This window comes from Biomphalaria glabrata, chromosome 17 (assembly GCF_947242115.1).
Source record: "Biomphalaria glabrata chromosome 17, xgBioGlab47.1, whole genome shotgun sequence".
In the NCBI taxonomy this organism is placed as follows: domain Eukaryota; kingdom Metazoa; phylum Mollusca; class Gastropoda; family Planorbidae; genus Biomphalaria; species Biomphalaria glabrata.
This window is the reverse complement of record NC_074727.1, coordinates 7,018,957-7,091,045: the sequence shown is the minus strand read 5'-3', so window position 1 is coordinate 7,091,045 and position 72,089 is coordinate 7,018,957. Positions and strand designations below refer to the sequence as shown.

The following is a 72,089-nucleotide window of genomic DNA, read 5'->3' as shown; positions in this document are numbered from 1 at the left end:
CAAGGGTTGTCCCAGCACGCACAGTCTGTCTCCATGCACTCCGGTCTTTGGCTATGTTTTCCCACATACTTTCGCTGATGCCTGAGGCTCTCATGTCTCTTTCATCATGCCCTGGAGGAATAAGGAAGGTAGCCAGAAGGTGGCCAGAAGCAACACATTACAAAGTTAAGCAAATGTCAAAAATATAGCAGGTTTGTTAAATGGAGGGAGACAAATATGTGTTTTGGTGGTGGTGGTGGAGAATTTCAATATTAGGTTATAAAGGTTTAAACTTCATCTTGGCTATATTTTGTATATACAGGCAGGGTGGCCGAGTGGTAAACGGCTTGGCTTCCGAACCGAGGCTTCCCGGGTGAAGACTGGGATTTTTATTTCAGGAACTTTAGGGCACCTATGAGTCCACCCAGTTCTAATGGGTGCCTGAAATTTGTTGGGGAAAAGTAAAGACGGTTGGTCGTTGTGCTGGCCGTATGACACTCTCACTAATCGTGGGCCACATAAACGGATGACCTTTACATCATCTGCCCTATTGATTGCAAGATCGCAGCATAATGTTTTTTGTTTGGTGTAATGCACAAATTTTAAGAAAAATTTCCTTACGGATAATAAAGATTATTATTATTATTATTATTATTATTAAAGAGTCGAGTTGTTTCTGTTGTTTCCCATCAAAAATGTAATGCAGAAATCTTACTATGGTATTAAATTTGGAAACTTCAAAATTTATTCAGCAAAGTTCTGTGAAACTATGGGAAAGTTTTGTGTTTGTGTGTGTGTGTGTGTGTGTGTTTAGTCACAAAGTAACGAGTTTCAATGTGTCACTGAGTTACTTGTGGTCCCGAGGTCTAATTTTTTTTCCACCTAACCATTTTCATTGAGACTATTTGAATCCTTTTTTCCCCATAAAATACTGGAACCACAGAATTCTATTTTGAAAGCCGCTCATATCACGTTCAAAGCAGTGTGAAGGTCACGCCTGGGAAATTTCGTCATTCCAAACAGGGGTTCTCAAAACGTAGGTTAAATAATATGTTGGCATCAATAACGATATGTTATGGAGGAAAGGGGGGGGGGAGGACGAGGTGCCCAAATCAGTGTTCATCTTTAATTTTAACCTTTTGTTGACGAGTAGGGTAATGTAGCGTAAGGGAATTTCCCAGGGCGTATTTTTTTGTGTATGACGTCATGGCATAAAAAGAATATGAAGGTCACAGTCGAGAAGAATGAGATTGTAGTTCATCCAAATACAGGGTGCGTCAAAAAAAATGTATACACACTTTGTTGATTAAGCTTTCCATGTCCAGAAATTTAGCATTGTAGAACGGGAAATAAATTGTCTATGACAGTTCAAAGTGTGTATACATTTTTTTGACTCACCCTGTATTTAGAGATGGCATAAAGCAGGGGTGGGTGCTTTCTCCAACACTATTCGCTTTTTTTTTCTTTTGATTTAGTACCCTATACCATGAGACGACGTCTTCGTGATGGCAGCTACATCAAGTTCCGCCCCAAAGGAAGAGCATTTAACTTACGACACTGCCATAATAAAATTAAAGAGATAATTTCAACCCTTCTGGAGTACACAAAGCAGGAGTTTCAACTTCCCGCCAATGAATTGGGTGAGTCTGCTGCCTCGTTTTGATCGTCTATCAATCTCAGTTAAATGGTGGCCATGCTCCAGAAGTCCCCGCAGGGAACTAACTCTGCTTTTCACAAATAGGCGTGAGTGGTCATATCCTTAACGCTGTCGATCACTTCACGTACATGGGCAGCACAATGTCCAACAAGGCCTCACTGTCTAAAGAAATAGATAACCGTCTGGCTGAGGCTACAAATAGATAACCGTCTGGCTGAGGCTTCAAATAGATAACCGTCTGGATGAGGCTACAAATAGATAACCGTCTAGCTAAGGCTACAAATAGATAACCGTCTGGATGAGGCTACAAATAGATAACCGTCTAGCTAAGGCTACAAATAGATAACCGTCTAGCTGAGGCTACAAATAGATAACCGTCTAGCTAAGGCTACAAATAGATAACCGTCTGGATGAGGCTACAAATAGATAACTGTCTGGCTGAGGCTACAAATAGATAACCGTCTGGCTGAGGCTACAAATAGATAAACGTCTGGCTGAGGCATTTGGTTAAATAAGAGTTTGGCGGAATAGGTCTCTTCGCTTACCAACGAAAATCAATGTTTACAAAACAGCGGTTGTCACCACAATTTTTAAAGCGAGCGACCTGCTCTACAGGACTAGAGCTCCTCAAAAGCATCCTTCACTCTATAATTGGATTTCGCTGGCAAGACTACAGCACAAATAACAATGTTTTGCTAGAGGTTGGTGAGGACAGTATAGAACATGGGCGTAGCCAGGGGGGGGGGGGGGGTTCTTGGGGTTCACCCCCCCCCCCCCGAAATGAAATCCCCCCCCCCGGGACGGAATTAAGTGAATGATTTTTGCTTTCATTTTGTTTATTTTAGGTGAGATTTTAATACTAAATCATCACTTACCACAGCACAGCCGAGGCAGTTTTGAGTTAAAAACCCTCTACCAGGGGGTTTTGAGATTTAAAAAAACCCTATCAGGGGGTTTTGAGATACAAATCCCTCTACCAGGGGGCTTTGAGTTTAAAACCCCCTACAGGGGGTTTTGAATTTTAAACCCCCTACCAGAGGTTTTTGCAGTTAAATCCCCCTCTTCGATAAAACAAAACAAAAAAAATGCAAACAACAATCCCCAAATTCCAACAGCACAGTTGAGGAAGATTTTGATTTTAAACCCCCCTCCAAAATTTACGATAAACCCCATCTTCAAAATAAAAAAAAAGCAAACTATACACTCAAAATTCTATGAGCGTAGCCAAAGGGGTTTTGAGTTTCAACCCCCTCTTTCTCCAGTTGGGGTTTGAAGCTAAAAAGTACCTCTTCAATATAAAAAAAAGCAAATTACACACTATAAAATCTATGAGCGTAGCCAAAGGGGTTTTGAGTGTAAATCCCCCTCCTCCAGATGGCTTTTTCTTTAAAGTTTAAAACCCCTCCAGATGGTTTTGAGTTTAAAATTCCCATACAGAGCGTTTAGAGTTGAAAACCTCTCTCTTCAATATTATTTTAAAGCAAACTATAGTGACCAAATTCTTTAATCGTAGCTAAATGGGGTTTTGAATTAAAAACAAAAAAACTCCAGAGATTTCTTAGTTTAAAACCCCTCAACAGATGATTTGACGAAAAAACTTTCCTTTTCGATATAAAATCTAAAGCGAAATACAGGCATGTAGTAGTAGTCAAGAAAGGTTACAAATTTCTACCAGTGGCTTGGGCTCCATTAATAAAGTGTGAATAGTCTTCTGCCGAAATTGAAAATCCTTAAATGTATCTCAACAAAGATGGCTAAGACAGATTTTAGGAGTCAGTCATAGAGATCGGGTCTAAATTAAAGAAATCATATGCCGAACTGGGAGTCCAATCCTTAGTAAGGTTGTGACAGAGTGTCGCATGAGGTTTTGAGGAACATGTTCTCACACAAAATGAATTACGCAAAATAAGAGTTGCGGAAACAGCTTGCCGGAAAATGCGCCGAACGGCGCGAGAGGGTCTAAGTCAGTAAGAATAGCACATTAGGTTTTTGAAATAAAACTTTTTAATAGCAAGATAATGCACTGTAGATACCTCAGAATATGCATATTGTTGGCTTTCAATACCAGAAATAGTGCCCGGCGGCGGGGCTTCGCCACGCGCTGGGGGAGCGCTGCGAACTCCCCCAGACCCCCTTGCTAGCAGGCCGGGAGTCTACAATAAACAATAAACGTCTTCCGAAAGGGTCAGAATGTAATAAAGATTAATTATGTACACATACACACTCACACACATATATATATATATATATATATATATATATGTATATAATTTTTTTCCGCCGGGGGGGGGGGGCGGGGGGAATCCCCCCCCCCCAAAACCCTCCCCGAAAAAAAATCCTGGCTACGCCCATGGTATAGAAGATCGCTGAGCACACGATTGAGACTCAAAGAAGGGCTCTTGCTGAGACAGCAGACGACATAAATGAAACCTTAGTAGACAACCCCTGGTCCTCCCCTTTCCGCGAACAAAGGCTTTATAAAAATTTACGAGTTGCATCTGTGATTGCATGGTCACTGCAGCCGATATTTCCTGCAATGATGCACGTGCCTGAAATGCAGACGGTCCTACAACGCTGAAAGGATGAGCATCACTGATATATGATATTTTGGCTTCAAGAACACAAAAGGAGGTCAAGGACATTTAAGCTCGCTTGCACATAGAACCTCTACGATTTCCTAGCATGCACCTCGTAACTCAGAGACTAAAAAAAAAAAAATTAAATTCGAAGATTATTTCCATGTCTCTAGTTCAACAGACGAAGAAAGTAAACAATACCTTCACCTTATCACACAACACCTACCCCCCCCACCTTCCTTTCACCTGACTTGATTTGTCATTTTAAATACACAACATGCCATATCATTGTCACACCGACTTGCTTATCAACTGAGGACTTTACAGTCACATTGATTTCGTCCTTTCACTGTTATTTGGTCGTGTGGTTTGCGCGCTGGACTGTCGTTTGGATTTATCGATGGTCCCGGGTTCCCGCTCCCATCCCCCGTCGTCCTGCGGGAGGTTTGGACTAGGAAGTAAAATATCTTCAACTCTGAAGGAACATCCGAAACATTTTAAAACATTTTTTTTCTTAAGAAAGCTTAAATCAACTCACTCTGCCTGGTACAATTTTTGAACACGTTATTTCTTCCACAGCCGTTCTCGGATTAATTCTAGGATTAATTTTCCTAGTGTATCTAATTGATTAATGTTTTGTTGGGTACAATAAATAGTTGTGGGAAGTTTCATCTTAAGAATGGGTGTGGGAGACATAGCCTGATCAAACTTATCACCAGACAGACAGAGTGAATGAACTATGCAAAAACACCAAAGGGGGTTAACACCAATGAAATGATTATTAGGTCAAATTTTTGTATTTGTTGATATCAAATATAACACGCACAGTCTTTAAAAGTTAAAAAGATTTTTTTTTTCGAAATCCACTGGACCCTGACAGAAGTATCGTTTCTACGAAACCAGATTTGAATCACTCTCGAGAATAAAAAGGACGATGATTTTTACGTTCTTGTTGGATAATTCTGAATACGATCTTGTTGGATAAGTCTGAATACGTTCTTGTTGGATAAGTCTGAATGCGTTCTTGTTGGATAAGTCTGAATACGATCTTGTTGGATAAGTCTGAATACGATCTTGTTGGATAATTCTGAATACGTTCTTGTTGGATAAGTCTGAATACGTTCTTGTTGGATAAGTCTGAATACGTTCTTGTTGGATAATTCTGAATGCGTTCTTGTTGGATAAGTCTGAATACGATCTTGTTGGATAAGTCTGAATACGTTCTTGTTGGATAATTCTGAATACGTTCTTGTTGGATAATTCTGAATACGTTCTTGTTGGATAAGTCTGAATACGTTCTTGTTGGATAATTCTGAATACGTTCTTGTTGGATAATTCTGAATACGTTCTTGTTGGATAATTCTGAATACGTTCTTGTTGGATAATTCTGAATACGTTCTTGTTGGATAATTCTGAATACGTTCTTGTTGGATAATTCTGAATACGTTCTTGTTGGATAATTCTGAATACGTTCTTGTTGGATAATTCTGAATGCGTTCTTGTTGGATAATTCTGAATACGTTCTTGTTGGATAATTCTGAATACGTTCTTGTTGGATAAGTCTGAATACGTTCTTGTTGGATAATTCTGAATGCGTTCTTGTTGGATAATTCTGAATACGTTCTTGTTGGATAATTCTGAATACGTTCTTGTTGGATAATTCTGAATACGTTCTTGTTGGATAATTCTGAATGCGTTCTTGTTGGATAATTCTGAATACGTTCTTGTTGGATAATTCTGAATACGTTCTTGTTGGATAATTCTGAATACGTTCTTGTTGGATAATTCTGAATACGTTCTTGTTGGATAAGTCTGAATACGTTCTTGTTGGATAATTCTGAATACGTTCTTGTTGGATAATTCTGAATACGTTCTTGTTGGATAATTCTGAATGCGTTCTTGTTGGATAATTCTGAATACGTTCTTGTTGGATAATTCTGAATACGTTCTTGTTGGATAATTCTGAATACGTTCTTGTTGGATAATTCTGAATACGTTCTTGTTGGATAATTCTGAATACGTTCTTGTTGGATAATTCTGAATACGTTCTTGTTGGATAATTCTGAATACGATCGACAATCTCTTCGTAACCTTGGGATGAAATCGTGAAATGCAACACTGTATTACTTAGAAGTAGGCCAAATGACTTTAACAGTTGTGTTGCCTGCGTTGAAGTTTGACAGATAGAATGCTCATTCTATTTTAAACGATCCAGTCAGATTCCATTACGTTACGGTCTACTTAATTTGTGTGTGTTTGTGTGTGTGCTACCGATCAGTGGTTCTCACAGTCGAAGAATCTTTTTTTTACTGAAAGACAATTTCGAGCAGATCTAATTGTAAAGTTGTCCGCTATGTGGATTCGTTTTGATCTATGTCTCTGAGTGCTGTGTGTGCTGTTTTGTGGTGCTGATTTGACTATATAATGATCTGTGTATGTGTGTTGTTCCATCTGTGTATTTTGGTATACATATATTTGTGGGTGTGTGTCTGTGTTCTGCCCAATGCATAATGTTTATTGGTGGTATGTGTGTTGATGTGCTGGTGTGCGTTAAAAAGAGATTGACTGTCCAGCGTGTAAGTGTGTAGTGTATACGTGTAAGTCCTCCTCTTGTGCTGTGGATTCGTTGAAGACCAATTGACCTTGATCTGCTAGAGGCAAATGTTAAGTTACGTAGATACAAAGCATATTCAGAAGCAGCCACTTGGGAGACAGAAGCACATGACAGAGCATCATGGCATCGCGCTGTGAAAACTGGCGCACAAATTGCAGAGGACAAGAGAACAGCGCTGACAGAAGAAAAGCGTCAGAGAAAAAAAGCAAAGCCAATGACACTAGCTCCAGTTGGAATAACCTGCCCAAACATTCCGGGCTCACATAGGTCTCACCAGTCACACGAGGAGACACAAAACCCCAGTGCAAAGCCCTCAGCTCCCTGGATGACAAAAGTGGTCATCATCAAACCACGATGGACGAGCTATATATATACATATCTAATTCATCACTTCACTACAGACAAGGAAACGAGCAGATCTAATTAATATACTCAATAACAATATTTTTGTTATTAAAATCTTTTTCAACGGCTTAAAAATGTTTTCCTTTCCCATTGAAGAAAACTTGAAACACCTAGAATTAAAACTGTTAACCTCGTGACACACGAAAGGCTTTGCTAGTTGCAGCTAATTGACGCTAATGAGGCTAACTAATACGTTGTTTGATTGAATTATTACACAACATAATCATAAAAAAGGGTTCAACTTATCACATTTTGACAGTTTCGTACTCTGGAAATCCACAGAACAAAACAAAAGTACTCATCAAAAGCAAGAAAATATTGTTACAAATGAACAGTGATAGGTAGAGGTCAACGTATGACCCCGGCGAGATGACACAGCAGCTAGTGTTCCCTGGAATCTACATGTACAAACAAAGACAGGATGTGACGTGTCCACACGTGTTGTTCCAGGGGACGAACAGATCTAAGTAGGGGGACAGTTACTAATGAACAGTGACAGATAAAGGTCACTACGTGTGACCCCGACTTGATGACACTGCATCGAGTGTTTTCTGGAATCTACGTGTATAAATAAAGACAGGATGTGACGTTTCCTCACGTGTTATTTCAGAGGATACTAGCCGTGTTTGTGCAACTTTGGACAAGCGATTAGGGACTCTATATAAGCCAGAGAGTTAATGTGAAAGTCAGTCGTATGGAGTCGTGAGTGAGCCGTTACAGTCGATACAGACTATGTAAGACGTGTGCGGCTCTGTGGAAGAGAAATGTGTACGACTCGATGCAAGTTAACTAGGGTAGAGTTAACTGGAGTGGACTACTGTCGTTAAAGTCTATACAGCGAACTACAGTGGACTTGAGCCGTTACAGTCGATACAGTCGATGTAAGACGTGTGCGGCTCTGATGTGGTAGACTAGAGTACGACTTGGTTCAGCTTTGGGAGACCTGGAGCGACACTGGGAAGTGTGTCGTTGGTCTGTTACGACTTGGTTCAGCTTTAGGAGACCTGGAGCGACACTGGGAAGTGTGTCGTTGGTCTGTTCTGTGGAATACGGCTCGATGCAAGTTGAGAAGAGATGAATTGCAACGAAGTGAAGAGATGAATTGCAACGAAGTATAGCTAACTGTAAACTGACAGATATTGTACAGTCTTCTACGCTACATGTTACAGTAACGAATTGTTAGAGTTAATAGTCATTAAAGTTATATGAAACTGAAAGTTTAGTCGTCAAGTTCTTTGCTGTGTTTTTATTTGTGTGCCTACTAATACTTCTAGCCAGAAGATTCAGAAATACGTAACAATATCTTGAGGATTTCGAAATAGATTTTTGCAATGGAAAACCAATGGACAGACTTTGGGAAATTTTTGCTAAGGTAGATCTTGTTGGCGCTACAATAGATTCAATTACTAAGAAGATAGTGCATTTACACCACACTGTTCCTACATCAAGACACAAAGGAAGCTCACACCAAAGATATTGATCTTCTTTCTTTTCGTCTTCTTAGCCATTATTTTTTATGTGTGAGGGTTGTAACCAGTAATTTTATATCTGCGATGCACCGAGCAGTGGTTTACACATCAGATCCATATATTTTTCTTCCATATGAGGATTTCATAGGCCAGTGACTTGTTAGGACCTCTCGATACAGTATACAGTTTTGGAGGACGTCTGCATTCTCTGGTGATGCCCCGTGAGATTGTCAAAAGAGTGGAGCCGAAGGCTCTTCGAACTCAAGGCGTGTAACCCTGCTTGAACAACCCGCTCTGTCTGGAAGAGGTCCAAGTCAACGCCTATGTTGTTGTTGGCCTCCTTCAGTAGTAGAACGACTATGGTTCATCTCAAACACTTTTTCATTTGGCTTTTTCGCAGGTTAAGGTGGCTTTCGCTTCGTTGGTAGAGGAGCTGGCCATTTTTCGCATTGTATTTTTTTTCCAGAGCTGAGGCCACTGTTCTTTCGTTGTCCATAGCTTTCTTGGACACAGTCTCTCTCCATCTGGTGCGGTCTAGAGCTATGTCTTCCCAATGGCCACTATTGATGTTTGAGGTCCTGTTTTATTACATCTATGTAACGGAGGTGGGGGCGACCAGTTTTTCTTGATCTATTGCTATTTTTGATGTATCAGGCACTCCGAATAAATGGCCGAAGGCCGAGCACACCAGGAACCCCCGCCATTTTCCTGTTTTACCAAGCTAATAAACAGCACACTTTTTTTCCTTGGCACAGTCTGCAAAAGAGCTCACAGCTCAGCAGCAATAAAGCTGGCTAGAAGAAGAAGAAGAACCAAGCTAACCTTGCAGGACTCGCCATTAGTGTAACGGTCTCTTGAGGAACGGCGCATGGATTATTGAAAGGGACGTGGAAGCTCTCTTTCAGCTCTGCACCTTGCAAATGATACAGCTCTTGCATTCCCTTGGACACTCCCACAGGAGTTTTGTTTCGCTATTCGTTCAGCCTAATCACTTCCTTAAGTGATCGTTTCCACCCTAGTGCCACGTTGAGGCAGAATAGCGTACCCGGGCTCGTGACAGCACCACAAGTTTTTCTAGTCCCGACTTTTAGCTTCCGGAACATATGTTGTCTCAAAAATCTTGCGTTGGTCATGTCGGGATAGCATTATAATAGCATCGTGTCTCTTGGCACTGGAACAAGACCTGGTCCATTTCTCGTTTATTCTACTCTCTATCATTTTCTTCGTTTCTTTTGTCATTTTCATTTGTTCGTTCATTCTTCCATCTTTGTCCAGTATTTTTGCTATTTTAATGCCTTCAATTTCAATGCGTGCTTTTCAGTGTGTAAGTGTGTAGTGTAATAGATTTTAGTAAACATAAAGGCCATCTTGCAGAAATTCAGATACATAACCAAACTGTAGAACAAGTGCAAGGATATAAATACCTTGGTACAACCATCAACAACAAACTGAAATAGAGTGAACACTGTCAAAACCTTTACACCAAACTTCACCAACGACACTTCTCTCTTAGAAAGCTAAGGAAATTTAACATGGACAAAACAATCATTAAACTTTTCTATACAGCAACCACCTGCAGTCTAATTAACTTTGCCATCACCTGCTGCCATCACCTGCTGGTAGGTATAGTAATACTTCAGTGGCACAAAGACTTCGACTAAATAGACTAATTAAAAAAGCATCGTATATCACTCGAACACAGCTACCATCTCTTGAAGAGCTTTTTCATGAAAGATGCCTTTCCAAAACACTCACCATTCTTAAAGACAACCTGCACCCATTAAACCACTGTTACATAAGATCTGAACGAAGTGGTCGTCTCCTTTCCATTAGGACTAAAACAGAAAGATTTAAAAACTCCTTCATCCCACTTTTTCATCGAGAAGTACATAGAAGTCAAATTTATAAGGCTCTGGCTGTGAGTGTGTATGTGTTTTCGTGTGTGAATGTTGTTCGAATTTTTCATATATAGGCCTACTGTTATTGTACAGTAGTTACGCTGAGGTTATCAATTGTAGTCAAACGGAATTTCCTTTAGAAATTTCCTTTGGAAATTTCCTGAAAAAAATTGGTAAAGAACGGGAAATTCAGATGTTTCGTAATAAATAATTATTTAAAATAAGTTTTGTGGTGTTCTGGATCTAGTGTTTTCTTTATTAAACATCAATAGCATTTTTTTTTGTTTTTTTTTTTGTTTTTTTTTGAGTGATGCCATGGTTACCTCACTTTCAATTATTTCTAGATCCAAAATTTTCTGTTTGGGCTCGACTTCCTGTCCAACAGGGACAAGGTATTCATAAGGTCAGAGATCTTTCCTTTGTTCAGGCTTGTCTTTCTTCCGCCATTTTTAAAGATCACTAAATACACGAGCTGACGCGAGAGGATCAAGAAATGAAAGTCTGTGCCGTGAGATCTGAGTTTGGTTGGAATGTAGGGATGCAAAAAGATTTAGTTGTGTTACATATTGTTTGACCTATGGCCTCTTTCACGAAGCGGCTATTAATCATGTCATAGAAATGAGCTGAATGCCTGGGTGTTAGCTATGGTCGGAGCGATGTCGCCCACAAAGCTGTTTTCCCCTCAGCTAATGTATCCAAACAAAGGGCAAGTGCCGATACAGTTTTGGATCAGCAGCATTGCAGACTCTACCAGGGTGTGGCACGGTGTGCTACAAACTGACCAAGGGTCGCCGGCTCCAGATTTTTCCGAAGTCTTTCCCATGTTTGGGTATAGCTGCAAGGTGGCAGAGGTTTGAACTCAGTTCCCATGTTTGGGTATAGCTGCAAGGTGGCAGAGGTTTGAACTCAGTTCCCATGTTTGGGTATAGCTGCAAGGTGGCAGAGGTTTGAACTCAGTTCCCATGTTTGGGTATAGCTGCAAGGTGGCAGAGGTTTAAACTCAGTTCCCATGTTTGGGTATAACTGCAAGGTAGCAGAGGTTTGAACTCAGTTCCCTTGTTTGGGTAAACTGCAAGGTAGCAGAGGTTTGAACTCAGTTCCCATGTTTGGGTATAGCTGCAAGGTGGCAGAGGTTTGAACTCAGTTCCCATGTTTGGGTATAGCTGCAAGGTGGCAGAGGTTTGAACTCAGTTCCCATGTTTGGGTATAGCTGCAAGGTGGCAGAGGTTTAAACTCAGTTCCCATGTTTGGGTATAACTGCAATGTAGCAGAAGTTTGAATTCCTGCCCCGGTTTAGGTACCAGTTACTCGCCTTTTCCGGGAAAAAAAGTAGAGTGGTATTAGTATATAGGGCAGATGATGTAAAGGCTATCTGTTTCTGTTGCCTTCAGTTATGTGTCATGTGGCCAGCACAACGTCCAACCGCCTTTACTTTTCCCCAAACACAAATGTCAGGTACCTATTAAAGCTTGGTGGACTCAGAGGTGCCATAAAGATCCCGAAATTAAAAATCCCAGTCTTCACCAGGATTCGGAAGTCAGGCACTCTATTACTCAGCCACCGCGCCTCCTCAATTCGTTTTTCTGGTTCTTGTGGCCCGCAACACGAATGTCGGAAATTGAATTGGCCAGCAGGCTAAATAAGAGCATCACTGCCTTAGAGTTATCGTTTAAGACGAAGGGAGAAAACTTCAACTGCACAGTCCACAGCAGCACTGGCAAAGCTCAAAACAATATGGAAAGACAAAAGCATGGCCCTTGACACTAATGCCCTCCTTGGTCATGGCCACTTGCTTGTATGCTTGCTAATCTTGGGTGTGAACTAGAGATGAGGACCCTGCAATTGACTTGAGATGGTGTGAAAAGATCCTACAAAGACCGCATCACAAATGAAATTCAGAACATATTTCATATTTATGAGTTCATTTTCAACTGTTGACGCCAGAAGATGAATAAACAGGTTTAGAATCCTAAGATGTCTTGCTTTCTAGTTCTGGGACATTTCTTATGAATTCCAACTCCCGAAACTTTGATGAATTTCTTCCATTTTATTTTTAAAAATTAATCTTATTTAGCCAAAATGAGGTCTGAAGTCCTTCACATTTCTACTAGTTAAGAAATGGCGGTATTAATTTGGAACGCACCGTTAGCCCGGATATCAATTCTTTTTTTTTTACAAAGCTTATATCAACTCAGTCTGTCTGTCTGTCTGGTCAAAAGTTTGTACATGTTATTTCTCCGACACCAAATCTCGGATTGAGCTGAAATTTCGCACAATCATTTCTTATACCTGACAACACAAGAATCGATTAAAAAAAAACAACAACCGATTAGTTAATTAACTATTGGTAATTTATTATTTTGTTTGGTATCTTGAACAGATGTTATTGTATAAGCTGAATTAGCCCCCTATGAGAAAAAAACAAAAAACGATAATTCACTAGATACTCCCTTATTTCCCCTCCCCCCTTTTTTTCACAACTGGTCCAGACAAATGATAGGATCATTGCGCATTGAGAAAGCTAAAAGCGAAACAAAACATTTCTATCGCAAAGATTTATAAGTCTAGGTCAAACTTATATGAAATTACATGACTGACCCAAACTAATTTATACAATAACACTTCTTGCCCTGCTCTCAGGGACAAATTTCCATACGGACAATAAAGATTATTATTATTATTATTAATATTATTATTATTATTATTATTATAAGCTTTGTTTTTTTTAAAGAATTTAAAAATGTTTTTCTTCTTTTTTAATCCCAAATCAAGAGCAAAGTACTCGATTCTATGATATAGGGCCATGTTTGCTTTCATTGTTACCCTACCCATTTCAGCTTTACGGACTTTTCCAAGAAGGAGCCACGCTAAGGCACATGGGCTAAATTAGAACATCCTGCTTTGATTAGTGAATATATAATATGCCACAACATATTTTATTGTTAACTGCATACTTTATATATTGTAGTAGCGGATTTAGTGTTTTATGATGTTTTTTTGTTCGATATAAATTACCACAAGATCACTTAAGATCATTTTTAGAAAGCTTATATCAACTCACTCTGCCTGTCTGGTCAAAAGTTTGTGCACGTTATTTCGCCCATGCCCAATCTCAGATCAAGTTGAAAATTTGCACAATTATTCATTGGCGTAGACCGGCCAGTGTTTCTGCTGAACCCAAGAACTACTGGAATAATTAACTAGTAGGCCACGTAAATTACTCTCTCTCTCTCTCTCTCTGTCTCTCTCACTCTGTCTCTCTCTCTCTTCCCCCCCTCTCTCCCCCCTCTCTCTCTGTCTCTCTCCCCCTCTCTCTCTCTCATTCTCTTCCCCCCCCTCTCTCTCACTCTCTCCCCCCCCTCTTTCTCTCACTCTCTCCCCCCTCTCTCTCTCCCCTCTCTCTCTCTGTCTCTCTCACTCTCTCCCCCCCCTCTTTCTCTCACTCTATCCCCCTCTCTCTCTCTCACTCTCTCTCCCCCTCTCTCTCTCTCTCATTCTCTTCCCCCCTCTCTCTCACTCTCTCCCCCCTCTCTCTCTCCCCCCTCTCTCTCTCTCTGTCTCTCTCACTCTCTCCCCCCCTCTCTCTCTCACTCTCTCCCCCTCTCTCTCTCTCTCACTCTCTCCCCTCTCTCTCTCCCCCCTTCTCTCTCCCTCTCTGTCTCTCTCACTCTCTCCCCCCCCTCTCTCTCTCCCCCCTCTCTCTCCCTCTCTCTCGCTCTCTCTCCGTCTCTCTCACTCTCTTTCTCTCTAAAATATAAACAATGTGTTCCGCTAAATACTCAGAAATTGAGAAGTGTTCCGTTAAGGAAAAAGTTTTGGAAACTCTGGCGTAAAAATATTAGCCAATTAGTCAATAGATTACTAGTAATTAACTATTTTATTTGACACCAACAAGCGAAATAAATCCTACAGCATTCAGAGATATCAGTAAATTGAACACGCTATTTCTCCCTACACCCAATGTCGGATCAAGTTGAAACTTTAAACAATTATTTATTTTACCTAACAAAACATGTATAAATCACAAAAAAAAACTAACCAATTAGTCAAAGAAATATTGGTAATTAATTATTTGTGTGGTGTTGAATAAGGGAAATAATCTCTATATTATAGAGAGATATAGTTGTTAGGTGCGCAGTTCTTCCCCTTAGATAAGGTTTTTTTTTTTTTTTTAAAAGGATTTTTGTTATATTTTGCTTGTATTTGATTGCGTCTGTAGAGCATGCTCAGTCTGGTCTCTTTTGTGGACCAGTTGGTTGTGGGGGGGGGGGGGCGGTTGTGGGGGGGGCCGAGGGGGGGGGTTTGTGGAGGAAGATTTTCGAACCTCATTTAGGCGCTCAGCAAAAATTCTTAGCTCGAGTCAGATTTGAACTCAAGTTCTTTTGATAGGTAGCCAAATTGTTTTGTTTTTTTTTCCCTCAGCCACACATTCCAAGTACCCAACAAATCACATTTACATAACGAAGTTCATTACCTGCGTTTTCTTGTTCGATTATAAATTTTGTAATCTACTCACAACATACTAGAAGAGATTTGAAAGAGTTAACAGGAATATGATCTCTTAGTAAGACAGTTACTTCAACATCAAAGGTAATCCAGTCCGACTCACTGTCCTTTCAGTATATGGTATATGCAATAAAGGTACCAGGTCATCTGTCGCTAATGACTCACTATCTCAGTAATCCAACTAAACCCTAATCTAAATTACGTCGCATTCACAGTCCGTCATTTCTAGTGCGCTTATCCGGATTTGACCGAGACCATCCGTAATAGAAGGCTTAAACATTTACCTGCAACGTCACAACCTGTGGGCAATAGCTTGTTGCTACGTAATACAGACTTGTGACTTGATTTTGATTTGACCCCTTAAGAACGTGTACCAAGTATAGAAATATTCCTCATCTGATGAATTTAAAGCGATAGATTTAGGACATATCCCCCCCCCCCCCACACCCGTCAAGGCAAGATAAATAACGCCAGACAAACATGATTGAATTCGATATTATGTTGGGAAATTATTTTAAAGAATTAAATCAACAAATTAAAAGCACTATTGTTCAGATTTTAAATTACATTCGTTTTGTTATGTCTGAGGTAACCTAAGCATTGAAATACTGCAGACATAGTGTCGCCAATATACTGATAATTAATTATACATTTTCGTACAATAGTGAAAAGCTATAAATAGCAAGCTTTTTTGGTGTATCCGGGTGCAAAGTATAAGCTATATTTTTATTTATAGGTACATTCTATTGCTTGATCTGAATTATAGATGAAAAGTTATTATTATGTGAAAGAACAAACAATATTTTACGGAATTCAAACCTTAAGGAAAGGAAATTAGAGTTTTATTGTTGAAACGGTCACTGTCTATAACATTTGTGATGTGAGCAAGATGTTTCTGTTGTTATACATCTTCTTTCTGAGGAACTCCATATGGACGACGGCGCTTTGCCCAGTACACTATTTCATGACGGAAGTGGTCAAGGGGACTTGCGAATCGTACCAGAAGGGCATCTGGCAAGTAAGATGTGTGTTATGAATTAATTAAGACTAGATTTTGTAATTAGCTCTGTGACTTTGTGTCTTTCAGAGGCCATCTGATGCCAGCCACTTTCCTCTATGCCAGTGAGGGCAAAATGGCATTATTCCTCATTCCAAATGCTAGGACAAATTTGTACAAGTGCTCCTTTTCCCCAAGTGTTATTAGAACATGGAATGGGTGGCCTGAGGCAGCCAGGAAAACCAATGACTTGGCAGAATTTAAGTCATTGGCTTGCATACATGACTAGATGCTTAACGCGTAGGACGTAATCATCTTCTTTTTTGAAGTAACGTCTTTATTTTATAAGATAAGAAAGAGAAAGTTGGAGAGCTCTCATGAAGTTCGAGGGCACAAATATGTAGCCCAAAGGAAACTTATAATAGATGTGAAAACTGGAATTGATATTACAAAATATTCAGGTCGCAACAGTGAAACACTGCACTCGTCCTTAATCTTCGGAATCGTAGACATCACCATTATAACAATGTGTATACGCATGTGAATGAATGTGTTTATATGTAATTGGTGTATGTGTGGATTTCTATGTATAATGTGTATGTAGTGATGTGTACTTGCTTTTGTTCTTAGCTGGTCAGATACCTATTAATTTTTGATATGCTAACTTTTGTCTTTTATTTCGGATTTCAATTATCCGTCATATATGATGATTTCAGCTATTAAGTAATGTTATAACCTTGCCCCCGCGATGACACTGATGGTGCACACCAGCACAGCAGTTCAACACGAAGGACAGACGACATATGGATTGGAAAGCTGGGACTAAGAGCCTTCCTTCGTGCTACCTTTGAATTGTATCGCGGACCTGGAGCGACACTGTGGAGTGTGTCGGTGGTCCTACTAATGTTAAGGTAGAAAAGGACTTGTAGATCTGAAGACAAGACTCTCTGTGACTTGATAGCTGAAGTCCATGTCTCATTGTGTATTTTATAACTGTAAATAAATATATCGTCTATTATTACCATGCTTTGTTGAGTGTTTGCTTTAAATGTACTCCAGTATTATAGATTTGCTATTTAGTCATTTCGGTATTTATTATTGAGTAATTATTGTGTGCATTTTAATTTGTATCATACTATTGTCGATATCAAAACAAAAGATGATGTTAGCTACTAGATCTATTTAACTAATGGATATTCTACCATTTATTATACAGGCTACCGCCAACCTCTATGCTGCTATCCACGGGATTTATTCAAGTAAAAATGGTACAGCCCACGTCGTCAGCTAAATAAAACATCCTTTCATAAGTGTTACAACTCTCTCTTCCATTACTCAGCCTCTAATCTATTTCTGTTCTGAGTTTTGAATGCACCTACTGAGACATCGCAATATTGTATGACATTCAATCATGACGCCTGCGTCCTCGAAAATCTCCATCCCATTGGTTGGTTCTCTTCTTTGTTGTGTTAATGCAACCAACATTATTGAATTGTTGCTTTTACCTTTACCTATTCCTTAGTCTGCTGGACCGATGGGGCACCACACAAGGTTTGAGGACCGTCCTTCTCCTTTCCTCTCTGTCCTTTGCCCTAGCCAGGACCTCCTTCAATGGCAGGCCCGTCGATTCTTTTATGTTGTCTTCCCATCGTTATCTCTGTCTGCCTCTTCTTCTTTTTCCTGGTACTGTTCCCTGAAGACTTTGTACTATGGCCATAGATTTTTTAGCTTGCTTTTTTTTTACGATAGTTAGCAGGTCAACATGGGGTCCTATCGCTGCAGTAACCTTATCTCTAATCTCCTGCTTTGCGGTCTTGAAATGTGATACCTAGAATCCTTCTGTATCTCAATTCCATTGCTCGGATCCTCCTATCTAGCTCTGTAGTCAGCGTCCAAGACTCGCAAGCATATAAGAATGTGGCCATGAATTAAATAATCCAATTTGAAAAAAAATCTCACGCTGTTCTTTTTGCAAATCTTGACGCTGAGATGACAACGCTCAGGAGGACCTCGTAAGACCCAAAATCATCATGTCACGCTAAAGCCTATGGGAAAGCAATAAGCCAAAGGGAAAAAATGAATAAAGATGGAGGCAAGTCAAGACCGATCAGTAGTGTGCACCATTCGCTTCGGATCAGTGAAGGAAACAATGGCCAACAAAATTTTAAAGCATTTAGATCCCCCCTCCCCCTTTGCGGTTTTACTTGTCTAATTATCTCAACCCATTGCTAGTACAGGCTAAGAGGATACATTTCATATCGAAATTAATTCTTTAAAGTCAAAAGCCATGACCTATCGGAAAACAGCAAATCAGCTATTAAATATTCTGAATAACATGTTTTTTTTTAACATCGCATTAGCTGAGTAATATTCGCAATAATCATTAAATTACCTACAATGGTATAGTAAAGTACCCCTAACTAGGATGTCATGTAGCCAGCACAACGACCAACCGCCTTTACTTTTCCAAAACTAATGCCAGGTACCCATTACAGCTGGGTAGACTCAGAGGCGTCCAAAGATCCCGAAATTAAAATTCCCAGTCTTCACCAGGATTCAAATTCTGGAAGACTCAGACTTGCCTAAAAGCCTTAAATCCAGAGTAGGACTAGACAAGTGCTTCAATATTTACTCAAACAGAGGGAGAGAAAAAAAGGAGGATATTTTTGTTATTATTGATTCGACTTTATAATATTCGAATGATAGGCTTTTAGATCTAGACTTAAAAGACAATGCGAAAAAAATTCCTGAAATAAATTTATTAAACTCGAATTCGAGCCACACATCACTTGCTTGGAGGGAACTTGAAGTTTGTCTGTGACTAGGCAATACACCACTTGCTTGGAGGGAACTTGAAGTTTGTCTGTGACTAGGCAACACATCACTTGATTGGAGAGAACTTGAAGTTTGTCTGTGACTAGGCAATACACCACTTGTTTCGAGGGAACTTGAAGTTTGTCTGTGACTAGGCTATACACCACTTGTTTCGAGGGAACTTGAAGTTTGTCTGTGACTAGGCAACACATCACTTGTTTCGAGGGAACTTGAAGTTTGTCTGTGACTAGGCAACACACCACTTGCTTGGAGGGAACTTGAAGTTTGTCTGTGACTAGGCAACACACCACTTGTTTGGAGGGAACTTGAAGTTTGTCTGTGACTAGGCAACACACCACTTGTTTGGAGGGAACTTGAAGTTTGTCTGTGACTAGGCAACACACCACTTGCTTGGAGGGAACTTGAAGTTTGTCTGTGACTAGGCAACACACCACTTGTTTGGAGGGAACTTGAAGTTTGTCTGTGACTAGGCAACACACCACTTGCTTGGAGGGAACTTGAAGTTTGTCTGTGACTAGGCAACACACCACTTGTTTGGAGGGAACTTGAAGTTTGTCTGTGACTAGGCAACACACCACTTGCTTGGAGGGAACTTGAAGTTTGTCTGTGACTAGGCAACACACCACTTGTTTGGAGGGAACTTGAAGTTTGTCTGTGACTAGGCAACACACCACTTGCTTGGAGGGAACTTGAAGTTTGTCTGTGACTAGGCAACACACCACTTGTTTGGAGGGAACTTGAAGTTTGTCTGTGACTAGGCAACACACCACTTGTTTGGAGGGAACTTGAAGTTTGTCTGTGACTAGGCAACAATAATGACAGCAAAGCTCAAGATTTAAATAAGAAATAGGGGAAAATGTAGAGAGATTTTCTGTAGAGAATCTTGGACATCAAGCGTTTTCTCTTAAAGCAGAATCTGGTGGCACTCCGTGGGCATCGCAAACCCTAACCCTAACCCCAAACGAGTACAAAATCAAAGAAATATCCAGAAGTGAAATTACTATCCAAGTACGATCCATTCCTGAGAGACCCAATACGTACATGTCCCAATAAAATAAAAATGAATTCATTGTAATATAAGTGCTCATGACAACAAAACAAAAATCATACAGAAAGTTTAAAAATCAAATATTTCTCGATTATTTTCCACTGTACACTTAGCACCTAAAATCTGGATCAAAATTGTATGGTACATTGTCATGCAGAGCCTCAAAGAAGTATGGGCCACAAGAAAAAATTGCCAGGCGAAAAAAAGATGAAGATATATTTTCTATCAACACATAAGAAAGAGCTACTGATAGAAATATTATCCTTGTACCGTATTGTTCATAAAATAATAACCAAACAAGAACAACTATATGATAAATACGAATTTTAATCGCCTTTATTGAATCCTCAGTTGGAAATCAATCTCGACATAGACAAAAACGAATTTTGTCCGGGAGCTTCAGGTATTTGTCGCTGTTTCTCCAGAAGTCTCCAAACTGCCAAAACAAGAATCTATTGAGCTTCAGAGTTTTATAAATAAATAAAATATATCAGTCCTCGAATATTGCCATCTTGATTCGCATGTATATTTTACTACTGTGGTAAGTGTGGCTACATGCTAGCGAAGTTTATCCAAACTTACTTTGATGAAGAAATACTTATAATCGACGATGATGAATCTATGACTCACTAATTTGGCAATTTCGTCTATTTAACAATTAGTGGAAAAAACTGGTTTCGATAAAATTATCGATAGCTTGACGGCGAAAAAGCACGTGAGATTCATTTGTATTATCTTTTTTTGTAAAATCGATTCTTTGCGACATATCAATACTTAAATAATGAATACACTGCTGATTTAAAACTTTTTTAGAAGGCATTATGAGGAACTGCCGCACAGGGCATCAAAGACCCTAGCTACGCCACTGGGGCAGGATTAAAATGTTCCATTGTTTTTTACTCTACATTCATTAGTAATTAAGAGAACAACAAATAACTCTATAAGCTGTGTAAAGGAGGTATTGTCTTCTTTTTAAATCAATAAAACATTAGTACAAAATTTAATTTTTTAAAGTTTGTTTTTTTGTTATTAGCGATATTTTCATCTCGTCGTGTTGTATGTCTTTGTTATATGTACTTTATGAAGTTCCGGATACAGTGATACAGTGATACAGTACTATTGTTTTTACTTTTCACTTGATCTCTCTTCATACGTTAACGTCATACAGCCATTGGGCCTTCGAATGAGAGAACCCATCCAAAATTTAACCCCACCCATTGACCAAATCTCTAAAATAGAAACTCCTCAGAACCCTCCTTGGCTAATGAATAAACCCAAATTAAATCTATCCCTCCTTAATTTCAAAAAAGAAAATACAGACCCAAGCATACTACAAGTCCACTTTAGGGAACTGCAGGAGAGCTACGGAGATTGTGGCACCATCTATACAGACGGATCCAAAATGGAGGGAAAGGTCGCTTGTGCCTGCTCCTTTCGGAACAAAACAATCTCCCGTAGACTCCCCGATGGCTGCTCCATCTTTACGGCCGAATTGCACGCAATATTGCTTGCACTTATGGCCGTAAAAGCATCAGAAAGGAGGAAATTTATAATCTGCGCCGACTCCAAATCTGCATTGCAAGCTTTGGGGCGGATGAAGACTGACATCCCATTGGTACATAAGAGCCTGAAGCTGTTGGACCAAATAACAGCCGACCGTAGGGATGTCACCTTCATCTGGGTCCCCTCCCATGTTGGCATTGAGGGAAACGAAGCCGCAGACAGAGAAGCAAAGAGAGCCCTAAATCATGCGGTGTCAGGAACCCAAATCCCAAATTCCCTACTCGGACCTGAGACAAAGTATTGCCTCTGCCACCTATCGAGAGTGGCAGAACCGATGGGAGGCTGAGACTCACAGTAAACTCAGGCAGATTGTGGCGGATGTCAGGTGGCGGCCCACATCTAAGGGTCTGACAAGGCGTGGTAGCACGACCATGTCCAGACTTAGGATTGACCACACCTACATCACGCACTCTTTTGTACTGAAGAGAGAGGAGCCCCCACTTTGTGAGTACTGTGACTCTCGCCTCACCGTGGAACATATCCTCGTTGATTGCCCCAGATACCAGGATGTCAGGGCGAAATATTTTAGAGTCACTAATTTAAATACACTATTTGATAATGTCGACCCTGGGAAGGTACTGGGCTTTATCCGGGAAGTGGGGCTATCTACGAAGATCTGATTTATGAATTTGTGAACATGCACTATTTACATTAGATTTTTACCAAATATTTAAATTTTTACTACCTTTACTATTTTAACTGTGAATAGACCTTGATTTTAATGATATGACTGTATAGAATCTGGCCCTTGTTGTTTAGAGAGAGAGGGATCCTTAAGGGACTGCAGGCACGACATGGCCTAAATTGTGCCGATGTGCCTCAAATCAAAAATCAAATCAAATCTTCATACGTCGAAAATTATTTTGAATTTCTAGAAAAAAAACTAAACAAAATAAAAGTGGCATTAAGACTAAGTACTTTTGGCACAATGACTTCCTTGTGATATGCACATGATGCTTACTTAGACACATGTTTGGTCAGTCTATAATGGTGTAGCTAATGACAGAGCTGTCCTTGAAAGTGGTGGGGTCCAAGGTTAGGACATTCCGTTTAAACATTTCGGATGTTCCTTCAAAATTGAAAGTTATTACCTCTTAGACTTGCCCTCCCGTCCTCAGGGGAAGGATGCGGGCTGGGCTCGGACCTAGGACATCGAGAGGAAAGCCTAGTGCATATACCACTCCATGGTTCGACCATCAAAGGTGGTGTAACATTCTAGAAGTAAATCCAGTGACAAAAGTCTAGCGTACTTCGGGCACCTGTGAAAAGAAAACTTAAGAAACTTGAATAATTTAATATCTCAAAGCTTAAACGTGTAATATATAAGCGCACGAAATACTTGAGGTATAAAGGCACAATAGAAATAAATTGAAATAACAACTTCAAAGAAGTTATTCAATTAAAGCACAATAAATAACTGACACAAATTTCTAGTTTCCCTTATTTATAGTTTTGTTTTTTGGACCATCCAGATTGTACGTAATGTGACAACTGTTTATTGTTAGCGTCTACGACAAGCTCTGTTGTTGTTTTTTTTTTCGATCTCAGCAGTGTGTCAAAAAACAACTTGTCAATAGCTACATCTGACGTGTCTAAGTTAACCAGATACATTGTACGGATCGTAAATCGAAGAGTTTTTTGTTTCAATTGGGTGAAAGGATCGAGGTGGAACAAATATTATCTAACTTTTTATCCCTGAGTTCATCACATGTCGTTCTAAGGACATAAGATGGAGAACATCAAATCGTTAGTTTTTTTTTCTATAAATACTTTAAAAGATAACAGTTATAATAGCTATTAGTAGCCTAAAAAAGAGTTTGACTGCATCAGAGAATAATCTTCCTGTACTATCAATGGGAATCAACAAACAAGCAATACAAAAAAAAAAAGAATACTTTAAAAAAACAAAGCTTATTAAAGGGGAAAAAACAATAATTACTGCCTTTTATCAGAAAATTACGGGGTTTAGCTCCCTTTCTGCTATTATAAAACAAAATTACAATGATTAACTAATTGAATAATTTGTGGATTGATTCATGTATTGTCATCGACTATGAATAATTGTGCAAAATTTCAACTTGATCCTAGAATGGGAAGTGGGAGAAAAAGTGTGAAAACGTATAAGCTTTGTGACTAAGAAACTTTATTCAGACCTTGCAGATGATGTAGACCTACATGTCATCTGTTTGTTAACGAAGGAGTCATGTGACCAGCACAACGACTAACAGCCTTTACTTCCCCAATGTTTGTAAGAGGGCGTTAGTGATTCAATCTCGAGACCTCTCGTTTCGGAAGCCAAGCGCTTTGAAACTCTGCCACCATGCCTCTTAGCACAATGGACCTCATTCACCAATCGTAAACAAACAACATTTAGTCACGTGGTGCTCTAGCTCTTCTATATAATTTACGATCTCATGTTTAATTCATGATGGTTATCACGTGACAGTTTTTTTCCGTTGTTTTATCAATAAGATCACGTGACTAAATGTTGTTTGTTTACGATTGGTGAATGAGGTCCATTAGAAAATACTTTAAAACAAATGGAACATTAAAAGTGATTGACTACTTTGTTCTTTTTTGTTTCTTCCTCTTCAGATTCCATGCGACAGTGGAAAGCAAAAAGTGAACATAAATCAAAGTGACTATTGCTGCGTCTCTTGCTCGCCATGTGGCGTCTGCGGTCTTGGAGTTTTCTTGTACCATGACTTTGAGGGCCGCGCCTGCGGCTGGAACTCCAACGTCATCTGCTGCGACGAGGAGAACATGGACGTCTCGAATGACCACTGCGTCCACAGGACCACTCCGTCACCCAGCATCATATTGACCTCAACGCTTTCGTTTGCTCTGGAGGCAATGACGACAAAGGAGCTGATGTTGCGAAATCGTCAAGAAGCTGAACAATTCAACTTGAATACATGTAACAAGTGCAGAGAATCGGTTTTCTGTTTCAGTGTCGTTATTGTTATCACTCATTTTGTTTGCACATGATTAAAAGACACTTTACCCACTTTGCCATCCTTCGATTTAAAATGTAATATCGTCTTGTGTGTGAATGGCATGTCAATGACTGAAATCCCTTATCATTATCTTGCACTCTCTACATGGATGGGTGAAGGTAGGAATGAAACAGTTATTTTTAATTTCGAACACGGCTCTAACAGTTGTTCCTAGAAATGTGACAATTTATGTATTCATCTAAGAAAAATTCGCTTAGCCACCAGATGGCAGCTCTGGCTATACAGTTGCACGTTTTCAGAACTATGTAATCGTCTTAAAATTAGTTTTGGCTCAGGTCTTTTTATCAATGAAAATTTTCCGAATGACGTCAAAAAAAAAGTTTATAACACATTACGTCTCACGGCTTCAGTAGAAAGACTTTGCAGTAATGAAAAATTACAAGAAATAAACAGAACGAGAATGATAGACCACCATCAGTTTTATAAGATAGGAATTTATTTTCACAATTTTTGTTTAGATTATTAAGATAGAAATTAATTTTTACAATTTTTTGTTTACGTTGCTTTTATTTCTATGCTTCTAGTCTTGAGAGATGTTCTAGCTGCTACGATCTTGGAAGCACTCTGTAATGCTATACATTTATGAATTAGAAAGATAAAAGGGGAATGAATTCGTATCTTTCGGTCAACAACTAAAATGAAATTTATTCCCTCTACAAGAACTGACCAAGTATGCGTGGAATACAATAAGAGTCCACCATCCACTCAACCCACACGAGTTCTTTCTGTATGTGTCTCTATGTAGTGTTTTTATCTTACATTTGTTTTTGCCATGCCAGTTTCTGTAGAGAGGCGTCATTGGCGTGATATATCATCTATTCTTCTTCAGCCCACATCAACTGTCACTGTTTGATGGGCTACCAGATATATTACACATGTAACCATGCAAAAATAGTCTTAAGAAAATATATGTTCTTGTAACGCTGGCTCACCACAGAATACTTGATCTGTAAATTTTGGACATCAATGGACAATGGACTTTCTAAAAAAAAAATATTCCTCATTTCTAAATATGATAACAAAATGATGTTAGTAATTATGACTTATTATACTAAAGTGTGTGTTTTTTTTATATCTTTTGTCACAGTCAAGAATTTGAAAACCTATCTGCTTGTTTAATTGCGATATAATTTATTATCCTATTATCAAATAAGTTATACATATTGTGCTAAATCTAACTAATAACTAGCTTGCCATAGACACACTCGAGTATCTCAGTTATATATATATATAAAGAGAGAGAGAGAGTCAATATTAACTAATACCAGTATTGCCTATCGCTTAGCACTATTTCACTAATATTTTATATACTCTATATTTGTGTGCTTTACACTGTCAATAGCAATTAGTAAGAAAGACATTAAAAATACTTTTAAAAGTCAGTATCTCCTCTATGCAACTTATTGTTTTTGAATGTTAGATAAAAAAACAACAATTGAGCATTAGGAAGAGGGGGAGACTGGAAAGAATCCTTAGGCTTGACATCGTGACGCAAACATTGGTGAGATGACGTCATTGTCTTTGTGTCTCGTTCTGATGCTGCACAGAAATTCATATAATTCAATTACGTCCCCTTATGCCAAAACGAGTAAGCTTCTTGTAGGAGAGGCTCGTAACCTTCTGGCTGGCTCCTTACCTAGGAGAAGGAAAACTCTTAATTCCAACCTCTGCTGCATTGGGGCTATAACCATACACAGGAAAGGCTTCGGGAGTCAACCTTATGGAAAAACTCATGAGCCGGCGACCTATAGGCGGCCTGCAGCACACAGTAGGACGCCGGTGAGCCTAATCTGTATCGGGTACCTGCTGTTTCTTTGGACACATTAGCTGCGTAGACAGTATCGGGTACCTGCTGTTTCTTTGGATACATTAGCTGCGTAGACAGTATCGGGTACCTGCTGTTTCTTTGGATACATTAGCTGCGTAGACAGTATCGGGTACCTGCTGTTTCTTTGGATACATTAGCTGCGTAGACAGTATCGGGTACCTGCTGTTTCTTTGGATACATTAGCTGCGTAGACAGTATCGGGTACCTGCTGTTTCTTTGGACACATTAGCTGCGTAGACAGTATCGGGTACCTGCTGTTTCTTTGGATACATTAGCTGCGTAGACAGTATCGGGTACCTGCTGTTTCTTTGGATACATTAGCTGCGTAGACAGTATCGGGTACCTGCTGTTTCTTTGGATACATTAGCTGCGTAGACAGTATCGGGTACCTGCTGTTTCTTTGGATACATTAGCTGCGTAGAGAGTAGGGAACGCCTGTGCAGGGCGATAACTTTCCGGCCATAGCTGATGTCTTTCTTCTCATTTTTAAAATGATGATCCATCGTCATGGGCGAACAAGTCTAATTTCCCCCGCTCCAGCACGTCCGCCGTTTTAGGGCGAGTCTTGTGCCAGTTCAATAGTCATTTGAAATATGGTTTCAACGATTGACATAGAAACATTTACAACAGGAATTCATGTTGATCTCTCCCCTGGTAAACGCACCAACAAAAACATTTAGCATAATGTCTCTTGGAATTTTCGGGTTTCCATAGAAAATAAAGACATTTATTTGCAATAGAATCCCAATTTCAAGGACAAAATAGTCTTTTTCTTTCCCAAGAACTTATTTATTTTTTAAACTTTCTTTTTCATGAGGAATGTCGAGAGTCTAATGAACTTTTCTTTTCCAGTGATTTTGTTCTTACATCAATATCTTATACACAACACAAAGAACAAAGAAATGTCTATAAATCAAATAAGAACATAAAACTAAAATATTATTTAACCTTGGTTAGGCCAATAATAGAATATGCATCCTCCGTTTGGGACCCCTCAACTCAAGAAAACAATAAGAAACTGGAACATACACAAAATAGAGCAGTGAGATTCATAACAAATGAATATTCACATTTGACTAGAGTAACACCCTTAGTAAAATCACTAAATTTAGAAAGCCTTCATTCAGGACAGAAGACTTAAAAGTAAAGTAGCAATTATACATAAAACACTGAACCATAATCTTCAAATACAAAAACAAAATTTAATAAAATACTCTGAAAGACACAAAGATAAAGGCACATTCCTCGTCCCATATGCTAGGAAAAATTTTTACAAATACTCCTTCTTCTCTAGCGCTATTAGAGCATGCAATGGGTTGCCTGAGCTAGCCAGAAAAACCAGTGACTTGGCAGAATTTAAGTCATTGGTTAATTTGCATGACTAAATGCATGACGCGTAGGACGTAATCATCACCTTTTTTGAAGTAACGTCTGTATTATATAAGATAAGATCAGATAAGACAACAAAACAGTATGACGAAGACTTCTGAGGGCGCAGTCGTTCTAACAGAATGTCTATAATTTCAAATTCACAGGGGACATAATTTATTATGTTATAATTAAGTGTTCCACAATCTGTGCTTCGTCGGAGCCAAAAGTTTCGATTTAATGCACTTTTTTTTTTTGGTTCAGTTGAAGATTACACTGCCAGAAACACACAAGACGAAACCGTAAATTTCATGTTAATAATAGAGACTTTTTAATTTTAGTTTTATTCGATTCATTTCTCAATCGATTGCTATCACACATAATGTAAGAATGTGAATGTTAACGGATCCGCGCCTAGACTATGCAATACTGTCAAGCAGACATTATCAGGGAGTTGTAGATTGTCCATGATCATTTATATTGTACTTCTGTTATCGAAGGTAACATAGAGATTTGCATTATTTAAATATATGTATAAGATTTACTTGTAAAAATAAAGGTACTAGCTGAAATGAATGCAAAAATTTAAAAGAAAAAATATTAATGCTTATAAATATATATGTAAATAGCAGGGCCGGACTTAACCATTGTGGGGCCCTTTGCGAAACGGATTTCGCGGGGCCAAGTTTGGGTAGGGAAGCGGACAATAAGGGAAATTTAAGAGTTTGTATTAGAAAATAAATTCGTCTATGCATTTTATTCATTCTTTACTACGTACAGAATTACTTTACGAGCCTTGCGTATAGCAAAGTCATACATTATATCATAATAATTCTGTTTCCTACATAGATCACGCTCAATAGCAAGAATTACCAAATGTTTCAATCTACCTTTGAGAATTGTTGACCTCAAGTAATTCTTAATTAGTTTGAGGCGCGAGAAGCTTCTTTCACCAGACTCCACAATTACGGCTAATGCATAATGCCGTTTTTACTTATCTCGCGTAGGATTGGCGTTTTCCATATTGAATGTCACCCCAAAATGACAATTTTTGTATATATATTTCATGAGATTTGTATGAGTTTTCAAAAGATTTTTAATAATTTCCGGAGATTTCCGGGACTTTTCGTATATTTAGTAATTTCAGGAAATTTCAAGGAGCTCCTGGTAAATCAGGAGGCTGCGGGAATTCTGTCATAAGTTATAAAATGGTTTAATTTAATAATTTACACCTAGGACTAGCGCGGGTCCTATGAAAGTGTGGGGCCCACTGCAGTTGCATAGGTTGCATTGGCCTAAGGCCGGCCCTGTAAAATAACGGCGTATGCTACGCCGTGGGTCGACTAGTATATATAAATATTGTTATAAACCTAAGGAGTCAACGAGGAGATGTCTTTATTCACAGAACATCACAAATACATAATTACAAGGTCTGCCTTGATCACAGTTACAACACAAGATCCAAGACTTTGACAGAACTCGTTTTTCCTCTAATCTAAAGATCGTTCGAAGTCTCTAACAGTGCAAGAACTAGAGCGCACCTTCTGCACTTTAAATGTCGGTTTGCAAGGAAGGATTACAACTAGTATTGAAAATTCAAATTTCTAAAATAAAAATTTTCTTTAAAATTACAGCAAATTAATTTAAGGTTAATTATTAAAATAATTGTTTTCAAAACGGTGAGTTTAATGATGTAAAATGACTGAAAAGTCATAGGCGCGAGTATTTGAAATCAGGCTTCGCTCACAAACAAGAAATTGCATTATAAATTGTATAAGATTACCTCACGATGGAAATATATAAATCAATCCACACATGGAGAACCTGCCTACGCCTAAAATGGAAAATAATTCAGTATGGAACCTCCTTAACCCTTCAAGTGCTGAGCTGTTATACAATGAGTGCATACAATATGGAATTACGATTCTGATAAATAGAGGCTAAACTACCACACGCGTCTTAAGGGTTAAGTGTTTGCTAATTACATTCCATTTCCTTGTATTGACGGCCGTGATTCCGACAGAATCTAAAACGCCTCTAACTTTCCAGATTAGAAACACACCAGCTTCCTTGAGGTAAACCATTAAAAAAGGACAGAAAGCGGATGTGACACGTCAAACTGGCAAACCTTTGGTAGTTCATTACTTTTCACATTTTTAGTCTTTTAACTTGGGGGTGATAATAGTAACCAACATGTTTGAAAAGCACTGTAGTTAAAATGAGCCTATAGTTAAAATGAGACTCCGATAAGCGACCGACTGACTCCATTAAATTTTTTTTCTACAAATACTAGATCTAAAATTAGCCAGTGTTTACAGCCTGTGTTTCTCGAGGAATTGTTTTTTCCTTTATACATTTATGTAGAAGCTTTTATGCGAGTTTCGATGACGCGCCCGTGAATAAGACATACTTATTTTTAAGTTTTCTGAAAATGGGAATTTTTTTTTAAATTTCCGAATTATCTCCCCGAATATTCAGTGACGCGGAATAATACAAACATAACAACCAATCAGTTCGTCTGCACACTAGAACTTAACTTAGCCAACTAATTCCAGGAAATAAAGAGCATGCGCCTTGTTTTTATAAGGTCACAATAGTGACAGAGACAGCATCATAACAAATCATGAATTTAATAAATAAAAACAATCGCTCGTAGTGTTTTTTGTTTAAAGAAACATAAGACCGTGTCCAAAAACAAGAGTTAGTCGGAGAGATATGTATCATCATTATCATTATTATCATCATTATCATTGTTGTCTTATTACTCTATTATATCACCTTCACGTAGGAGCTGATCGTTATTAATTTAAAAATGAAAACTCTGTGTGAGTTCAAACCCCTGCTACTTAGCAGCTAAACCCACACATAGAAAAGACTTCGTGAGTCTACGCTGAGAGAAAAATAAAATATTTGTTTAAAAAACAAAGCTTATGTTGAGTGAAATAGCATCAGTTATTTTCTGAGAGAAGGTTTCCGTGCTGCCGTTTCAAAAGCCATTTTTTAAAAAGTTTCTCGAGTCTGACATTGAACTCGAGGTCTCGAGACTCCACCGACGTTGAAGTAATTAAAAAAAGTAGAAGGTTTACAGTCTGTTGTTGATATTGTTGTGCATATCTCTCCTCAGCTTGGTACATTTTCTATATAAAACTAAATCAATCAATTACGACTGATTAACTAATCTGCAGAGTTTCAGTTTGATCCAATAATTGGAAGTGGGGAAAAAAGTGTAAAATGTTCCACCTAGACAGGCTGACGACGGGAGTTAATATAAGCTTTGTAATTAATTAAATCTAGGCAGCTTGCAACAAACAGACCAATATTTTTGGCAGAACTGGGACACTTGCTGATCCAAAACTGTATCAAGGATTCATCATTTCTTTGAACAGCTATGTAGAGACGAGGAGATGGGAGAGGGGGGTGGGTATGAAGCGACTTCGTTAGGCTTTCATTATCTATATTATAAAGCAAAAAGTAAGGCGTATGTATGTATGTATGTATGTATGTATGTATGTATGTCCCGCATAGAAATAAAAACCGTTTGACAAAACTTGATAAAACTTGGCATAAATGTTCCTTGGGTTATAACTGGAACAAAGACGTATGTAAAACATACGTCCTAAAACAAGCTTAAGAACCTCAAAAAAAAAATTGCCCAACTCTATGAAAGTATTACTATTACATGGATCTAGGTCACATTACATTAGACAAGATGGAAAGGCCAAGCATGCGCAGAACGAAAGCTCCATACTTGCACAGAAACTAAATCTCTGAAGCATAGATGTAACTCTAAAAAAAAAACTCTCTTGATCTAATTCTAAGATGATAGATCTAATTTATACTTCAACACATGAGCATACAAAATATTCATTTCATATTGAAATCAAATTAACCTTCAAATTTGTATTTCTAAAGAATTTTTACTTACATTCGTTAGTCATAGCAGCAACTTAGCCCAATAGCTCTATTCTCGATATCACGCTCTACTAAATATAGATCTATACACAAGCATATGTTTTGATTAAAAAATTGGATCTATTTTTAGCTCCATTCATAATATATTTATATTCAAACATTCGCTTTACTTATAACATTATTATTTTGTTTAATTGTTTCTAATACACTATACCAGTGACTGAATCAGTAATACACAAATTAATACCCACAGGCAATGTGTACTATCCAGCTAGTATGAGATTAAAAAAAATAGTCTCTTAAATTGAGAAACAGACATTTACAGAAAACTAAAACTGATACGGTACCTTTACCTTAACATTTCTTAAAAAACAGAAGACCTTTTTTTTTTTCGAAAAAAAAAATATGTCTCAGATATATATACAAGATTCAGTTGTGTCTGAAGCAATCGTCAACATCAAGTTATCGGCAAGGTAATGTTTTGTTTGTAGTTAATAGTTTCAATGCCTGTTAATGATAGGTTTTGTGTCTGTGTGCCTTAAGGCGGTGTACACATCTTAAGCTTCTTAAATATAAACTATTTTTCTTTCTGTTACAGATTTTAACTAGCTTCTTTCTGTTGCAGATTCTAACTAATTTCTTTCTGTAACAGATTCTAACTAAATTCTTTCTGTTACAGAGTCCATCTAGTTTCTTTCTGTTACAGTCTATCTAATTTCTTTCTGTAACAGATTCTAACTAGTTTCTTTCTGTTACAGAGTCTATCTAGTTTCTTTCTGTAACAGATTCTAACTAGTTTCTTTCTGTTACAGAGTCTATCTAGTTTCTTTCTGTTACAGTCTATCTAATTTCTTTCTGTAACAGATTCTAACTAGTTTCTTTCTGTTACAGAGTCTATCTAGTTTCTTTCTGTTAGAGATCATAAACTAGTTTCTTTCTGTTACAAATTCTATTTCTGTTACATCTTCTGACTAGTTTCTTTCTGTTAATGATTGTAACTTTTATTTTCTCTTACAGATTCTAACTAGTTTATTTCTTTCACACATTTGCTTTGCTCATGAGGACCCATTTAAAACTATCTTTTACATTTGTTCTTATCTCAACACTGAGAAACTATTATGCCAAAATGCCTTCTCAAATGCTTTATAAATTTGTAAATGCTGCTAGTAAGATCATGGGCAACAAAAAAGCCGCACTTAGACAACTATTTGAGAAAAACATTGATACGAAAGCTATAAAGATTTTAAGCATAAAAAATGACCCTCTTCTTCATGATTTTAACATTTGACCATCACAAAGAAGATATAAGACTTACTTACTTAGACTTAGGTCCTCCCAGGCCGTTCGGCGCATTGGGCGGCAAGCTGTCTCCACAAAGATCTGTCACTAGCAATGTCTGAAGCCTCCTCCCATGTGGTGTTCACTGTTCTGAGTTCCTCCATGAAGGTGTGGCGCCAAGTTATACGAGGACGTCCCTGTTAGCGCTTTCCTTTTATTGGCCTCCATGTCATCGCAAATCTTGGTATGCGTAGTTCATTTTGTCGTAGAACATGACCCGTCACACCAAAAAGCTCAACTCCTTCCACCTACGCTGTCTAAGGAGTATCCATAAGGTGCGTTGGTCTTACCACATACCAGACACAGAAATCTTAAGACTGTCCAACATGACCAGTATAAATGCGACAGTAAAAAGGTCCCAACTTCGATGGGCGAGACATGTTGTCCGCATGCCAGACAAACGCCTTCCCAAACGACTTCTGTATGGGGAGCTGTGTGCTCCCAGGGATGCCAATACAAGCGCTACAAAGACATTCTCAAGAGCTCCTTCAAGGAATGCGATATCGACATTCACAGCTGGGAAGCACTAGCTCTTGATCGCTCCTCATGGCGTGAAGCTGTGAGTCTCGAAGTCTTAAGATTTGAAGCAAAAAGAGTGACCAGGGCGATAGAGGGCCGAACCAACAAAAAGCTGAGAGAAGAAAAAGGCCTATCTGCAACTGACCAAACCTACCCATGCCACGTATGCGGCCGGCTTTTTAAAGCGAGGATTAGACTTTACAGTCATCTTCGAGTCCATAGGAAATGAGAAATATCCTCATCATCGACCACTAAGGAGGAGCTATTTAGTTCAAGAATTATTAAAAATTGATTTGAAATGAGGTGCCACTTTATCTTACTGATTCTTATTTAATTTTTAAACAAATATTTGTCATCGTTGACCCTTTGAGTTTTTTAAGTTAATAGGTTGGGGTACGCATACACAATTATAAAATACATATTGTTATAAAAAGGTGTTATCTTTCTTCATTGTAGATCTATGTCAATACCACGAACTCATTCAATGACTCTGTAAATTTAGATTTAACACTGTCGCCAGAATTTTATTTTTCCGAGAAATAAGTCACCTTATCGTCTGCTACACCGGAAGACGCTTCTTGGTGTATTAAATGTGATCAGTATTGGTTCAAAAGATATGTTCTTTTTTCCTTGTTTTTTTTTTTTTTTGGGGGGGGGGGTGGTGGGGGGTGTGGGGGTATGTTTCTTTAGAGTTGTTCTTAAAATATGTGCAAAGTAATAATAATTAATATTGACATTGTGTGGATTGCTTTTATTATTATCAAGTAGATTTCAGAAGATAATTTTCGCAGAGATGCATGTGATGAAAGACCTTGACCTTTATCGATGCCCCGGCATATCTTCTTATTTGTTTTGTTTGACTTTTTTCGGATGTTCCTTCAGAATTGAAGATGTTTACTTACTAGCCCAAACTTCTCACAGGACAATATGGGTGGGCACAAGGCACATCGATACTACAGTCCAGAGAAAATACAGTACGACTAGACCAACACATGTTAGGAAGAACTTGTACTTTTAATTATTTGTTGACGATTGCGACTTCCGACTCTAGACAAGTAGTCCTAGAATTTTTCAACTTTTGACACACACACACACACGGACATTTCTCCCACAATAAATATGCAGTTGTATATGCTTCAAAACACAAGAGAGATAACTGTTGTATTCTTTTTTATTTTTTCAATGTAACTTAGCGTTCGCAGTTTGTTCCCTTGCGCAGTATGTTCAGCATTTTAAATTCGTATACAATTTTTAAAACATAAATGCGAGATCATTATAGTGATTGTATATAAATGATACTGAGATGCAGATAATAACGGCCAAATGACATCAAGGACTGAGACACACTCTAATGAATAGAAATAAAGCTTCTCAATAAGATAGCCCTAAGGCTAATGCATTCACATGCACGAACAGTGACAAATATTGCCTCCTCAAAATCAGCCCCGATTCAAAACAAGAAACGATCATCAGTAATTTATCTCTCCACATCTGGGCGCATCCATTGTCTTCCCAGACAGAAGGAGCCCTATTATGCCCAGACAGAAGACCTTATTTACTTAGACTTAGGTTATCTCGCGCCGTTCGGCTTCATAGAGCTCGGTCAAAGATTTCAAGTCTCTATGTCCCAAGTTTGCCGTGTCACTGGCGTTCGAGGTTCAACAGGCTGAGGTCGCTGGCCCGTCACCAAAAAACCTCATCCTTTCTCATTCGGGCTTATTGTATTATATTATTATTACTATTATTTTATCAATGAGTTGTTAGAAAATAAATTATATTTATAAAATAATAGCTACAATCTTAAGACCTTTTTGGCTATTTTAGCTACATAATCTCTGTTTAATACACTATTACTTTACTATTTACATTCAACTAAATTATCCAGCAAACCATATAGATGTTTCTACCTGTAAGGAGTGAACTACTTATAGTGATGGTATCAATAAATGGAGTGTTCTGGTCAGCAGATAGCACTCAATGTTCAGAGGACGAGACTTTGGAAGGAGGGCAGTGCAAACCTTGTCCAGACAATCATGATGTAAGACCAAAATCTTTCAATGGACCTCATTCACCAATCGTAAACAAACAACATTTAGCCACGTGATTCTCTATCTCTTCTATACAAATTGCGTAATCCATAAAGGCTGTCACGTGATACGTTTTTTTTCATTGTTTTATCAATATTATCACGTGGCTAAATGTTGTTTGTTTACAATTGGTGAATGGGGTCCATTCAGTTATATACTTGATGCACATTAATGGCAATGGACCGTAAGCATGGCTAAAGTTAAGTTTATATATATATATATATCCTTGTTTGAGAAAGGGCTATAACAACAAAATATGTTATGCTCCATAGTGAACCAGTGGCTTCATGACTAAGGACACATAAATGGCAAATTATTTAACAAAAATTATGTACATTTGCTTAATACTACGTGTAAGTAAGCCATAAATAAATCTGTCTACAATCTGTAGGATATCATTCACAGTGTATAGACGTCTAACTGCATTCTCACAACCAAAACGTCTACAGTTTCAACTGCTATTGGGTCTGAAATATTACTTCCCTTTGAGGGGTACTTCTCATCGAAGTGTACATTAAAGGTCGAGATTACTCTCTTTAAAGACCCTTTGACCAGCGGAAAGGTCCCCCTTACCTGCGGCCATAAATGAGAGATTGGCTCTTCAATGTCCCCTCAGACCGAAGTTTCACCATCAACTATATGATCATTTAATAACATCCTTCACGAGACACAGCTCCTTGAGCAAACATCATAAGATGCTACCCTCATGCGAAGGCTGAAAGCCAATGAGAGAGTCCTAGGGGTACTCCTGTTTTGTGTATTAATTATGATACATTGTACTGAGATACATGAAACATTATTCAGGCTAAGAAATTTTATGGGCTAATAAATACTTACAATTTTATAGATAAATCTCTAATCGTTCTTTTTTTTTTAAAGAAACGCCTGTACTTTATAAGTACCAAACTTTCTTCACTTTTTAAAAAAAGTAAAAGTAGCCTTCTAGACGGTTTACAAAAGTGCGATGTAGCCAACACAACGACATCAGCTTTGACTGATGTCAGATGTCCATTAGAGTTGGCTATACTCAATGGCGTCCTAAAAGTCTGCAATTCAAAATTCCAGTCTTCTACAAAATTTCATATCCAAAGTTGTCAGTTCTAAAGCCAGGCGTTTTATCCTCAGGCCATTCCGCCCAACATGTCACGTGATATTTAGCGTAAATCTGTGTCTTGTTTTTTTTTATACTCTCTTTGTTCATTTCTCATTTTTTCATATCAGAGGTGTCTCCCGGGAAGGGTAAAGAGCTGCAAGACGAAGGAATGGTTCACCGTAGACAAGTGCTCGCGTTGCAGGACGTGCCGCACATGCTCAGAGTGCGGGTTGGGGGTCAACCTCTACTTAGATTTCCAGGCTGCCCCATGCACTGACCACTCGGACACGGTCTGTTGTGAGGAAGAAAACATGGACAACGTAGGGGGTCAGTGTGTCCACAGAGCCAAAACAACAGCGCCCTTGGTGGCTCCGATCGAGACGTCAGACACTTCCACTGCACATTTTCAAACCGACTTTCTAGAAGGGAATGAACCCGAAACAGAATTTTCCAGAAATATTGGCGCTTTTGATTTTGCAACCCATTATCAGATGTTTTTGCTTAATATTGTATCAGCTGCAATTTTTTGTTACGGATAAATAGATTTATCTAATTTCTAAGATATTATCATTATATGTTTTTGTCTATCTGGCTCTGTATAAGCTGGTACAAATGTTATATATAATACGTTTTTTATACAAAAAATCACATTTTTGCTTTCCCTTGCTACAACTACACCGCGTTGCATGATCCTGGGATGGCAGGTGTGCTGGTCACACATTTTATCGCCCTCCCTGGCGTAGTTTTAAGAAGAAATTTTTTAATGAAGCTATCGCAGATTTGTAATCGGAGTTTTTTATTCTGTTTCAAAGTTAAATATCAATTGAAGAATGAGGCATCAAAAATGCATTTAAAGTAAGAGGACCATACCATATTTCTTATCTTATAAAATACTGACGATACTTCAAAAAGGAATAAAATTCCGTCCTACGAGTCATGCGTTTTGTCATTTAGTATTGTATGGAAGGTCAATATAAGGTAATAAAATGCAAATAAATAATACGGCTAACAGTTCCATACATAGGTCAAGTTTCTAACAGTTCCATACAAAGGTCCAGTTTCTAACAGTTCCATGCACAGGTCAAGTTTCTAACAGTTCCATGCACAGGTCAAGTTTCTAACAGTTCCATACACAGGTCCAGTTTCTAACAGTTCCATACACAGGTCAAGTTTCTAACAGTTCCATACACAGGTCAAGTTTCTAACAGTTCCATACACAGGTCCAGTTTCTAACAGTTCCATACACAGGTCAAGTTTCTAACAGTTCCATACACAGGTCAAGTTTCTAACAGTTCCATACACAGGTCAAGTTTCTAACAGTTCCATACAAAAGTCCAGTTTCTAACAGTTCCATACAAAAGTCCAGTTTCTAACAGTTCCATACATAGGTCCAGTTTAGACCTCGTTGTTTTGTACGTACTTGTCTACTTTAGTAGTAAACATGACATTTAGCATGACATTTAGCATGACATTTAGCATGACATTTAGCATGACATTTAGCCTATAATAACAGTAGTGCTTAGATAACAAAGTTAGTCAGAGCTCAAGGGGGAGACAATATGGCGAAACGTAAAAAAGCCCCAAGAAGGATTCGAACCAAGGACCTAGACCCTGCGCCATTGCCTAGCAGTTACCAGGTACCAGTGTAACATCTTTGGCAATAGATCTTTCCAGTGAGTAGTATCTCTTCCATATCACCACCCTAGATCACATGATCACGCCCCCCCCCCATTGCCCGCGTTCCCAAGTGATATAGATGTCTTGGAAACAGAATGTAAGCCATATTACTTGACTTCACGTCTCTCCCATATACAACGATCAGACTATGAGAAGAAAGTCGGCCATTAAGTTTAAACAGCGTTTTTATTTTTTGTGGGGAAAATTGGATCTCTTCTGTGGTATATGTCGATGTGATCACAGCTGAGTTCTGGCGCGTGTTCTTGTCCCTTACCCTACACAGGGCCGGCCTTAGACAATGGCAGGACCTAGGCGAAGTAACTTTGGTAGCCCCCATTTGTAATAGAGAAATAAAATATTAACAGCAAAATACTAAAATTGTGTAATTTATTTAAAATCTAGTTTACTCTAACAATAACAATGGGCACATTTTTCGCTATATCTTCTCTAAAAAAATTTTTTTGTCGAGTCCTGCACGAGGCCCCCGCCAATTGAAGGCTGCGTAGTTTTATCTATGCTAAGGCCGGCTCTGCTTTATGCGACGTTTTTCTGCAGATGTGTAGTGCTATGGTACCCGTCAAAATAGCGCCGACAAAATAGCGCCGACAAAATAGCGCGAACAAAAAGCCCTATTTTGTTCGCGCTATTTTGTCTGCGCTATTTTGTCCGCGTTATTTTGACGGGTCACCGTAGCGCTATACATGCGTTAACTCTAAGGATCTGACTCTACAGGACATTCTAGCTACAGTCAAGGAACAGCAAGAGAAGAGTTTGCTGCTCTTTAGCCAAGGATTGATGTTATTGTAACAAGTGATGGGTAAGGGGAAGTAACATGTAACAAAAAAAAAAAAAGGTTTAAGCATGGTGCAGAACCGAGTTGCGGGACTTCTAAGTCAGATTTTATCTTTACTCGGAAGTTTTTAGTTTTCTTTTGTTGACTTTTTAAATGGCATTTATGACACCTTTATGGACAGCCTCACTAATAAAGAAATTAGAAACAAAATCGCAAATTCTTATGGCCCCATACGATGACCACAATCTTACAAACCATTGTCGATAGGCGCAAACTGAAACTTATTGGCTATATGAACCATATCACAAGGTCCTCAGGGCTCGAAAAGACCTTCCTTAAGGTAACATCCATAAGAATCTGACTTAATCGGATCTGAACAGATCGGATCAAATCGTCGTTGAAAAGAAATGGCCAGAAAGGGGATTGAGCCCACGACATTCGCGTTATTGGCGCAACTCTCGCTGCTAGTTTCTGAAATTTCCAATCACCCAACCATTTCATTCTTACATTTTTCTGAACTTAAGAAGAGCGTGTAAGTCAATAGTAGAAAAACGTTACATACTTTATCGCGTTGACTATTGATCAATACAATTTAAAAAAAAATAGAATTACACTCAGATAATATTAAAATATGCTTTATTGGTCAAAATCGTAACTTAATGTTCTTTTTTAAATTGTAATTGTTCTTTAAAAAAAATTAGAATGGCTAATGTCGAGTCTATCTATCGTAGTCCAAAAAAAAAAAAAAGTAAACTAATGATTCAAATTACATAATCTTGTAACTAATTTTTTGTTTTTTAGAAAGGAGTAATTTATAACGTAACGGTATAACTTGTAAAAATGTTTATTGTTGCTTCTTAACATTCTATGACATGATCTCTGGTAAAAGATTCTTAAGGAGCGCAGTATGGCTGGAGAATAGGCGCAGGGTCGGTGGCGTTGGGTACTCGTGCGTTTATCAAGGCCTGGGCCTGGCTGCACCCGTTGGCGTCTAAGCCACAGATGTCTTTCAGGACCAACAGCAGAAAATTCACCAGCTCGTAGAGGCCTGGCACGTTGTTGCTGATGCTGTAGACAAAAGGAGGGTCGTTCAGGACGTCCTGGAAAAAGCTGATGAAGCTCTGTTTTCCCTCCGTGGAGCAGGCCTTTAGAATGCCTCTGAGGTAGGCCAGGTTGCTGGGGGTGTTACCGAACGGGGGGCTCACGTCGGAGTTAGTCAGGGCCAAGTAGATCAACGAGTCCAAGTAGTTGGAGAAGCCGGTGATATTGGAGACATTCGTCTGATGGCCGTACAAGCAAAGAGGGGGTGCCACTGGGTATTCAGGGAACACTGGATTGTAGCTGCTGTTAATGTTGATAAAAAATCCTAAAAAAAAAAAAAAGTACATAACAAACAATAGAAAAAAAGATTACTTTTTAAGATCAAGGCTAATCTAAGGTGAAATAACCGCTAATTACTGCCATTTATCTGAAAATTACAGGGTTTAGCTCCCTTTCTGTTATCTAAAACAAAATTAAATAATTAGTACTAAATGATTGACTAACTGGTTAATTTTTATATTGATCCGTGTATTGCTATCGACTTTTAATAATTATGCAAAACATCAACTAAATCCGAGAATGGGAAGTGGGAGAAGAATGTGCCAAAATGTAATAAGAGGACTAAATTCATATATATCAAGTACGATTTCTTTCATATCAAGTACGACTTTTTCCCTTGTTCAAGATACCAAAACAAAACAAAAATAATCCCCAACAATTAACTAATTATTGTTTAATTTTATATAATGGATTCATGTCTTGTCAGGTTCAATGAATAATTATGCAAAGTTGTAACTTTATCCGAGAATGGGAATTCTTATCTTATCTTATATAATACAGACGTTACTTCAAAAAAGAAGATGATTACGTCCTACGCGTCATGCATTTAGTCATGCATATTTACCAATGACTTAAATTCTGCCAAGTCACTGGTTTTCCTGGCTAGTTCAGGCAACCCATTCCATGCTCTAATAGCACTAGGGAAGAAGGAGTATTTGTACAAATTTGTCCTAGCATATGGGACAGGAATGTGCCTTTAAATTGGAGAAAACCGTGTTCAACCTTTCTACCATGAAGACAGACATACGGAGTGAGTTGATATAAGCTTTGTGCAATTCACAAGAGTGCTTATGCATTTGTGACAAATAATTGTGGAATTAATTTTTTATATATCAAACCAATACTCTTCAACGTTGAAGTTCAGAGCTTGTTATTCAATGGGCAGAACGTATAAAGGTCATCTTTTTGTATGGCTGAAGTTTGTAATACAAATACTTACTGCCTCTCAGTTATGTTTGGACCCTAAATACACCGTGAACGTCTGGATACTGTTAAGAGACTCATCGATACATCTAAACAGTAACACCTTGAAAATGTTTCAGCTTACCTGGAGTCGCTTGTGGTGGCTTGGGGTTGTAAGGCCTGATGCCGATAACAACGCCGCAACAATAAGCTTCGACCTTGAAGATATTCGGGCGGATCCTAATGAAGTCCAGCTCACAGAAGGCTGTCCTAATGTTTCGTGACATAATGAATGGAGTGTCAGATCTGGATTGGAACCAGTACACAAACGCTCCCTCGAACAAGTAGTAGGCGTCAAATACATACACATCTGAAATAGAAACATATTCAGACCTGTAAGAGTTAATGCACTTTTAACAGGCTGCTATCTCAACTGCTGAAATAGAAACATATTCAGACGTGTGAGAGTTAATGCACTTTTAACAGGCTGCTATCTCAACTGCTGAAATAGAAACATATTCAGTCATGTGAGAGTTAATGCACTTTCATCAGGCTGTTTTCTCAACTGCTGAAATAGAAACATATTCAGTCATGTGAGAGTTAATGCACTTTTAACAGGCTGCTATCTCAACTGCTGAAATAGAAACATATTCAGACGTGTGAGAGTTAATGCACTTTTAACAGGCTGCTATCTCAACTGCTGAAATAGAAACATATTCAGTCATGTGAGAGTTAATGCACTTTCATCAGGCTGTTTTCTCAACTGCTGAAATAGAAACATATTCAGTCATGTGAGAGTTAATGCACTTTTAACAGGCTGCTATCTCAACTGCTGAAATAGAAACATATTCAGACGTGTGAGAGTTAATGCACTTTCAACAGGCTGTTATCTGAACTGCTGAAATAGAAACATATTCAGACGTGTGAGAGTTAATGCACTTTCAACAGGCTGTTATCGGAACTGCTGAAATAGAAACATATTCAGTCATGTGAGAGTTAATGCACTTTCATCAGGCTGTTATCTCAACTGCTGAAATAGAAACATATTCAGACGTGTGAGAGTTAATGCACTTTCAACAGGCTGTTATCTGAACTGCTGAAATAGAAACATATTCAGACGTGTGAGAGTTAATGCACTTTTAACAGGCTGCTATCTCAACTGCTGAAATAGAAACATATCCAGTCATGTGAGAGTTAATGCACTTTCAACAGGCTGTTATCTGAACTGCTGAAATAATAACATACTCAGTCATGTAAAGAGTTAATGCACTTTCAAGAGGCTGTTATCTCAACTGCTGAAATATTTGTAGCATAGGACTCAAAACATCTTTAAATTCACTTCATAGCTTCAGAGCACACGTACAGTAGGAATGGGGGTTGCTAGGTTGTTATGAAGTGTGCGCGTGTGTGTTTCTATGGTGACGGCGGGACGAGGTTAGCGATTGGTTGTGAATGATGCAAGATAAGTGTGATTGTCCTCAGCTGTATCGGTCGGACAGACGACACCAGAAGGCCGGACTATTGCTATGAGCTAGATTTTGTTCAAAATACCAAGTTGTGTTATGACTTTCATATCAAGCTGATTTGTTGTCTATATTGTAATAATCTTGTAATATTGTAATAATATAATATTAATAATTTAATAATAATAATATAATATAATATAATATTGTAATCTCCGAAATAGGGCTCCACAGCCACATGAGGAAGTGTGCTCTGAGATGAACCATAGTTGTTCTACAACTGAAGGAGGCCAATGAATAAAAGTTTTTTTGTTGTTTTTTTTTGCATTGTTCATAAAGAAGTTATTCAAGTTATTTCAAGTTTTATAAGTTAAGATATTATACGCCTACAGCGGTTTACTTGTCTATTGGCAATACAAGTCGACGACTGTCAAGAACACATGTAAAAGTTGATGGACTTTCAATAAGTTTTGTTCCCTGCTATGATGTCAACTGCTGAAATAAATGCAGCATAGCACTCGAAACATCTGTATATTTACTTCATGGTTATGATCACACATACAGCAGAGAACAGAGCAGCTGTGTGGTCGTGTGGTAAGCAATTTGGGCTGTCATCACGATTATTCTGAGTGCCACACTAGGATGAGGTCCTGCAGGAGGTTTAGGCTCGAACGCAATCATCTTCATTTCTGGGGTATTCTTAAGCATAGGATAGCTTTGCATCATCGACTACATCAACCATTTGCATAAAACAGCAACACCTCTTTGGGCTGCCATAAATATTTTCTTGAGTTCGTTCACTAAGTCTACTTATTTGTTTGCTTATATTTCCATTGATCGCTTACTTTGATTACTAGTAAAAAGTCTCCTTTCAGACCTTGTTATTTATAAGGCAGATGATGTAAAGATTATCTGTTTCTGTGGCCCACGGTTAAATTGGGTGTCATGTGACCAGCACAACGACCAACCACCTTTACTTTTTTCCCAACTAATGTCAGGTGCCATTTAGAGATGGGTGGACTCAGAGGCGACCAAAGATCCCGTAATTAAAAATTTCAGTCTTCACCAGGATTTAAACACGGCACACCCGGTTCGAAAGCCAAGTGCTCTACCACTCAGCCCCCGCGCCTCCCTACTTTAACACCTATAGATCTCTCACTGTAATGGTAGACTAGATCATTACACAACTTTATATAGCTTACTTATATTGCTCTAGATCTCTTACTTGAATGGTAGAATAGATCATTACACAACTTTATATAGCTTACTTATATTGCTTTAGATCTCTCACTGTATTGGTAGAATAGATCATTACACAACTTTATATAGCTTACTTGTATTGCTTTAGATCTCTCACTGTAATGGTAGAATAGATCATTACACAACTTTATATAGCTTACTTATATTGCTTTAGATCTCTCACTGTAATGGTAGAATAGATCATTACACAACTTTATATAGCTTACTTATATTGCTCTAGATCTCTCACTGTATTGGTAGAATAGATCATTACACAACTTTATATAGCTTACTTGTATTGCTTTAGATCTCTCACTGTATTGGTAGACTAGATCATTACACAACTTTATATAGCTTACTTATATTGCTTTAGATCTCTCACTGTAATGGTAGAATAGATCATTACACAACTTTATATAGCTTACTTATATTGCTCTAGATCTCTCACTGTATTGGTAGAATAGATCATTACACAACTTTATATAGCTTACTTATATTGCTTTAGATCTCTCACTGTATTGGTAGAATAGATCGTTACACAACTTTATATAGCTTACTTATATTGCTCTAGATCTCTTACTTGAATGGTAGACTAGATCATTACACAACTTTATATAGCTTACTTATATTGCTCTAGATCTCTTACTTGAATGGTAGACTAGATCATTACACAACTTTATATAGCTTACTTATATTGCTCTAGATCACTTACTTGGACTACTATAGTTGGCAGTTTCAATGATGGAAGCCACGATTTTCATGACTAGTGTGGATCTTTTATCTCCTGAGACTTGAGTTAAATTTATCTGCAAAAGAAACAACAAAGACTATTACATTCGTTATGAATGTATCAAGACCTTTAAATTCTATATGAAATGTGTTTTTAGGCAGCGGCCGAAAGGGAAAAACCACTATCAGATATTGGTAGTCTGTCTGTCCGTCTGACTGTCTGTGTCATTAGGATATCAAAAAACTATAACTGAGAAAAAGACCCGATCTCACAATATATTGTTAAGTGCGAAAATTTTTTTGAAAAGCGAACGTTTTTGTTTTTTATTATTAAATATGCAAACAAAAACAAAAACAAAAAAAAAACGTTTTTTCCCTAATAGGCCTATATGTTATTTCGTTTAGAAAAGGAAACATATCGAAGTGATAATGTAAACAAAATAAAACATGGTGGAAATTTGGTAATGACTTAATGTTTATTTCATCGTTTTTTGTTTTTTCTTATAACAATTTTCGCTTGTATATTAATAAGTTATCAAAATACTACGATTAATTAAAAGATATGGGTGATGAAGCACTATGTTGTATATAGGGCGATGTGTCTATATATAGGCTGGTCTAAGTACTTAAATGAATTCTCCATAAAGAACATTGCAACGAAATGATCAAGGTGTATATCGGAGAAGTAGATGCGTACCTGGACTTCCGTGACGTACATCTTGCCCTTGATTCTGTTCAGGTAGGTCCATACTTTGACATAGCATTGGCCGTCCCCTTCCGCTTTGCGGTCCGTTATAAAGTCAGCAGCTAAGACATCGCCAATGAGTTTTTCCGAGTAATGTCTGTTGTAAAAAACATCCACTCGAGGGTCATTCCGTATCCTAAAAACAAATGGACATTTTGTTACAGGCTGTCTGGTCGTGCGGTTTGCGCGCTGCACTGTCTTTTGGATTTATCGATGGTCCCGGGTTCAAACCCTGCCCGCTCCCATCCCCCGTCGTCCTGCGGGAGGTTTGGACTCGGAAGTAAACTATCTTCAACTCTGAAGGAACATCCGAAACATGTAAAATATTTTTTAAAAAAAAATTACAATGTGTGGAAAAAATTCGAAATTGCCCTATCTTCATTCCCCCAGCCCTACGGTCAAAGGTCATGCGCAAACTACTCTTATTGCTTATGCACAGTTTACAAGACCGTGTGCAGTCTTTTATTATTTACTTAATTATTTATAACTACTTCAAAGATTAAGACTAAGTCGGGGATATTGGACACAACAAAATGAAAGTAACTTGTGATAAAAGATCAGATGTTAACCTTCGCAACAGTTAATCTCCATCACCATAATCAGAATCCAATTTCATTTCAGCATTAGCTCTGTGGTAATGAGGAGCTTGTGTATGTGTGCTTTTAAAACCAGCGATATAGCGCAATAGTTCTAGTCAAGTCGTTAGTGCAAGTTGAACTCACTGGCGGATCCAGAACTTTGGAGTGGGGGGGGGGGGGGGCGATTTTTTTCCAAACCCTAACCCTAACGTCCAGTAAATCCTAACCCTATGCATAAACGTGCGTACAGCATATATATATATATATATATATATATATATATATATATATATATATATATATATATATATATTCGATATATGAGAATAAAATAAGACTGTTTCTCAATTTTCGGCAAAAAAAAACAGGAAAAAAAAGTCTTTCTCTTGCAAGCTTGGGAGTCTGGGAGCGCGCTGTAAGCTTCTTCAGTGGGGTTCGGGGCGAAGCCCCGACGACAAAAGCGTTTTCTTGCATTTTTCACTGCAGAAACGCATTCTTCTGACATCTACAGGTTATTACATATCAGTGGGGTTCGGGGCGAAGCCCCGACGCCAAAAGCGTTTTCTTGCATTTTTCACGGCTGAAACGCATTCTCCTGACATCTACAGCTCATTATTTATCAGTGGGGTTCGGGGCGAAGCCCCGACGCCAAAAGCGTTTTCTTGCATTTTTCACGGCTGAAACGCCTTCTCCTCACATCTACAGCTCATTACTTATTAGTGGTGTTCGGGGCGAAGCACCGACGCTAAAAGCGTTTTCTTGCATTTCTCACTGCAGAAACGCATTCTCCTGACATCTACAGCTTATTATTCATCAGTGAGGTTCGGGGCGAAGCCTCGACGCTAAAAGCGTTTTCTGGCATTCTTCACTGCAATAACGCATTATCGTGCCCTACAGCTCATTATTCATTCTATTATAAAGTGCCTTTTGAATAATGAGAAAAATATTCTAATATGAATTTATAGTCCCTTAATACATTCTGCAAATAAAACCGATTTGTTCTTTGAAAAGATTAGATACCCCACATATTTAGATTAATGTTTTCAGGATCGCCGACGAAAAAAAAAAAATTCGATTAATAATATTCAATAACATTCTAGAATACATTGTGAGTTATAGTCCTAAATTTATTTAACTAGAAAAATATGAGATAGAGTAAAGGTTCGAAAAAGTCGACTAGGAAAAGATTATCTGGCTTTTGAACTCATCTCAACCGTGACTGTTATATTGAAAAAATTCGTTTGAATTATAACTTTTCCAAAGCAAAGTCTTTCTTAAAATAGTTATGATAAATTCATGTGAAATTACACAAACTCTGTCTGGAAAGGGCAAGGGCGGTAAAATGAAAACTATTAATTCTCGCTCCTTTTTATAATTTCTGCTATTGATTGCATTTTGCATTAAAGAATAGGGGTTGGGCGACTCGATATAAGAATTTACTTTATAGCATATATAAATTATATTAGTGACAGATTTTTTTTAATTTTGTAATTTCTTACTATAATACAAAAAGAAAAAGTATTGATTTGTCCGATGGGGGGAAGGGGATTGCATGTATCGCACTTCCACCTGTTTATATTATATAGATATTCGACTAATTTTGTTCACATACTATGATTTCTCCATAAGAGTAGGACCGCCCCCCCCCCACTCAAAGGGTTTAGATGGGAAGGGCGGTGGAGGTATTTTCTCTTCCCCTTCCAATCGGCCAACAGGTGAACGAAATTATATAAAGACCGGTTAAAATACCAATAACAAGTTTTAATCATATAGATATTTAATTGATTCTGTTACCAAGCTGTGATTTCTACAAATAAATAGGACCGCCCACCCCCACTCGAAAGTTTATGGTGGGGGGGGGGGGCGGATTGATGCCATCGCCCCCTCCCGCCCTACCAAATCGGCCAAAATACTAGAAGGGGGGGGCGAAATAATCTAAAAATAGGTTGAAATATAAATAATTAGTATATATTATTAAGATAAGTAATAAATTCGCATACAAATTGTGTGAATTCTATACTATAATTCGTCCGCCCCCCCCCCGGGGGGGTCGGCCGAGTGGGGGGGCGATCGCCCCTACCGCCCCCCCCCCCCTGGATCCGCCAGTGAGTGCAACACAAGTTATTTGAAACAAGCGATATAGCGCAATAGTTCTAGTCAAGTCGTTAGTGCAACAAAAGTGATTTGATAAGTAAGGAAGGATTAGAAAGCGATTCAAGTGGTCGAAACTTATTTCTGTTGTATTTTTCTATTTGTGCCATAAAATACCTTGTTATAATATCAACTCCCCCTGTCTGTCTGTCTGTCTTTCAAAAAGTTTTTACACGTTATTTGTTCTACACAAATTCTCGGATCAAATTGAAACTTTGCACAATTATTCATTGGCGTAGACAATACATGGATCAATAAGAAAAAAAAACAATTATTCAATTAATTGCTCATATTAATCATTTGTTTTGATATCAACAAGGGTTATAGATCCTTCAGTTTTCAGAGATATGGCTAAATATGTCGGGTTCGTTTTTATTTTAATTAATCGTACACGTTATTTCTCGGATCAAGTTAAAACTTTAATCAATTATTTATTGTACCTAACAAAACATGAATCCATTTTAAAAAAATAACCAAGTAGTCAATTAGTTCAGATCGGGTCTCTTATGCCAAACTGGGAGTCGAACACTTAGTGAGGTTGTGACAGAGCGTCGCATGAGGTTTACGGGACATGTTCTACGACAAAATGAACTACGCATACCAAGAGTTGCGATGACATGGAGGCCAATGCGAGGAAAGCGCAAACAGGGACGTTCTCGTATAACTTGGCGCCACACCTTCATGGAGGACCTCAGAACAGTGGACACCAAGTGGGAGGAGGCTTCAGACATTGCCAGTGACAGATCTTTGTAAAGACAGCTTGAGGCCCAATGCGCCGAACGGCGCGGGAAGACCTAAGCCTAAGTAAGTAAGTCAATTAGTTATTGGTAGTTAATTATTTTGTTTGATATCCAAAAATGTAAATAACTTCTACATTCTTGAGAAATATAGTTCTAAGTAAAGAGTTATTACCCTTCAATAAGTTTTGTTTTTTAAAAAGGATTTTCTTGATATCTTGCTTGTTTTCTACATAGACGTAGTCCTGAATCAAGGATTCGTCTGATTCAGACCAAAGCAATGAATACATTTACCTGCCAGGTAAGGAAAAAAAAAAAGAAAACGAAACTCAAACGAAACAAAACTTACGAGCATTCAGTTGCATTCTTTTCAAAGCACATAAAGATCGGATCTCCCTCATGGCCTTCCTTGCACTGGCAGACGTTGTCCACACAGTTTGTGTTGCAGCCACATATCTGACACTCTTGGCTCTCCGTATTGTTTCTCTGCAGAGCAGACGATAATTATGTATTTATCGTGTTTATAATATTCATGGTATTTATGTTTTTAAAATAGTATTTATAGAATTTAATGACATGACAGAGCATCTTGGCGACGCGCTGTGAAAACTGGCGCACAGGTTGCTGAGAAAAAGAGAACTGCGCTGGCAGAAGAAAAACGCCAGAGAAGAAAAGCAAGGTCAATGACACTAGCTCCAGCTGGAATAACCTGCCCAGTATGCAGCCGAACATTCCGGGGTTCACATAGATCTCACCAGTCACATGAGGAGGCATAAAACCCCAGTGCAAAGCCCTCAGCCCCCTGGATGATAAAAGTGATCATCATCGAACCACTATGGACGAACTATATATATAGTATTTAATGTATTTGTTTATAGTATTTATAGTATTTCATGTATGTATTTATAGTATTCAATGTATTTATTTATAGTATTTATTTATAGTATTTATTTATAGTATTTATTTATAGTATTTATTTATAGTATTTATAGTATTCCATGTTATCTTGTATTATATCTATTCATTCTATCAGGGATCATAATAATAATGCTAATCGCTGTTTTGAGAAAGCGATGTTGACAAGCTGTGAGTGTGATGTGTGCATGTGTTTCTATGGTAACGGTGGGAAGAGATTAGCGATCGATTGTGAATCATGCAAGATAAGCGGCATTGTCGTCAGCGGTCTTAGGTAGAACAGTCGACTCCAGATTGCCAGAGTGAAAAGACGTGTTTTTGTAGTGAGTTAGATTTTGTTCAAAATACTTATTTTATATTTTTACTAAAGTCTACTATATTTATTTCATTTCATTTCATCTAGTTGATTTTGTCTAAATTGTTTTAAAAGTTATATATATATAGTATTGTTCACACAGAATTTAATTAAGTTTTTCAAGTTTTATAAGTTATTATGTAAACACCCCAACAGCGGCATAATTGTCTACCAGCCACCAGCAGTTTGGTGCTTCAAGCCAAGGACCGTCCACAACCAAAAGGTCGCTAGGTCTTGTTTTTTTGTTGTTTTTTTTGTCTTGTATTGTTTGACTTGATTTCTACAAATTGGGCGGTACATTATTATTATGTTTCTACTTTTAATGGTTGAATTAAAATGTACGTACGTCGAAGGCAATAGTCACAAAGATCAACGATGCAAGATAGACTAGTAACGATGTGACCTTCATGGTGACTGCTTCACACCTGCTGAACAGAACAATCAGAAAGCATCATTAAAACGTAATCAAACGACCTCAAAAGCAAAACTATTTAATGAACTTTAATGTTAACTAGTTCAAAGACAGCCGAAGGTCAAAGGGAGGAAAGTGAAATCAATAACATATTATTTCGTTTGACTTTCTTGGAGGATTTAAAAAAACAGTAACCACCAGATTGGTGGAGGCAGGTAGCTGAGCTCTAAAGCGCTTTTCCGAACCTTGGGTCCTGGGTTCGAATCCTGGTGAATACTTGAATTTTTTTATTCGGTATCTTTGGGGCGCCTCTGAGTACAGCGAGAGCTAGTGGGTACCTGACTAGTTGTGGAAAAGTAGTCGTTGTGCTGGCCAGATGACCCCCTCGTAATCGTCGGTCATAAAAAGCGGACGAACTATACATCATCTGCAACATAGCAAGGAACTTTACATACACTAGATTGGAAAAGGCAGTAGACCACGCTGTTTACCCGATATTGGTGAAGACAGATTACCGCCCTTTGAGCAGAAAGACTTGGGGGGGGGGGGGATCCAAGTAACTCTAAGTAACTAATTAGCTTTTAAAATTAACTTTTTTTTAAAGCGTCTATAATTCACGGGTTATAAGTTTGATAGGGGAGCGTTAAAATGAGGGCCGTTTTAATTAACATGTTAAGAAAAAAGAAGGAGAGTCTCAGACCAAATAAACAATATAAACAATATTATAAATATATTATAAATAAACAATAATAGCCTAGGAGCAAGTAAGATAGACATACATTTGCGAAAATTCGGCAAACTTATATTAAAACTAGCTGATTCCCGTTCTTCACTGCGGTTGAATTAGTTGTAGCCTATGTTTATTTTTCCAGGAACACGTTTTCAGCCTTCAATAACACGACCTAAATTACAACGCTCTACCATCACAAACACAATTTTCTGGCCCTTAATATTCTACAAGTCCCTTTTTTGTATCTGTTATCCTTCAATCGTAGGCCTGCAATCCCTTATATTTATGCACAAATACTTCTTGTGCCGGATTATAAAAGATGTAAAACTAAAAAACATTTTTTTTAAAGACAAAGCTTATCTAAGTGGAAGAACTTTAACCTTAAAACAACACCACTCAATAATTTAGAAGCTATTTCCCTTATACGATATAAAAACATTAACAATAATTAATTTGACTAATTGATTCATTTGTAAATTGATCCATGTTTTGTTAGGTGCAACAAAAATTGTTGAAAGTATCCACTTGATCTGAGAATGAGTGTGGGAAAAATAACGATGACCATTATCTAACAACAAATATAGCTATATCTGTGAATACTGAAGGATTAATTTCCCTCATTGATATCAAACAAAATAATTAATAATCAGTTATCCATTCACTAATTAGTTTTTTTTTTCTAAATTGATTCATGTCTTGTCTATGCCGATCAATAATTGTGCAAAGTTTCAACCTGATCCGAGTTTGGGTATGGGAGAAATAACGTGTAAAATCTTTTTACCAGACAGACAGGGTGAGTTGATATAAGATTTTTAATAAAGGAGGAGTGGTTAATAAAACTATTTGATACATTATAGAAAACTTACCTTAGCTTATATCCAGGAGTACTCTCAGTCTAATGTTTCTTTTTTACTTTATATAGACAGGTGCCCCCTAGGTTAGGGAGGTACCCAACAAATGATAAATAAAAATGAAGGACCAAAGGGTGAGTGACATGACTTACCAATAACGTGATCTAGATAGAGGCGGTTTTTTTTTTAAGTTGAAAATTTCAACTTTCGATTTTAATAGTTCAAAGATTTGATACATCAAAGGATAGTGGTATGAGGTTAGCATATACACGATAAAACATGTTGCAATTATGTATGAAGTTTGTTCAATATGCTAATCATCATTCATTGCTTGTTTCTTTGTTGCGATCCTCAGCAAGTGGGTTGATTCAAAAAGCTATCAGTAATCAATCTCTATATATGTTACTGTAGTCCAAGAACTAGAAGAACACAAAATTCGTTTTAAGTCAAAAGCATTTCTCAACTTTTTTCCAGTGCAGCATGGAGGTGGGAGGGCCGAGGCGATCGCCAGCCCGTGCCACCCAGACACCCCCTCCAACAACTTAACCCGTCCCTCAAGTACTGGTAGGCTACTATGGTAATCAGGTAGTTTTAGGTCAAACCAATCATTCACACACAAAAAGCTGAAAATTCGCAAAAAAAAAAATAGAGTACATTTTAAAAATGTAAAAGATATATCTCTAGATGCCATTGGGTCATTTTTGGCGGACAGCACTTCATTTAAGACAATTTGTTGTGATTAAAATCTAAATATTTTGTTAATTAGGTCTTGACAACAAAAAAATATGAGAAATAGGTAGGATCTCTAGATCTACATGCAGTGAGGGACATACCTTAATGGACATTTATCTGGCCGAAATAAGTTGGACATCAAGGAACTACACAATTATATCTCATTATTTTCTCCTGTAAACATAAGTTTGAAGCTAACATTATTGAATGTCCTTCTTCCCTAGTATAATTTTAAATCTACTAGACATATAGTTCAACCTATTACCTATAATATACTTCTTCTTCTTGAAACTTCAGGTAGAGTTGAGCCTTCGGCTCTTGGAACTCCAGGCCAGCAAAAGTGAACAAGAGCTCCTTTGCATCGGCCAGAGACCGCGTGCACAGGACCCCTGCCATTTTCCTTTTCTATACAAGGCTAACCGTGCAAGACACTCCATTTATGTAACGGCCCCTTGAGGAACGGCGCCTGGATTGTGACAAGGTTGTGGGAGCTTTTTTACAACTCCGCCCAGTGCTCTCGCACCCCATCAGGCACCCCCACTGGAGTCTTATTTTGCTACCCTTTAGCCTAATAGTTTCCTCCTACGATCTTTTCCAGCCGGGCGCCATTATGAGGCAGGGTAGCATGCCCGGGACCTATAATATAAACGTAAAAGACCATTCAATCACTGTCTGATTTATGTATCTATCTGTTCTGGTGGTAACATTTTTAAAAGTTGTTAAGGTTTATCTGTGTGTCTCTAAATCAGGATGATGTGTAGCTCTAAGTAAGTGAATCGACGACTGAACGTCTTGTGAAATTCGTGGAACCAATACTTTATAGACAAGACGAAATACGTTTATACGCAGTGGCTGGTGGTTAAGTGCCTTGCTTCCGAGTGTCCCCGGGATCGAATCCTGGTGGAGGCTGGGATTTTTTAATTCTAATGGTTACCTGACATTAGTTTGGGGAAAGTAAAGGCGGTTGGTCATTGTGCTGGCCACATGATACCCTCGTTAATCGTGGGCCACAGAGACATCGTCTGCTCTATAAACCGCATGGTCTGAAAGGAGAACTTTACTTTTGCTTTGTTTTATAACATTAAAGCCGAAAAGAGAAAAAAAAACAAAGCCGACCACGTAGCCGGTAGCTGGGTGTCATATCTAGTTAGAAGACCTGAAATTCCGTGGACATCAAGGCTGTGGATGTCGTCTAAGACCGATATCTCTATGGAGAGAGCCTACCGCCTTACGTGCTAAACGGGGCTTCATTTTGCTCACTTATGTTTCACTACCGTGTTTCACTACCGTGTTATAGGCCTAATTAAACTTAATATCTTTTTTTTTGTATGTAATCAGGAAATGATATATTAGGTAGGCCTATATATTATAGAAGAATCAATGTTCTGTTCATAGAACACAAATTAAAGTTTATGAAACCAAAATTTAATTTGAATAGATGGGGTCAAATCAACGTTGGTATCGTCAGTTAGGATAGAAAGAGTTAAGAAAGTACTGATAGAGACTGCTATATAGGCTATTAAGTAGAGAATACACTATCAATACTATCAGTACTCTATATCGCCATGTATAGCCTATAAAATACAGTAACGCAACTCTCTACAACCACTTACCCAAAATAAACTCATTACAGCAATGCATGATCAAACAACCCCCTACCCCATTGCGTTCTTAGATGTTTGAACGGGGTCCCTAAATGCATGTCATTTAGTTTTACGATAAGCATCATGACATGTATTACGGTGACAGTTACAGCGTTTTAAAACGAATGCAAGACTAAACAAATAACATTGATCATCTATCCTTTTAATTTGACGTTACATATTTTGATGGCTGGGGCAGGGCCGGCCTTATAGGGCCAGTGATTGTAGGCCATAGGTGAAGTGAATTTTAATCTAATAAAATACTCAGAAAGACACAAAGATAATGGCACATTCTTATCTTATCTTATCTTTTATTCCATATGCTAGGACACATTTGTAGAAATGCTCATTCCTATATTTAAGTATTCTGTAGTACGTATCTTATATTTTGGAATGTACGTAAGCTTAAATTGTAACTGTGAAATCTCATAGTAATGTACTTAAAAATGTTGGCTCAAAATAGTAATTTCTAGTAATTTCATTTAAAAAAATACATAGGCTAGTGAAAAGAGAATTACTTGTAAGCCTACACCACAGACCTATATATATATAATGTGGCTTACACTTTATACATGGTTATGTAAACATAAACAAAGTGAGACACTGTGACAGTGTTGGTCGTGAGACGTAGGCTACATGATGTGTCTGAGTCATAACAAAAGTGTTAATAAAGAACCACTGAGCAGAATAAAAAGCTTTCATTTATGAATGTTTACATTACACTAGATCTAGATATAGTACATGTATTATTTTCCCTAAGCCTAACTGCGCAGCCACGGGAAATAGATCTAGAGATCTAATTGAAATATAGACTACAATATTATACTCTAATACTGCATTCCTCACTATTTTTAATATTTTATATTTAATATAGATCTAGAGTCTATTTAGATCTAGATCTATATAATTTTCGGACCAAGACAGTGAAGACAAGCCTTATTATTCTAGTCTACTGGATACACTATTGTGACTATAAGATTTAAATTATACTTTTAGTTTACCCCTAGATCTACTACACTACAGTATTCTGTAGTCACCTCTTCTGCTCTGCTCTACATATAAAATGCAGTAAGCATTTTTAAGATTTTATTTTTATTATTTAGGATTTTTAGATCTATCATCTAATTAATTTAAATTATCATTGATCACATGGACAATCGCACATTTAAAAGTGAAAAAAGACTTCGACATTCACATTTGACTTTGTTACGTTGAATTTGATTGAAATAAATAACTAAAGTCTAATAAAGACATAATATGAAAAAATAGTAAATTATAAAAAATTCACAATTGTTAATTAGATCTACATGAATCTAGATATATAGAATCTACATCCATGTATAGAATCTAGACTGACTAGAATTCTAGTTTTTTGTTATAAAATATTTTATATAGATCTAGTTATACTTTACTCCCTAGATCTATCTGGAATCTAGATAATCTAACCTCTGGAATCTATGTTCATCTAAAATCTAAATAGACTGAGATCTAGATCAAGGCAGTTGGATAAAATTTCAAAATGGCACAACATAGAGATTGTTGTGTTAATCATAAATAAAACTTTAATCTATAATATATAGATCTATATTACTAATATAAGGAAGGAGGGGCTGCAGGTTACCCACCAAGGAGAAGGAAAACTCTGAATTCAAACCTCCACTGCCTTGGTAAAGGCTTTGGAAGTCAAACCTAATGAGTGATCAGGAGTCAGTATACCATTAGGCAGCTTGCCGCACACATTGCTACACTCCATCAGAACCTGCAACAATGCTTCTCCATCTTTCCTTATGAATACATTAGTTGCTAGTTGCAGAAAGAGGGGGAACTGCTGTGTGGGCGACATCGTTCTGACTACAGTCAAGACATTCATCTTATTTCTATGAGATGTATCATATACTTGCTTTCCGAATGAAGGAAGCCATATACAATTCCTTAAAAGAATTTTTTTTTAAATGTTTGACAGCATAAAATTTATCCTTGTATGATAAGTAGAAATGGGAAGATTTATATTTTAAGGTCAAGTATTTAGACCTTAATATTGAAAAAAAAATATCTGTGACCTGCCATGATATTGGCTGAGATGGCTAGCAAAAATTAGTCAAATCATTTTAACCAGTGTTTGTTAATTGTTTAAAGCACATAATGATTTATATCTCTGTCAGCTGATGTTGCCACTGTAGATGAGGCAATTTCATTATAATGGTGTTTTAAATGTTTGCCAGCAGGTTTTGTTGTTTAGACGTTGGTCTTGTCAGGATAGCTTATAGTAAGCATCATCTTTCTTGTGATTTGGATGAGAGCTCGTCCATTTCTCATTTATTTTATTTACAATTAATTTCTTTAATTTTTTTGAATAGAGTGCAGAGTTTATTTGTGAGTTAGTAATCTGATCCAATCTGATTTTATTTGAACACAAAGTAGGCATTCATTTTCGAAAATAAATTTTTATATTATATATACTTGTTCTTCATCTAGGAGGCGCGGCGCAGAACAACCTGTAGAGTACACTGACAGAAGTCGACTGATAGGCAATACACGTAACAAAAAGTCAAGCAATCAGCCTATTGAGGAGAATGGTAAATTAGTGTTTTGTTATATAATAATCTGCAAACATGTAAATAACTCAAATATTTAACTGTGATTTTAATTATTTCTCATAGGCACAATCCATTATACTAATGTACAGATTTATCAAAGAATAAAATCTATAAAGGTCAAGGAAATAGGAGCTGACTCATGTCAGCAACTTTGTACTATATTATTTTATTTAGTTGTATTTAAATATACATACATATATGTATATATCCTGGCCCACTGGCTCATTTATCACTAATTCTCCCATTTATCTATCAAAATTTTTTTTAAAATTTAGTTATTCCTAACTATGAGTTTAAAATAAATAAACTTTTTCATGTAAAAAATACCAATAATCATTTATCCATACCATATTGACTTTTTTTTTTCATTACATTATCTTTATTTTTAAATATTTATTTTTACAGAGGAAAGAGTAAAGACAAGTGGAAGATGGTGGCAAGAGGTGCGGCCATACAATGTCTACGTCTTGCTGCTTCTCCTCCTGGCTTACTTGCTTAATCAGCTGGATAGATATATGTTACCTGTCACAGTTTTGCCTGTTGCTCAGGAGATCAAGTTTGGGGACAAAGGTTGTTTGAGGAATGCCTCTGTTCACTCTAGTAGCAGTATCAAATGTAATGGAACTGACCATGACAGGTGATTTGATGATATGTTCTGTAAGCAGGTACTCGTTGATTGGCCCAAATCTTAAACAATAAAAACCTAGAAAAGAAAACATCTTTTTCATTACTCTCTTAGTGCTAAAGTTAGTTTGATGCACAACTTCTTAACCATTCTTTTTATTGCCAAAAATTGATGTCTAATTTTGAGTCCAATTTGTTTTATTTTTCTAACACCATTAAGAAATCTATCATAGCTTATCTGATCCTCCAGATTAATCAAAATGATCATTCACAGTAAATGTGAAATTTTATAATTAATATTTTGCCAAACTACGAAAAGAATTATTTGAATAAAAACATAAATGTCTAACTATTTTCCTATCGGCTTTTGCTTTATGATATATAATTTACTGTAAATAATGTAAAGTGTACCTCAGTGTACTGTTGTTCTGCTTAAAGTTTGACTAATTGTTTTCATCATTTGCTGCCTTCATTTGTAACACAGCTATGGCTCATCTTGTGGAAGAAGATGAGAGCCTGGGCATCTGCTACAGTTGGAATGTTGTTGCCCATGCAGCTTTTGGGTCCAAAGGAACTGATACAGTTTGGGATCAGCAGCTTTGTAGGGTCTGCTAAAGTTTAGCCCTATGTGCTACAAACTACCTTAGGGAAACCAACTCCTGATTTTTCCTCACGGTTGACTCCCAAAGACTTTTAACTGTTAAATTTGAGCTGCAAGGCAATAGAGTTTTTGATCCAAAGCTTTCCTTCTTCTTGGTGGGTAGTCAACCAAGACTGATGAGTCCCTTTGCCCAAAACTTTTTGGTTTAGTTTGAAGATGCTCACCTTTGCCAATTTTTTTTGTCAGTGTTAACAGTTCCACATGACCCAATGTCTTGCCACATTGAAGGCCAGAACTAGTTGTCAGATGCTTTGGAAGCATTTTATGGATAGTGGAGCTCAGTGTTATGCTCCAGTAATGTCTGGATGTGTCTGTCATTTGATACACTTTGCAGCAGAAAAGGGTGCATCAAGTTATTCATTCAGTGGGGACCAACTTTTGACTGTGTCTTACTGGTACTATTTTGAAAATAAAATGTGTTAGGCAAAGCAACTTCAGGCAAATACGAATTTGCCTGAGATTGCAAACTGGTAGGAGGCTGAGTAATAAGAAGTGTTATCAAGACTTCTGGAGAACTGGGAGCTTTTGCTAGATTGTTTTCAAGTATCATTAGAAACATGCAAAATCTTTTTGTGAAAAGCAAAAGGCAGACAGCTTAAGAAAAGCAAAAGGCAGACAGCTTAAGAAAAGCAAAAGGCAGACAGCTTAAGAAAAGCAAAAGGCAGACAGCTTAAGAAAAGCAAAAGGCAGACAGCTTAAGAAAAGCAAAAGGCAGACAGCTTAAGAAAAGCAAAAGGCAGACAGCTTAAGAAAAGCAAAAGGCAGACAGCTTAAGAAAAGCAAAAGGCAGACAGCTTAAGAAAAGCAAAAGGCAGACAGCTTAAGAAAAGCAAAAGGCAGACAGCTTAAGAAAAGCAAAAGGCAGACAGCTTAAGAAAAGCAAAAGGCAGACAGCTTAAGAAAAGCAAAAGGCAGACAGCTTAAGAAAAGCAAAAGGCAGACAGCTTAAGAAAAGCAAAAGGCAGACAGCTTAAGAAAAGCAAAAGGCAGACAGCTTAAGAAAAGCAAAAGGCAGACAGCTTAAGAAAAGCAAAAGGCAGACAGCTTAAGAAAAGCAAAAGGCAGACGGCTTAAGAAAACTTTTCTCTTTACCCATCGATCGTGTGATTAGTTATACAATGGTTGATGGTCTAAACCATTTGTGACATCAACATAAAATTGCAAAATGCTTCTCCAATGATTAAGGAGAAGGCTTTAAAAATTAATAAAATCTTTTCTAATCTGCTTTTTCAAACCATCTTCCATGTTGAACTAGGATGTATTGGCAATTAATATTGATGTGGCAACAAGCATCAAAGTCTCACCAGACATTCACTTTTGGTCAGTCAGCATGTCAGTTCATAAAACAAAAAGATGGGGGAACATCTGCAAGAATTTTACAAAGGAGTTAGACATTTTTATATGGCTTCAGTTAAATATTTAATTGATAAGCTATCACTTTAACCAGATCTTATGAAATATGTTGAAATAGTGGATGTAGCTAATGGGGAAACTGCAGCAATTGTTTACTTTGCTGCAAAAATTCCCTCAATGGTACAAAAAAAAATGCAACTCTTGCTTACATTAAACTAGAGTATGCAAACTACTTAATACCTGATTTCACAGACTGTATAAGAGAAAGACAATATTTGACAGTCATACCAGAGTTGAAAGAAAATAAGCAAATTTTCAAACTTTGGCTACAAGTGAGGATGTTTTGTTTTGGCTATTCCACTTTCGTCTGCTCAATGTGGATGCATTTTCTAATCTTTAAAAAAAAATATTGACTCCAAAAGTAGCCTTAGTAAATACACGCTAGAAACATTGCTCATAGCCAAATCAAGGCCAGAAAATGCACAGGATAGAAAATATTCTGATGTTGACAGGCCTGAAGGCAGACTACATAAAATCTCTCCAAAGATGCTTATAGAATGTAATGATATTATTGTAAATACTTTCAATTGACCTGGATAAAAAGTGTACATAATTAATCATTTTTTTAAACTCATTTTCATATTTTTTGGCTTTACATAGCTAACAATAATAGCAGTTGTTTAAAATTACACATTATGACCATCATTGTTACACATTCGGACCATTATTGTTACACATTTGGACCATCATTGTTACACATTTGGACTTTTTTAAATGGCAGCTCTGTTATTTGGATTTATAATTAAATAATTTTTCATAATAATAATGATATAAATAATTTTTTCTAGTAGTATCATAATAATTCAATGTGATTCTTTTCATTTACTTAGCTGTTTAGAAATACAAGATGCAGAAAGGAACAAACTCTGCTTTTGGGACTACAATGGTCAAGGCTGGGACTACCTTATACTGGCAGGTCCAGTTTTCATTCTCATATACACCTTTGCTGGCATCTTTATTGGTTTCGCAGCTGACCATTACAACCGCAAGATGTTCTTGGCTTTCTGTCTAGCATTTTGGTCAGCGATGACCCTTCTGACTGGCTTTGTTAAGGAATATTGGCAACTGGCTGTATTACGATTTGGCCTTGGGCTTGGGTTAGTTTTTAACTTATACATTACGCTAACTATTGTGTTTTTATAAGCCTTAGTGAAAAGAAAATTCTAGTAATGTTTGCATATTAAATACATCTTCAAGATGCAAAAGATAAACATTTATTTCTGCTTGAATACTGTTTTGCTAGTTAATGTAGCTATATGGTCAAATTGTATATGTTCTGGACTGTTATCATGATAGTCAGCATTTGTGCGGGGCTGCCATCCCCTGCTGTCAGCATTTGTGCGGGGCTGCCATCCCCTGCTGTCCTGCAGGATGTCATTTGTAAAGGAATGTCGTAAAAAAACTCTTTTATCTTTTTAAATCAATATAAAACATTTTATATAAACACTGTTTGCTAGTTCTTTTCTTATTTTCTTATAAATTTCAGACGTTCCATGATTTAAGAAGAAAATTACACATTCCCCTATCCATTTGTTAATCTCATCTTTCATGCTAGAGATTTTAACTCTGAATAATCATTGGTTTTCCTGACTGATTCTAATTGTTTAAAATAAAATAGAACTTTATTTTTTAAGTTCTAAAGCTAAAATTCTTTTCATGCAGTACATTTTTTTTTTAAATTAATTTTCAATTTTTTTTGTAAATGAATATTTGTTTTATAAATGTAATGTAAAAAAAAAGCTAACAAAAAATTGCTAAAATATCTTAACTATTTCTATTTCAAAGTGAGGCTGGTTGCACTCCATTTGCCTCTTCTCTGATCACTGAATACTTCAGCCAATCATTGAGAGGAACAGCTCTTGGAATTTACAACTTTGGAGTATATTTTGGTTACAGTTTATCCTTTGCAGTAGGAAATTTTATCACATTGGCTAATATCAATGGGCAGGTAGGCTTGAATAACAGAATCATTTCTTTGTAGCTCTGAGCATTTGTTTACAATAAAGATCTTTTTTTCACAATGATCAAACTATAGTTACTGCAACTAATTTTCTGTAAACTAAAAAAATGTCTTACTATTTCAGTGAGTGCAGATTTATTATCCTATAGTTTGGACTATGTAGTTCATCTTATCTACTGAATCTCTAGCACTTCAGAAAAAAATTGAAAGTGCTCTTGTCCTCTGTGACATTTTACATCTTGAGAGATAATCTCTGCAATTTGTCATGTAGTAAAGAGACTAATCCTTAATTCACTGAGAGTTGCATTGACCTCTCCATTATTGCTGAGGGAAAGATTGGCAGAAAATTTGCAAGTTCTGGGCTCCCCACAAATCAACACTCAATTCCCTTTCATACTAACCAGATGCAAAGGGATGGAACACCATTGCAATTTTGGGTCAGGTGGATGCCGGAATTAGTCTTATCACTTTTAACCCCTTGTCTACTGGACTCCAAAACAAATACAAAGAAATATTTGAGTCAAGTACTGGAAACCAGCTGAAAGTGTGTTTAAAATAGAGTTAGGGTTAATATTGATTAATTTAAAGATGATTATATTTTGAACAACTGTAATGGTCTACCAGAGTTTTCAATGTGCGGCCACTTAGCTAGTAATTGTTTTCCCAAAGACATACTTAAACTATCAAATTTCTAAGAAATCACTGGAGCAATTTTGAAATCCTTGCCCACCCAGTTTCCATCCATGAAGAGTTTGCAAGCTAATAAGAGGAGTTGTAAAATCACATCACTTTTTACAAAGCCTGTATCATCTCACTCTGTCTGTCACCAGTCACATGAGAAGGTGCAAAAAATGCCTTGCTAAGTCTTCAGCTTTCTGAATGATGGAAGAGGTCATCATTGAATTATTATAGATGAACTATATAACGGTGGTTTGGTGGCAAATTGTTAAATTGCTTATTCCAAAACCAAGGGGTCTTGAATTCAAATTCTGCTGAAGACTTTAAAACAATGAGACTTGACATACTTAGGAGAAGTAAAGGTATTTGGTTTTTGTGCTGGCCACATACCATAACTGTATCATATAAATAAAATTTTTAATCCTTTTTTTTTCACTCATCTCAGAGTTGGCGCTGGGCATTTATAATCTCTGGTATACCTGGCATTGTTCTGGGTGCAGTCATTGCCTTCAGTGTCCGAGAACCAGATCGGATGAACAACAAGTCAGCACAACAGAAGCAAGAGCTTGAGGACTCGATCACTACTCCACAGCAACGCCTTGCCTTGTTGTCTATTCAGATTCGGCTTAAGACAGTTTTGAAAGTGTTCCTGCGGCCATCATTACTGTTATTGTGTTTGGCTGGCTCTATTAGAAATGCTGGTATGTAATTTGATTAAGTATATAGTATGTCATCATCTTGTGTTTGCAAATGTTCTTTTATGTTGTTTTTTTTAACTTGCACACCAATCTCTTTTATATCATATTAAAGCCAGTGGACTATAGTTCTTTCAATTGCTGAATGATTTTCCTACAGAACATAATAAACTTTTTTGTACTAACATTTAAAAGCTACTACATGTGACTCACAATTACACCGAAACAACACAATAAATTACATTGAAATGTAGCCATGATAATCTAAATAATTAAAATGTGTTTCCCTGTTTGCACATTACAATATTTTTAATTGAAATCTCATTAGTTTTAGTTCATAGAGTTTATAATGTTCTTGATAATAAATCCTTTTATGTACAGCAATTAAAATGCTTCGTTATTTAAAGCCTTTTTTTCAAGTCATATTTATAGGTTGCTGAGATCATGATCAGGAGTGAGATTCATAACAAACAAATATTCACACTTGACTAGAGTAACACCTTTAGTTAAATCACTAAATTTAGAAAGCTATCAGGATAGAAGACTTACAAGTAAAGTAGCAATTATACATAAAACACTGAACCAAAATCTTCACATACAAAAACAAAATTAAATAAAATACTCAGAAAAACACAAAAATAAAGGCACATTCCTCATCTCATATGCTAGGACAAATTTGTACAAATACTCCTTCTTCCCTAGTGCTATTAGAGCATAGAATGGGTTGCCTGAGCTAGCCAGGAAAACCAGTGACTTGGCAGAATTTAAGTCATTGGTTAATATGCATGACTGAATGCATGACGCGTAGGACGTAATTATCTTCTTTTTTGAAGTAACGTCTGTATTATATATAAGATAAGTTTTAATCTAGCCTTTTTCATCTTGCAGAGGGTTCATTAAAAAACATATAAAGTCTCATGCTTATTGAGTAAGATTAGTCAGCCTCTCCAGTCCAATACCTGAATTTTGTACAGATAAAAGCTCTCTTATTTTATTCTTTCAACTTATGCCCAATAATTAAAGCTACATAAACATTTTTAAAACATTAAATATATTTGATTTAAAACAAAATGTAGAATATTGTCTTTGGTTCATTGTGAAATTTTTGAAGAAAGTCTCTAAAGAAAATTCATTCTCGGCCTGAAAATTTTGAATTATCAAACATTCAATTAACCTCAGACCCATCCTTTTTTATATTTTCTTTTAAGTTTTTTTTTATGCAACTTGTTGTACTAGTGCTTTTTAAATATATTTGTTTCTCCTCTCCAGCGGGCTATGTGTTAGCCTACAACTCCCAGCTGTACTTTGAGACCACTAATGTCTCTAAGGAGATGGTTGGATCCTACATGTCTTGGATACCATTGGTTGGTGGAAGTATTGGTGCACTGGGGGGAGGTTTCATCTCAGACAGAGTTGTCAGAAAGTGGGGACTATATGCCAGAGTTTCTGTCCTTGTAGCTAGCCAGGTAAGCGCTTTCTTACATGTTGAAATTTCATAACACTTTTTTAAGCCTATTTATTTACTGATTTTTTGCATTTTGTAAGCTTGAATAAAAAAAATTTTTTTAATTGTTAGTATATTGTTGCTTTTAATGTTTTTCCTAAAAGATCAAATGAAATTAAAATCTTAAAATTGTTTTCCTCAGCTTTTGGCTGCACCTTTTGCTGCAGGTGTTTTGTTTTTGAATGCTCCATATGCCTTCTTTAGCCTCATTCCCACATATATTATTGGTAAGTGACTTTTGAAAGCAGCTTATTTTTTGTTAATGTATAACTACCATTTAGATCATAGAGCGTAAACCAACAAAAAGTTGAGAGAAGAAGCAGGACTATCTGCAAGGGACCAAATCTACCCATGCCACGTATGCGGCCGGCTTTTTAAAGCAAGGATTGGACTTTACAGTCATCTTCGAGTCCATAGGAATTGAGAAATGTGCTCATCTTTGATCATGAAGGAGGAGCTATGTATATAGATCATGGTACTTTCAGCATTGACTGTATCTCATGGGAGCCTGTCTAACTTTTGGTTCCTTACTGTGTGAAATGGCTTATCGAATTTTTTTATAGATTTACTGCAGGAGAAAAAAAAATTAAAGTAAAGTACCCCCTTTCAGACCTTGCAATCTATGGAGCATATGATGTTTCTTTGAGTTTGAGCAGGGTGCCATATGGCCAGCAGCATGACCAACCACCTTTAAATTTCCCAACTAAAGTCAGGTACTTTAGAGTTGGGTGGATTCAGGGGCATCCTTAAAATCCCCAAACAAAAAATTCCTGTATTCACTGAGATTCAAAATTGGGACCTCTCAGTTCAGTAGCCAAGTTCTTTACCACTCACCCATCACGCCCCGCAGCAGACCAGATTCATCGCTAAGGGGAAAAGAGAATCCTAATTGACCACCCATGGACAATGGTTATGTCTGTACTGGATGTGGCAAAATATGTAGTGTGCAGCTGGGGCTGCACAGCCGCATGGAATACTGCACATCTTATCAATATCAATCATAGCACTGGAAGACAAACTTTATATATGTGTGCATTTAGGCTCAATCCAGACTGGCTAGCCTGGATACCACTGCAATAGGTCCATTGTAATGAAAAAAGCCGTTGTCTTCTTAAAACCTCTGTATTATACAATTAGTTTTTCTTTTTTTTTTATTTCAGGGGAAATGTGGATTAGTGTCACACTCACTGTTGCTGTCGAGCTAGTTCCTAGTCAAGTTCGAACATCAGCTGTAGCTGTGTACTTGTTTATCATCACCAACATAGGGGGGAATCTTCCCCTGCTAGTGCCACCTATAGCAGCTTCTTTTGAATCCAGGGGCTATAATCAGGTGGATGCATTGAGAGGTCAGTGGCTAAACTCATGCTTTATCTTCACTTAAAGTACAATTTCTTTTATTTCATTTCAATTTTTAAAAAGACTTTAAACCTTGAATTTCTAATGTTTTCAAAGATTGAGAATTCAACAATTAAAGATTTATTTTTTTCTAGTTGATTTTGAACAAGCCATTAGTGCTATTTTCTTATATAAGTTAAAGAAGTTGAAGAATGAAGATTATTGTGTTGTGTTGTGTTGTAATGCTCTTTAGACTGTCATTTCAGAGATCCCAAATTCAAACCATACCATTTCTGTTCCTGGTTTCTTGCAGGATGTTCGGACTAGTATGTAATGATCTTTTAGCTGAAGTTACATCTGAAATTTGTAACACAATCAAACAAACATATATCTCAGACCTCCTGAAGTAATATGTACTGACTAATAAATACATTTGTTTTAGTGCACATATACATATAGAGCATTAACATCTACACACATCTAAAGAATTCATTTTTTCTGTAATCAAATTTTTTTTTGTCTTTTACTTTCAAGTTAGAAATATGACAGATATTGATATCAAAAAGATATGTCCTGAAAACAACCTTATTTTGTGTAGATCTGACTACAAGGGTTGAAATAAAAGTAATCACTTAAGTAAATGAAAAGAATGCTGTTTTTATGCTTGAGGTGTGATCTGTCATGCATTCAAGATGTAGTGACTTACTTGCTGGATGCGAATCCATAAGAATAGATCACAGAAACACAATTCAAAATTATATCTTAAAAAATTTAATTTAATAAACCTAATTTGTAGATCTAGAAAAAAACAGGCACTCTAAACAGTTAATTATAGTGACACAATTGTAAGTGATTAAAATGCACATGAGAATACATAATGTTCCACTGACTGATGGTCTATCTTCGTTTGCCCTTTTATAAACTCCACTGTATATTTATCTTCTGGAAGATGTTCAAAGGTGAAAGCAAGGGAGGGAATCAAAAACCTTTTTTCTGGACTCTCTGAATCTAAATTTTTCTGATATCCAGATGGTATTGTCATAAAACTTTTTTGTTTAATTGGGACAGTTGTCCTCTGCAAACTGTTGCTACCCATCCCCTAATTTGCAGTATTTAATACCTCTGAAACTTGGCTGATGCTTAGGGCTTTACTTGAGTCGACACTGGCAGCAACTTCTGTAATGCCATATATTTTGTTACAGTCATTAAAATGAGTATAATTAAAGTTTCTTCTCTGTTTCAGCTGAAAGTAATTAAGACATTTTTTTTTTTTCAAATGAGTTCCGCATTAACTTTTATGATTGTGTATCCTATTAGGTGCTCTGTACATATTATATCCTGGATTGTTCGTCCTTGGAGGTTTGCTCTTTCTTCTCACAATGTTTGTCGTGAAAAGAGACCAGCAGAGGGCACAGTATGAAGTAGTTACCATGGAGGACCCATGACGGCTGAAATAAGTGACCTTCTTTCATATCTTTATTATGTTATTGTGATATTAGCTTCAAAAGGGAATTTTTGTTTTTTAATAATTTTTTTACAGAATTTTATAGGCTTACATGTTTTATTTTTTTAGTTTCATTTTGTTGGGGGACCAGCACTTTTCTTTCTATTTACTCAGGACTGTTAGAAGTGTTATACATAGGCTTTCTGAATCTGATGTACCAGATTGTCATTGTTTATTTTTTAAAATCTTATTTTAATAATTCCATGTTGGTATAAGTTCATGTGTTGTTGTTTTTTTTTGGGGGGGGGGGGGTTTGTTTGAGAAAATGGGAAGAACTAAATGAATAAGATTCTTATCTTATCTAAGTTTTTCATTAAGGCTTCATGAAGGCTTCATGAGCAATAACATTAGAAAGATCTTTTTTTTTAAAGTTATTTATGTGTTTTACTCTATTAATATTATCTGTGTATAACTCCTTTGTTGCTTATTTTCATTGGCACATATTTTTCTTTGCAGTTTTTTTTCCTCTGTAATTTAAAGTTATAAAAAGGGTTTTTACTTTATTATTTTGGCCAACATCAGCCTCATCATAATACTCAAAAGAATTTTTTTTTTACATTTGTTATTGTTATTTTAATTATAAATTTGCATTGAAAATTCTCTTTGTGAATGTCTGTTACCATTGGTTAGATATGTCTTTAACTAAGTAAAGACATTCAAACAAGACATTGTAAATCATGACATGTGAATAGATTATAATTAATCTTATTAATATTGAAACTGTAAATGAGTTATTTTTGTTTTCTTTTAAACTTGTTTATGTATTTATAAAAAATAATGGTTTCACTTGTATGCTACTAGCATTTTGTGAGCTACAAATGTATCTTTATATTTCAAAATCTGTTATGCTTTATGAGAAGTAGGAAAGCTGGCTTATTGTGGGTCAAATTTTGAAATTAAGAATTAAATATTTAAATGCTGTAATAATCTGTAACTCTATAAAGTTTTTTTTCTGTACAGTAGGTAATTGTATTTATAATTACTGAGATTACTACTGACTATCAAAGCTCTACGTTAAGCTCTATTAAGTGCAACCAACTAGAAAATGTCTTTTAATAAAATATTTGTATTTCAATATTATCGCCTATTCTGGTAGTGTGAATTTGTCACGCTATAGTGAAGGTATATTGATAAGGGTTCTTAAGTACAGATCACAAAAACCCAATTTAGAAAGGAAACTTAAATAATTCAATTGAATTAGCTTCATTTGTAGAATTAAATGGAATTTGACTATTATGACAGTAAAAATTGAATCAATAAATCTATGAAGTCAAACTGAGAATGCTGAAATAAATTATAGACCTACCTCTGAGCCTTCAACTTTCTTCTTTCCCTTTTAATTTCTCAGCTCTATATTTATTTTCTGGATGATTTTTGCACATATAAGAAAGGAGAAGGAATCTGATCAAAATTTTCAAAAGTTATTTTTAGCTTTACTGAATGAATTCTCAAGCAAATTAGGTGACAGAACTTCCTTTTTGTCCCGGTCTGCCATCTTGATACATGATAATAACTAATACCACTTCATCTAAACTTGAATCTCGAACGTAACTATTTTGACTATTTATTGTTTTTTTTAAATTTTGAAATATTCCTTGTCTTTCACTAAATCTGGATTCCGTATTCTGTAGAGTATAGCTGCCTACTAGTCATTTGATTGTATTGCTGATGGGCTAGCTGTCTTGATACCTGACAATAACATCACTTCATCTTTAGTTGAATCTCTAACTGAACTACTTTAAAGTTTTGAACTATTTCTTGGTGTCCCGCACAATCTGGAACACATGATCATCTTCTGTTACATAGAGCTGCTTACTAGTCATTGGATTGTATTTTGAATCTCTCTCGCTACTTTGCATGTAGTGGTGTTGATTTATGTTCTTGATGCTGTGTTTAATAAAAAGGATGTAATATTTCATTGTAAATTTGTAATCAAATTAGTGAGTAATTTATGTTTCAACGCAGAAAATACGGTACCTTTCAAACCATAGCTACTATAGTTCATATTTTTTCAACATGTTATTGAAGAAACATATATTCATAAGCGCCCATAGATTGATAATTTAGAAAAAAATTTTGATAGTTTTTTATTTTTGTTCACTGGTTTTGTTTTTTTTTAAATTAGTAAGCACAATTCTGCAATTAAAGAGTGAGCTAAAACAGTTAAAACCCTCAAACAAGAAGAATTTTGTTTGTGCCCCCCAGCTAGCTAGGGAACTTGGGGAGCGCTGTAGGCTTTCATTTTGTCATCTGGGAGGGCTTTAGAATGTAATGAAAAAGAAATACTAAGCTTAAATGTTATGCTGTTTTAGTCTGTTACTTCTCCCCAATAGTTTCTGAGAAAATGTAGTAGAAAAAAAGTAATGTATAAAGCATCTAAATAAGTTTCTGCATATTATCAAAGCACATGTTGAAGTAATTTCTATCAATTACTTGTTTAAAAAAAAATACTCTATATGTGTAAAGTCATTTTTATAATAGAGTTAAAACCCTATTGAACAGTTAAGCTTGAAATGAATTTTGCTACTTTACTATTATAAAGATGTACATATTGGTTTAGTGTGTGGACTTGTGTGTAATCCCTTTATTAGTTACACCAGACATTGCCTAGGAGACATAAAAGTTTCTGATTTCCTGCTCGATGATGAAAAAAAAAATATTGGAGCCAATGTTGTTCTTTTTTTTTAAATTTAAAATGTCTTTTTATTAAGCTCTGCGAGTAATCTAAATGTTTTTGTGCATTGTTTCTCTGCTACATAACAATTGAAATCTGTATTATTGTCTTGATTAAACACTCATATCTGAGGTCTAAAAAGAAAATTTTGTATTCAAAGAAAATCTTTGTGTTATTCTAGTTGGTTATGTTAATAATAAATTTTGAAATTTCGCATTATTTTTTCAATTTCCTTGCTTGTCCAAAAAAGCTGTTCAATTTTTTTTTATTGCTTTTGAAGAAACAAAAATCATTTTGATGTTTATCTTAACAAATGGAATAAGTTTCACTTGTATCACATTATCTTATTTGTATTATTTTGTTTATCAACTTCTATGCAACTTATCATCTGTTATTGTTTTTTTTTAATAATATATAGAAGGTACATTGTCATAAAAAATGTTCCATTTTTTTTGTTTGTTTTCCAGACATTGTTTTTTTCTATTTTTACAAAACATTTTTTTATGTTTTATGACAGCTTTTTATAAATTGTTAACAAATGTAAACTTTTTAGTTTGTATACCATCATTTTATTTATAAAATATTTCAAACTATTTCTTTAAACTCAAGACACAGTAGTTACATTTGGTGTGCCCTCTCATCTGAATGAGTACACACAGTGCCTAGGCTAATAGTCTGTGTACAAAAGATTCTGTTTCCAAACTGAAGGCTCATATTTTTGAATGCTGATGAAGACTGGGATCTATGACTTATAGATTATTTGGATTTCCTACAGTTTGCCCAACTCACCTGACATTAGTTGGGCAAAGTCAAGGCAGTTTTTTTTGTGTGTTGGCCACATGACACTCATTAACAGTCATAGAAACAGATGAGCTTTACATTATTATAATAAAGAGTATAATATATATACATATATGTTTAAATTATATTTCAGTTTGATTTGAATGGATGCCTATGTTTTTTTAAAGACGTATTTCTTTTTAATATTTTAAGCTGTTCACCTTTACCTTTCATGTCACTCAATGCTGTGTTCTTCTCTCTAATCTCTTGTTTTCCTCACCTAAGCCTAGGCCAATCCATGTCTTCCTACTTTTTCTTTTAAATGCTTCTTTTTTTCTTTCTGGTACTGTTCCCTGTAGGATAATACTTTCCAAGCTTTAAGGTTTCGGCTGTACCATCAAAAGGAATGTGGTGGCTGAGTGGTAAGGTGCTTGGTTTCTGAGTCAAGGGTTCTCAAATCTAAATCCACCCAAGTCTAATAGGTACCTAATGTTTGTTGGGAAAAATAATGGGGGGGGGCTGGTCTTTGTGATAGCAATGTGACGCCCTCATTAACTGATGATCTTCATAGATCACAACGTCTGAAAGGAAACTTCTACTTTACAGGATATCAATGAGGAGAATAGAATTTTAAAAACTTTGAGACTACCAGCTCTATAAGAGTTTATAAAACTTGCCAACAATTTAATTAATGATATAAATTAACTATACCGGGTACCAAATAACAAAATGATTTATCATTTGTTTTTGATTACTCATGTTATTTTATTTGTATGAAAGAGGAGGATAACTACAGACAAAGTTAGCGGAAGTTTGCATTGGAAGAGAGTGTCATATCTTTAATTTGGCACAATTTATGTTAACAATAACAAAAATAAAACCTACCATCTTATTACATTTGGGCCTCATAAATGAAACAAGT

The 72,089-nt window shown here is 36.8% G+C and overlaps 3 protein-coding genes and 1 long non-coding RNA gene across 13 annotated transcripts; 3 read left to right on the top strand and 1 right to left on the bottom strand.

Annotated features, from left to right (window-relative positions):
• The first annotated feature begins 10,804 nt into the window (after nucleotides 1-10,804).
• LOC106055317 (uncharacterized) lies at nucleotides 10,805-24,562 on the top strand. 10 transcript variants are annotated; one of them, XR_008775670.1, is made up of 4 exons: nucleotides 10,805-11,001; nucleotides 12,818-12,945; nucleotides 15,841-16,122; nucleotides 24,143-24,562. XR_008775670.1 is itself a non-coding variant. In XM_056015780.1 (3 exons), the coding sequence occupies exons 2-3, from the start codon at nucleotides 15,994-15,996 to the stop codon at nucleotides 24,533-24,535; spliced, it is 522 nt and encodes a 173-aa protein (XP_055871755.1). In that variant the 5' UTR covers nucleotides 10,805-10,990; nucleotides 15,871-15,993; the 3' UTR covers nucleotides 24,536-24,562. The 10 variants fall into 10 exon arrangements, 6 of the variants coding, with proteins under 6 accessions (XP_055871755.1, XP_055871753.1, XP_055871752.1 ...); XR_008775671.1 differs by having other exon boundaries at nucleotides 12,779-12,945; nucleotides 15,871-16,122; XR_008775669.1 differs by having other exon boundaries at nucleotides 12,779-12,945.
• A 7,487-nt stretch (nucleotides 24,563-32,049) lies between these two features.
• On the top strand, nucleotides 32,050-37,642 carry LOC129923684 (uncharacterized). Its single transcript, XR_008775687.1, has 3 exons — nucleotides 32,050-32,145; nucleotides 35,415-35,567; nucleotides 36,838-37,642. It is a non-coding gene; the product is annotated as an uncharacterized LOC129923684 (long non-coding RNA).
• Nucleotides 37,643-40,007: 2,365 nt separating this feature from the next.
• On the bottom strand, nucleotides 40,008-52,288 carry LOC106055316 (uncharacterized). Its single transcript, XM_056015950.1, has 7 exons — nucleotides 52,250-52,288; nucleotides 50,721-50,802; nucleotides 49,454-49,590; nucleotides 45,591-45,774; nucleotides 44,877-44,970; nucleotides 41,608-41,832; nucleotides 40,008-40,545 (listed from the first exon to the last, which is right to left on the bottom strand). The coding sequence occupies exons 2-7, from the start codon at nucleotides 50,781-50,783 to the stop codon at nucleotides 40,073-40,075; spliced, it is 1,176 nt and encodes a 391-aa protein (XP_055871925.1). The 5' UTR covers nucleotides 50,784-50,802; nucleotides 52,250-52,288; the 3' UTR covers nucleotides 40,008-40,072.
• A 3,032-nt stretch (nucleotides 52,289-55,320) lies between these two features.
• LOC106055313 (MFS-type efflux pump MSMEG_3705-like) lies at nucleotides 55,321-71,879 on the top strand. Its single transcript, XM_056016100.1, has 10 exons — nucleotides 55,321-55,810; nucleotides 57,218-57,318; nucleotides 57,745-57,976; nucleotides 60,868-61,134; nucleotides 61,823-61,985; nucleotides 63,121-63,376; nucleotides 64,640-64,836; nucleotides 65,017-65,101; nucleotides 66,035-66,220; nucleotides 67,527-71,879. The coding sequence occupies exons 1-10, from the start codon at nucleotides 55,806-55,808 to the stop codon at nucleotides 67,652-67,654; spliced, it is 1,620 nt and encodes a 539-aa protein (XP_055872075.1). The 5' UTR covers nucleotides 55,321-55,805; the 3' UTR covers nucleotides 67,655-71,879.
• Nucleotides 71,880-72,089: the final 210 nt, after the last annotated feature.

What these genes read in the sequence shown, in the direction of transcription:
- LOC106055316 (XM_056015950.1), bottom strand. Translation starts at nt 50,783, where the DNA reads ATGAAGGTCACATCGTTACTAGTCTATCTTGCATCGTTGATCTTTGTG. An exon ending in TGTACGTCACGGAAGTCCAG is followed by an intron (nt 44,971 to 45,590) that starts GTACGCATCTAC and finishes TTTCTTTTGCAG; the next exon opens with ATAAATTTAACTCAAGTCTC. An exon ending in TGCCAACTATAGTAGTCCAA is followed by an intron (nt 41,833 to 44,876) that starts GTAAGTGATCTA and finishes TTTCTATTTCAG; the next exon opens with ATGTGTATGTATTTGACGCC.
- LOC106055317 (XM_056015780.1), top strand. Translation starts at nt 15,994, where the DNA reads ATGTTTCTGTTGTTATACATCTTCTTTCTGAGGAACTCCATATGGACG. An exon ending in ACCAGAAGGGCATCTGGCAA is followed by an intron (nt 16,123 to 24,142) that starts GTAAGATGTGTG and finishes CTTCCTCTTCAG; the next exon opens with ATTCCATGCGACAGTGGAAA.
- LOC106055313 (XM_056016100.1), top strand. An exon ending in AATGGAACTGACCATGACAG is followed by an intron (nt 57,977 to 60,867) that starts GTGATTTGATGA and finishes TCATTTACTTAG; the next exon opens with CTGTTTAGAAATACAAGATG. An exon ending in CGATTTGGCCTTGGGCTTGG is followed by an intron (nt 61,135 to 61,822) that starts GTTAGTTTTTAA and finishes TCTATTTCAAAG; the next exon opens with TGAGGCTGGTTGCACTCCAT.